This window comes from Lolium perenne, chromosome 5 (genome assembly GCF_019359855.2).
Source record: "Lolium perenne isolate Kyuss_39 chromosome 5, Kyuss_2.0, whole genome shotgun sequence".
Taxonomy (NCBI): Eukaryota; Viridiplantae; Streptophyta; class Magnoliopsida; order Poales; family Poaceae; genus Lolium; species Lolium perenne.
The window spans coordinates 198,437,343-198,508,475 of record NC_067248.2 but is presented as its reverse complement, the minus strand read 5'-3'; the positions used below and the strand labels follow the sequence as shown (position 1 = coordinate 198,508,475).

Below are 71,133 nucleotides of genomic sequence, written 5' to 3'. Positions count from 1 at the left end.
TAAGCACAATGAGGAGAAGACAACCATCTAGCTACTGCTATGGACCCATAGTCCAGGGGTAGACTACTCACACATCACTCCGGAGGCGACCATGGCGGCGTAGAGTCCTCCGGGAGATGATTCCCCTCTCCGGCAGGGTGCCGGAGGCGATCTCCTGAATCCCCCCGAGATGGGATTGGCGGCGGCGGCGTCTCTAGAAGGTTTTCCGTATCGTGGCTCTCGGTACTGGGGGTTTCGCGACGGAGGCTTTAAGTAGGCGGAAGGGCAGGTCAAGAGGCGGCACGAGGGGCCCACACCATAGGTCGGCGCGGCCAGGGCCTGGGCCGCGCCGCCCTAGGGTGTGGCCACCTCGTGGCCCCACTTCGTCTCCTCTTCGGTCTTCTGGAAGCTTCGTGGCAAAATAGGACCCTGGGCGTTGATTTCGTCCAATTCCGAGAATATTTCGTTACTAGGATTTCTGAAACCAAAAACAAGCAGAAAACAAGAATCGGCACTTCGGCATCTTGTTAATAGGTTAGTTCCAGAAAATGCACGAATATGACATAAAGTGTGCATAAAACATGTAGATATCATCAATAATGTGGCATGGAACATAAGAAATTATCGATACGTCAGAGACGTATCAGCATCCCCAAGCTTAGTTCTGCTCGTCCCGAGCAGGTAAAACGATAACAAAGATAATTTCTGGAGTGACATGCCATCATAACCTTGATGATATTATTTGTAAAGCATATGTAGTGAATGCAGCGATCAAAACAATGTAAATGTCATGAGTAAACAAGTGAATCATATAGCAAAGACTTTTCATGAATAGCACTTCAAGACAAGCATCAATAAGTCTTGCATAAGAGTTAACTCATAAAGCAATAATTCATAGTAAAAGCATTGAAGCAACACAAAGGAAGATTAAGTTTCAGCGGTTGCTTTCAACTTGCAACATGTATATCTCATGGATATTGTCAACATAGAGTAATATAATAAGTGCAATATGCAAGTATGTAGGAATCAATGCACAGTTCACACAAGTGTTTGCTTCTTGAGGTGGAGAGAAATAGGTGAACTCACTCAACAATAAAAGTAAAAGAATGGTCCTCCATAGAGGAAAAGCATCGATTGCTATATTTGTGCTAGAGCTTTGATTTTGAAAACATGAAACAATTTTGTCAACGGTAGTAATAAAGCATATGTATCATGTAAATTATATCTTACAAGTTGCAAGCCTCATGCATAGTATACTAATAGTGCTTGCACCTTGTCCTAATTAGCTTGGACTACCGGATCATCGCAATGCACATGTTTTAACCAAGTGTCACAAAGGGGTACCTCTATGCCGCCTGTACAAAGGTCTAAGGAGAAAGCTCGCATCGGATTTTTCGCTATTGATTATTCTCAACTTAGACATCCATACCGGGACAACATAGACAACAGATAATGGACTCCTCTTTTATGCATAAGCATGTAGCAACAATTATTTTTCTCATATGAGATTGAGGATATTGTCCAAAACTGAAACTTCCACCATGAATCATGGCTTTAGTTAGCGGCCCAATGTTCTTCTCTAACAATATGCATGCTTAACCATAAGGTGGTAGATCTCTCTTACTTCAGACAAGACGAACATGCATAGCAACTCACATGAAATTCAACAAAGAGTAGTTGATGGCGTCCCCAGGAACATGGTTATCGCACAACAAACAACTTAATAAGAGATAAAGTGCATAAGTACATATTCAATACCACAATAGTTTTTAAGCTATTTGTCCCATGAGCTATATATTGTAAAGGTGGAGAATAGAAATTTAAAGGTAGCACTCAAGCAATTTACTTTGGAATGGCGGAGAAATACCATGTAGTAGGTAGGTGTGGTGGACACAAATGGCATAGTGGATGGCTCAAGTATTTTGGATGCATGAGAAGTATTCCCTCTCGATACAAGGTTTAGGCTAGCAAGGCTATTTGAAACAAACACAAGGATGAACGGCGCAGCAAAACTCACATAAAAGACATATTTAAAACATTATAAGACTCTACACCGTCTTCCTTGTTGTTCAAACTCAATACTAGAAATTATCTAGACCTTAGAGAGACCAAATATGCAAACCAAATTTTAGCATGCTCTATGTATTTCTTCATTAATGGGTGCAAAGTATATGATGCAAGAGCTTAAACATGAGCACAACAATTGCCAAGTATCACATTATCCAAGACATTTTAGCAATTTACTACATGTATCATTTTCCAATTCCAACCATATAACAATTTAACGAAGAAGAAACTTCGTCATGAATACTATGAGTAAAGCCTAAGGACATACTTGTCCATATGCTACAGCGGAGCGTGTCTCTCTCCCATACAGTGAATGCTAGGATCCATTTTATTCAAACAAAACAAAAAACAAAAACAAACCGACGCTCCAAGAAAAGCACATAAGATGTGACGGAATAAAAATATAGTTTCAGGGGGGGAACCTGATAATGTTATCGATGAAGAAGGGGATGCCTTGGGCATCCCCAAGCTTAGACGCTTGAGTCTTCTTAGAATATGCAGGGGTGAACCACCGGGGCATCCCCAAGCTTAGAGCTTTCACTCTCCTTGATCATATTGTATCATCTCCCTCTCTTGATCCTTGAAAACTTCCTCCACACCAAACTTAGAACAACTCATTAGAGGGTTAGTGCACAATCAAAATATACATGTTCAGAGGTGACATAATCATTCTTAACACTTCTGGACATTGCACAAAGCTACTGGACCTTAATGGATCAAAGAAATTCATCCAACATAGCAAAAGAGGCAATGCGAAATAAAAGGCAGAATCTGTCAAAACAGAACAGTTCGTATTGACGAATTTTATCGAGGCACCAGACTTGCTCAAATGAAAATGCTCAAATTGAATGAAAGTTGCGTACATATCTGAGGATCACTCACGTAAATTGGCATAATTTTCTGAGTTACCTACAGAGAAAACAGCCCAGATTCGTGACAGCAAAGAAATCTGTTTCTGCGCAGTAATCCAAATCTAGTATGAGCCTTACTATCAACGACTTTTCTTGGCACAACAAAACACTAAACTAAGATAAGGAGAGGTTGCTACAGTAGTAAACAACTTCCAAGACACAAAATAAAAACAAAGTACTATAGTAAAAACCATGGGTTGTCTCCCATAAGCGCTTTTCTTTAACGCCTTTCAGCTAGGCGCAGAAAGTGTGTATCAAGTATTATCGAGAGACGAAGTGTCAACATCATAATTTGTTCCAATAATAGAATCAAAAGGTAACTTCATTCTCTTTCTATGGAAGTGTTCCATACCTTTCTTGAGAGGAAATTGATATTTAATATTACCTTCCTTCATATCAATGATAGCACCAACGGTTCGAAGAAAAGGTCTTCCCAATATAATGGGGCAAGATGCATTGCATTCAATATCCAAGACAACAAAATCAACGGGGACAAGGTTATTGTTAACGGTAATGCGAAAATTATCAACTTTCCCCAAAGGTTTCTTTGTAGAATGATCAGCAAGATTAACATCCAAATAACAATTTTTCAGCGGTGGCAAGTCAAGCATATTATAGATTTTCTTAGGCATAACGGAAATACTTGCACCAAGATCACATAAAGCATTACAATCAAAATCTTTAACCTTCATCTTAATGATGGGCTCCCAACCATCCTCTAGCTTTCTAGGAATAGAGGCTTCGTGCTCTAGTTTCTCTTCTCTAGCTTTTATGAGAGCATTTGTAATATGTTGCGTGAAAGCCAAATTTATAGCGCTAGCGTTTGGACTTTTAGCAAGTTTTTGCAAGAACTTTATAACTTCAGAGATGTGGCAATCATCAAAATTCAAACCATTATAATCTAAAGCAATGGGATCATCATCCCCAATGTTGGAAAAAATTTCAGCAGTTTTATCACAGGCGATTTTGAGCTTTAACAGCTTTCAGCGGTTTCTCGCTTTGCATTAGAAGTGGAAACATTGCTAACACCAATTCTTTTATTATTAATAGTAGGAGGTGCAGCAACATGTGTAGCATTAGCATTACTAGTCGTGGTAATAGTCCAAACTTTAGCTATATTATCTTCTTTAGCTAGTTTTTCATTTTCTTCTCTATCCCACCTAGCACGCAATTCGGCCATCAATCTTATATTCTCATTAATTCTAACTTGGATGGCATTTGCTGTAGTAACAATTTTATTTTCAATATCCCTATTAGGCATAACTTTCGATTTCAAAAGATCAACATCAGCAGCAAGACTATCGACTTTAGAAGCAAGTATATCAATTTTCCCAAGCTTTTCTTCAACAGATTTGTTAAAAGTAGTTTGTGTACTAATAAATTCTTTAAGCATGGCTTCAAGTCCAGGGGGTGAATTCCTATTATTGTTGTAAGAATTCCCATAAGAATTACCATAGCCGTTGCCATTATTATAAGGCTATGGCCTATAGTTGTTACTAGAATTGTTCCGGTAAGCATTGTTGTTGAAATTATTATTTTTAATGAAGTTCACATCAACATGTTCTTCTTGTGCAACCAATGAAGCTACCGGAACATTATTAGGATCAACATTTGTCCTATCATTCACAAGCATAGATATAATAGCATCAATCTTATCACTCAAGGAAGAGGTTTCTTCGACAGAATTTACCTTCTTACCTTGTGGAGCTCTTTCCGTGTGCCATTCAGAGTAATTAATCATCATATTATCAAGAAGCTTTGTTGCTTCACCAAGAGTGATGGACATAAAGGTACCTCCAGCAGCTGAATCCAATAAATTCCGCGAAGAAAAATTTAGTCCTGCATAGAAGGTTTGGATGATCATCCAAGTAGTCAGTCCATGGGTTGGGCAATTTTTAACCAGAGATTTCATTCTTTCCCATGCTTGTGCAACATGTTCAGTATCTAATTGTTTAAAATTCATTATGCTACTCCTCAAAGATATAATTTTAGCAGGGGGATAATATCTACCAATAAAAGCATCCTTGCATTTAGTCCATGAATCAATACTATTCTTAGGCAGAGATAGCAACCAATCTTTAGCTCTTCCTCTTAATGAGAAAGGGAACAATTTTAATTTTATAATGTCACCATCTACATCTTTATATTTTTGCATTTCACATAGTTCAACAAAATTATTAAGATGGGCAGCAGCATCATCAGAACTAACACCAGAAAATTGCTCTCGCATAACAAGATTCAAAGAAAGGTGTTTAATTTCAAAGAATTCCGCTGTAGTAGCAGGTGGAGCAATAGGTGTGCATAAGAAATCATTATTATTTGTGGTTGTGAAATCACACAACTTAGTATTTTCAGGGGTGTCCATTTTAGCAGTAGTAAATAAAGCAAACTAGATAAAGTAAATGTGAGTAACTAATTTTTTGTGTTTTTGATATAGCAAACGAGATAGCAATTAAAGTAAAACTAGCAACTATTTTTTTTGTATTTTGATATAGTGCAGCAAACAAAGTAGTAAATAAAATAAAGCAAGACAAAAACAAAGTAAAGAGATTGGGAAGTGGAGACTCCCCTTGCAGCGTGTCTTGATGTCCCCGGCAACGGCGCCAGAAATTTGCTTGATGCGTGTGGTTGACACGTCCGTTGGGAACCCCAAGAGGAAGGTGTGATGCGCACAGCGGCAAGTTTCCCTCAGTAAGAAACCAAGGTTTAATCGAACCAAAGAGGGAGTCAAGAAGCACGTTGAAGGTTGATGGCGGCGGGATGTAGTGCGGTGCAACACCAGAGATTCCGGCGCCAACGTGGAACCTGCACAACACAACCAAAGTACTTTGCCCCAACGAAACAGTGAGGTTGTCAATCTCACCGGCTTGCTGTAACAAAGGATTAACTGTATTGTGTGGAAGATGATTGTTTGCAGAAAACAGTAGAACAAGTATTGCAGTAGATTGTATTTCAGCATAGAGAATTGGACCGGGGTCCACAGTTCACTAGAGGTGTCTCTCCCATAAGATAAACAGCATGTTGGGTGAACAAATTACAGTTGGGCAATTGACAAATAAAGAGGGCATGACCATGCACATACATATTATGATGAGTATAGTGAGATTTAATTGGGCATTACGACAAAGTACATAGACCGCTATCCAGCATGCATCTATGCCTAAAAAGTCCACCTTCAGGTTATCATCCGAACCCCCTCCAGTATTAAGTTGCTAACAACAGACAATTGCATTAAGTATTGCACGTAATGTAATCAGTAACTACATCCTTGAACATAGCACCAATGTTTTATCCCTAGTGGCAACAGCACATCCATAATCTTAGAGGTTTCTGTCACTCCCCCAGATTCACGGAGACATGAACCCACTATCGAGCATAAATACTCCCTCTTGGAGTTACAAGCATCTACTTGGCCAGAGCATCTACTAGTAACGGAGAGCATGCAAGATCATAAACAACACATAGACATAACTTTGATAATCAACATAACAAGTATTCTCTATTCATCGGATCCCAACAAACGCAACATATAGAATTACAGATAGATGATCTTGATCATGTTCGGCAGCTCACAAGACCCGACAATTAAGCACAATGAGGAGAAGACAACCATCTAGCTACTGCTATGGACCCATAGTCCAGGGGTAGACTACTCACACATCACTCCGGAGGCGACCATGGCGGCGTAGAGTCCTCCAGGAGATGATTCCCCTCTCCGGCAGGGTGCCGGAGGCGATCTCCTGAATCCCCCGAGATGGGATTGGCGGCGGCGGCGTCTCTGGAAGGTTTTCCGTATCGTGGCTCTCGGTACTGGGGGTTTCGCGACGGAGGCTTTAAGTAGGCGGAAGGGCAGGTCAAGAGGCGGCACGAGGGGCCCACACCATAGGTCGGCGCGGCCAGGGCCTGGGCCGCGCCGCCCTAGGGTGTGGCCACCTCGTGGCCCCACTTCGTCTCCTCTTCGGTCTTCTGGAAGCTTCGTGGCAAAATAGGACCCTGGGCGTTGATTTCGTCCAATTCCGAGAATATTTCGTTACTAGGATTTCTGAAACCAAAAACAGCAGAAAACAGAATCGGCACTTCGGCATCTTGTTAATAGGTTAGTTCCAGAAAATGCACGAATATGACATAAAGTGTGCATAAAACATGTAGATATCATCAATAATGTGGCATGGAACATAAGAAATTATCGATACGTCGGAGACGTATCAGCTTCATACTTATTTTACACCGATTTATATGTTTTGCTTACATTTTGTTGCACTTTTATACATTTTCCGGCACTAACCTATTGACAAGATGCCGCAGTGTCATTCCCTGTTTTCTGCTCTTTTGTATTTCAGAAAAGTTGTAGAGGAAATATTCTCGGAATTGGACAAAACAAAAGCCGAAGTTAATATTTTACCGTAGCGAAGACGAAGTCCGGAGGAGAGACGAAGAGAAGCCACAGGGCGGCCAGACCATGCCTTGGCGCGAGGGTGGTGTGGACCCCTTGGCCTCCACCGACCTCGCCCTTCCGCCTATTTATTCACGATCTCGGGAAAAACCTAAACACCAGAGTCTCCATCCATGAAAAGTTCCGTCGCGGCCTGCATCGCAGATCCTAGCTCGGGAGGGTTCTGAAGCTCTTCCCGGCACCCTGCTGGAGGGGGATATCATCACCGGAGGCCTCTACATCGCCATGCCCGCTTCCGAAGTAATGCGTGAGTACTTCATCCATGAACTATTGGTCCATAGCAGTAGCTAGATGGTTGTCTTGTCCAATTTGTGCCTCATGTTTAGATCTTGTGAGCTGCCTATCATGATCAAGATCATCTTTATGTAATGCTACATGTTGTATTTGCTGGGATCCGATGAATATTGAATACTATGTTGAGATCGATTATATACTTGTCATATGTTATTTGTGATCTTGCATGCTCTCTGTTGCTAGTAGATACTCTTGCCAAGTAAATGCTTGTGACTCCAATAGGTAGTATTTATGCTCGATAGTGGGTTCATGCCTCTAATTTTCTGGAAGAGTGACAATAACTTTTAAGATTGTAGATGTGTTGTTGCTATTAGGGCGGAAAATAACAATGTTTTATCTAAGGGTAATTCTATTGTTTACTTCACACACATTGCTGAATACGATAATCTATTGCTTGCAACTTAATACTGGAAAGGGTTCGGACGATAACCGGATGGTGAATTATTATTCATAGACGCAGTTGGATTACGGTCTATGTATTATGTTGTAATGCCCAAACGAATCTTATAGTAATCATCTTGTCATGTATGGTCTTTATTCTGTCAATTGCCCAGCTGTAATTTGTTCACCCAACATGTTATTTATCTTTATGGAGAGACACCTCTAGTGAACTGTGGACTCTGGTCCTTTATTTTACACTGCAAATATATGTTCTTGTTATTGCCAACTCCCACGGCAACAGCTCTTTTACTGTTCTCTTTAATTTCACTTCAAACAAACATATCTTTCCACACTATGCATTTAATCCTTTGTGTTCAACAAAACCGGTGAGATTGACAACCTCACTGTAAGTTGGGGCAAAATATTTTGGTTGTGTTGTGTGAAGGTTCCACGTTGCTGACGCCGGTAGTTCATCCTGCCACAAGTCAGCTAGCAACACCTTCAGAAGTCACGCCTTTCTCCTACTGGTCGATTAAACCTTGGTTTCTTATTGAGGGAAAAACTTTCTACTATGCTCATCATACCTTCGTCTTGGGATTTCTCAACGGTGTGCAATCTGCGCTCATCGAGCTCTTTTTTGGCGCCATTGCCGGGAGTAATCAAGACACTCCATCAAGCCCGTCAACCGCCATCAAAGTCTTTTTTTGGCGCCGTTGCCGAGGAGAAAAATGATTTATGCAAGGGGGTCTTTCATCTCCAATCTCTTTACTTTGTTATTGTAGGGATTCGTTGCATAGAAAACAAAAAAATTCCTACCGCGAGAACGCAATCCAAGCCAAGATGCAATCTAGAAGACGGGAGCAATGAGGGGATGATCGAGACTCACCCTTGAAGATTTCCAAAGCCTACAAGATGAGGCTCTTGTTGCTGCGGTAGACGATCACTTGCCGCTTGCAAAAGCGCGTAGAAGATCTTGATCACGGTGCCACAATCGGGCAGCACCTCCGTACTCGGTCACACGTTCGGTGTTGATGAAGACGACGTCCTTCTCCCCGTTCCAGCGGGCAGCGGAAGTAGTAGCTCCTCCTTGAATCCGGCAGCACGACGGCGTGGTGGCGGTGGCGATGGAGATCTCCGGCGGAGCTTCGCTAAGCGTTGCGGGAGAGGTGGAGGAGAGGGGGCGGCTAGGGTTTGGGAGAGGGGGTGGCCGGCCACTATGGGGTGCGGCCAGCTTGAGGGCTTGTGGTGGCCGGCCCCCTCCTCTATGCCCCTCATTATATAGGTGGAACCCCAAGTGTTGGACTACAAGTCTTCGAATAAGACCCCAACCCAAAACCTTCCATGTAGTAGGGAAACCTACCCAAGGTGGGACTCCCACCTCAAGTGGGATTCCCACCCTTCCATGTGGGGGGGTGGCCGGCCCCCTTGGTGGAGTCCACCTTGGACTCCCCCCACTAGGGTTGGCCGGCCATGGGAGGTGGAGTCCCTTCGGGACTCCGCCTTCCAAAGTGAATTCTTTCGGACTTTTCTAGAACCTTCTAGAACCTTCCATAAATTCACCGGATCATTTTCAAACTTATAAAATGACTTCCTATATATGAATCTTATTCTCCGGACCATTCCGGAACTCCTCGTGATGTCCGGGATCTCATCCGAGACTTCAAACAATACTTCAAACTCCATTCCATATTCAAGTTCTACTATTACAACATCAAACCTTAAGTGTGTCACCCTACAGTTCGCGAACTATGTGGACATGGGTGAGAACTCTCTCCGACCAATAACCAATAGCGGGATCTGGAGATCCATAATGGCTCCCACATATTCAACGATGACTTAGTGATCGAATGAACCATTCACATACGATACCAATTCCCTTTGTCACGCGATATTTTACTTGTCCGAGGTTTGATCATCGGTATCACTCTATACCTTGTTCAACCTCGTCTCCTGACAAGTACTCTTTACTCGTACTGTGGTATGTGGTCTCTTATGAACTTATTCATATGCTTGCAAGACATTAGACGACATTCCACCGAGAGGGCCCAGAGTATATCTATCCGTCATCGGGATGGACAAATCGCACTGTTGATCCATATGCCTCAACTCATACTTTCCGGATACTTAATCCCACCTTTATAACCACCCATTTACGCAGTGGCGTTTGATGTAATCAAAGTACCTTTCTGGTATAAGTGATTTACATGATCTCGTGGTCGAAAGGACTAGGTAACTATGTATCGAAAGCTTATAGCAAATAACTTAATGACGTGATCTTATGCTATGCTTAATTGGGTGTGTCCATTACATCATTCATACAATGATATAACCTTGTTATTAATAACATCCAATGTTCATGGTTATGAAACTAATCATCTATTAATCAACAAGCTAGTTAAGAGGCATACTAGGGACTCATTGTTGTTTATATATCACACATGTATCAATGTTTCGGTTAATACAATTATAGCATGGTATATAAACATTTATCATAAACACAAAGATATATAATAACCACTTTTATTATTGCCTCTTGGGCATATCTCCAACAGTCTCCCACTTGCACTAGAGTCAGTAATCTAGATTACATTGTAAGGTACCTAACACCCATGGCATTCTGGTGTTGGTCATGCTTTGCCCTAGGGAGAGCTTTAGTCAACGGATCTGCTACATTCAGATCAGTGTGTACTTTGCAAATCTTTACTTCTCCATCTTCGATGTACTCGCGAATCGAGTGATAACGCAGCTTGATATGCTTCAGCCTTTTGTGTGACCTTGGTTCTTGTGCATTGGCGGTGGCACCCATGTTGTCACAGTAGATGACTAGTGGGTCCAATGCACTAGGAACCACACCGAGCTCTACAATGAACCTCTTCATCCATACCGCTTCTGATAAAGCCTCTGAAGCCGCTATGTACTCTGATTCTGTTGAAGACTTCGCCACCGTGCACTACTTCGAGCTTGCCCACCATCGCGGCACCATTCAATATAAACACGTACCCAGACTGTGACTTAGAGTCATCACGATCAGTGTTCCAACTTGCATCGGTGTAACCGTTTACAACGAGCTCTTGGTCACCTCCATAGCAAAGAAACATATCCTTAGTTCTTTTCAAGTACTTCAGGATATTCTTGACCGTTGTCCAGTGTTCCATCCCTGGATCACTTTGATATCTGCTAGTCAAACTAACAGCATGTGCTATATCCGGTCTAGTACATAGCATGGCATACATGATAGATCCTACTGCCGAGGCATAGGGGATATTACTCATCCTTTCTCTTTCTTCTGCCGTAGCCGGTCCTTGAGTCTTACTCAAGACCTTGCCTGGTAACATAGGTAAGAACCCTTTCTTACTTTCGTCCATTCTAAACTTCTTTAGAATCTTGTCCAGGTATGTACTCTGTGATAGCCCTATTAGACGTCTTGATCTATCTTTATAAATCTTGATACCTAATATATATGATGCTTCACCAAGGTCTTTCATTGAAAAACTATTATTCAAATAACCTTTTACACTGCTTAATAGTTCTATATCATTCCCAATCAATAATATGTCATCTACATATAATATCAGGAACGCTACAGAGCTCCCACTCACTTTCTTGTAAATACAGGCCTCTCCATGACACTGTATAAACCCGAAGTCTTTGATCACCTTATCAAAGCGTCGGTTCCAACTTCTTGATGCTTGCTTCAGTCCATAGATTGAACGCTGAAGTTTGCATACTTTGTCAGCATTTTTAGGATCGACAAAACCTTTGGGTTGTACCATATACAACTCTTCCTCAATGTCTCCATTAAGGAACGCCGTTTTGACATCCATCTGCCAAATCTCATAATCGAAAAATGCAGCTATTGCTAACAAAATCCTCACAGATTTTAGCTTCGCTACAGGTGAGAAAGTCTCATCGTAGTCAACACCTTGAATTTGTCGGAAACCCTTTGCGACAAGTCGAGCTTTATAGACAGTAATATTACCATCAGCATCTGTTTTTCTCTTGAAGATCCATTATTCTCGCGACCTTGCGGTTATCGTAAGTCTACCAAAGTCCACACTTTGTTATCATACATGGATCCCATTTCGGATTTCATGGCTTCTTGCCATTTGTTGGAATCAGGCTCATCATCGCTTCTTCATACGTCGCAGTGGTCTTCATCATTGTTGTCCACAATCATGACATTTAGACAAGGATCATACCAATCAGGAGTGGCACGTTCCCTTGTCGATCTGCGAGGTTCAGTAGCTTCCTCGTTCGAAGTTTCATGATCATTATCATTAGCTTCCTCTGTTGCTGGTGTAGGCGGCACCGGAACAGCTTCCGGTACTGCGCTACTCTGATCAACAAGTAAAGATTCATCAATCTCATCGAGTTCTACTTTTCTTCCAGTCACTTCTTTAGTGAGAAATTCTTTCTCAAGAAAGGTTCTGTTCTTAGCAACAAAGATTTTGCCTTCGGATCTGTGATAGAAAGTGTACCCTATAGTTTCCTTAGGGTATCCTATGAAGACGCATTTCTCCGCTTTGGGTTCTAGCTTGTCCGGTTGTAGCTTCTTTACATAGGCTTCGCAACCCCAAACTTTAAGGAACGACAGCTTAGGTTTCTTATTAAACCATAATTCATACGGTGTCGTTTCAACGGATTTTGATGGTGCTCTATTTAAAGTGAATGCGGCTGTCTCTAATGCATAACTCCAAAATGATAACGGCAAATCAGTAAGAGACATCATAGAACGAACCATATCTAAGAGAGTTCGATTACGACGTTCGGACACACCGTTTCGTTGTGGTGTTCCCGGCGGTGTCAATTGTGAAAGTATTCCGCATTTCTTTAAATGCATGCCAAACTCATAACTCAGATATTCACCTCCGCGATCAGATCGTAGAAATTTAATCTTCTTGTTACGTTGATTTTCTACTTCACTTTGGAATTCCTTAAACTTCTCAAAAGTTTTGGATTTATGTTTCATGAAATAGATATACCCATATCTACTCAGATCATCTGTGAAGGTTAGAACATAACGATAACCACCGTGCGATGCTACACTCATTGGTCTGCACACATCGGTATGTATGATTTCCAATAAGTCAGTAGCTCGCTCCATCATACCAGAGAATGGAGTCGTATTCATTTTTCCCATCAGACATGCTTCGCATCTATCAAGTGACTCAAAGTCAAGTGATTCAAGTAATCCATCGGTATGGAGTTTCTTCATGCGTTTCACTCCAATATGACCAATACGATAGTGCCACATATAAGTAGAATTATCATTCAATTTAATTCGCTTAGCATCAATGTTATGTATATGTGTATCACTACTATCGAGATCTAATAGAAATAAGCCATTCTTTTTAGGTGCTCGGCCATAAAAGATATTATTCATAAAAATAGAACAACCATTATTCCCAGACTTGAATGAATAACCGTCTTGCATTAAACAAGATCCAGATATAATGTTCATGCTCAACGCGGGTACAAAATAACAATTATTTAGGCTTAAAACTAATCCCGAAGGTAGATGTAGAGGAAGTGTGCCGATAGCGATCACATTGACTTTGGATCCGTTTCCAACGCGCATCGTCACTTCATCCTTCAGTAGTCTTCGTTTATTCTTTAGTTCCTGTTTCGAGTTACAAATATGAGCAACCGAACCAGTATCAAATACCCATGTACTAGTACGAGAACCAGTGAGATAAACATCTATAACATGTATATCAGATATACCTTCTTTCTTCTTCTTGACAAGGCCGCTCTTCAGATCAGCCAGATACTTGGAGCAATTACGCTTCCAGTGTCCCTTCTCCTTGCAGTAATAGCACTCAAAGATCGTGCTTAGGGCTGTTCTTAGGTTTCATAGGAGGTGTGGCAGCTTTCTTGCCACCCTTCTTGAATTTTCCTTTAGACTTGCCCTGTTTCTTGAAACTGGTGGTCTTGTTGACCATCAACACTTGGTGCTCTTTCTTGATCTCAATCTCAGCAGACTTTAGCATGGCGAAGAGTTCAGGTAACTCTTTGTTCATGTTCTGCATATTGTAGTTCATCACAAAGTTCTTGTAACTTGGTGGCAGTGATTGAAGGACACGATTAATCCCCAGTCTGTTAGGAATCACTATTCCCAAGTCACTGAGTTTCTTCGCATGCCCAGTCATGATGAGCATGTGCTCACTAACGGAGCTGCCTTCTTTCATCATGCAGCTGAAGAAGTGTTTCGATGCTTCATAGCATTCCACGGCCGCATGAGTTTCAAATATAGCTTTCAGCTCATTGACCAACTCATGAGGATCGTGGTGCTCAAAATGTTTTTGAAGATCGGCTTCCAGACTGCACAGGATGGCACACTGAACTTGGGAGTACCGAGTTTTCCGAGTCTCGTGAACATTCTTTACTTCATCGGTTTCAGTTTCTGCAGGAGGGTCACCTAGCGGTGCATCAAGCACATATTGCAGGTTTCCACCAGCGAGGAAGATCCTCACATGACGGAACCAGTCGGTGAAGTTGCTACTGTTGCTCTTAAGCTTTTCTTTCTCTAGGAACTGGTTAAAATTGATTGGGGATGCGATATCTACAACATATATTTGCAATAGTTTAGACTAAGTTTATGACAAATTGAGTTCAAATTTTAATTCAACATAATTAAAAATCTAGGTGAACTCCCACTCAAAACAATATCCCTCGAATTGTCTTAGTGATCACACAACCAAATCCACCACACCTAAGTCCGATCATCACGAGACAAGATGTAATTTCAATGGTGAACACTCAAAGTGTTCATCATATCAATCATATGATTCATGCTCTACCTTTCGGTATCACGTGTTCCGAGACCATGTCTGTACATGCTAGGCTCGTCAAGGCCACCTTAGTATCCGCATGTGCAAAACTGGCTTGCACCCGTTGTATGCACTTGTTGATTCTATCACACCCGATCATCACGAGATGCTTCGAAATGACAAGTCTTGGCAACGGTGCTACTAAGGATGAACACTTTATTATCTTGATATTTTAGTGAGAGGGATCATCTTATAACGCTACCGTCGCGATCTAAGCAAAATAAGATGCATAAAAGGATTAACATCACATGCAGTTCATATGTGATATGATATGGCCCTTTTGTCTTTGCGCCTTTGATCTTCATCTCCAAAGCACGGACATGATCTCCATCATCTTCGGGCATGATCTCCATCATCGTCGGCGTAGCGTCAAGGTCCATGGCGACGTCTTCATGGTTGTTCACTTCATGTAGCAACTATTACAACTACTTTGAAATACTACTCAACATGAAATTTAAAGACAACCATAAGGCTTCTGCCGGTTGCCACAATACAATAATGATCATCTCATACATATTCATCATCACATTATGGCCATATCACATCACCAAACCCTGCAAAAACAAGTTAGACGTCTCTAATTTGGTTTGCATATTTTACGTGGTTTAGGATTTTCGAGAGAGATCTAATCTACCTACGAACATGAACCACAACGGTGATACTAGTGTTGTCAATAGAAGAGTAAATTGAATCTTCACTATAGTAGGAGAGACAGACACCCGCAAAGCCTCTTATGCAATACAAGTTGCATGTCGAACGAGGAGCAAGTCTCATGAACGCGGTCATGTAAAGTTAGCCCGAGCCGCTTCATCCCACTACGCCACAAAGATGCAAAGTACTCAAACTAAAGACAACATAAGCATCAACGCCCACAAAACAATTGTGTTCTACTCGTGCAACCATCTATGCATAGACCTGGCTTTGATACCACTGTAGGGATTCGTTGCATAGAAAACAAAAATTTTCCTACCGCGAGAACGCAATCCAAGCCAAGATGCAATCTAGAAGACGGGAGCAACGAGGGGATGATCGAGACTCACCCTTGAAGATTTCCAAAGCCTACAAGATGAGGCTCTTGTTGCTGCGGTAGACGATCACTTGCCGCTTGCAAAAGCGCGTAGAAGATCTTGATCACGGTGCCACAATCGGGCAGCACCTCCGTACTCGGTCACACGTTCGGTGTTGATGAAGACGACGTCCTTCTCCCCGTTCCAGCGGGCAGCGAAAGTAGTAGCTCCTCCTTGAATCCGGCAGCACGACGGCGTGGTGGCGGTGTCGATGGAGATCTCCGGCGGAGCTTCGCTAAGCGTTGCGGGAGAGGTGGAGGAGAGGGGGCGGCTAGGGTTTGGGAGAGGGGGTGGCCGGCCACTATGGGGTGCGGCCAGCTTGAGGGCTTGTGGTGGCCGGCCCCCTCCCCTATGCCCCTCATTATATAGGTGGAACCCCAAGTGTTGGACTACAAGTCTTCGAATAAGACCCCAACCCAAAACCTTCCATGTAGTAGGGAAACCTACCCAAGGTGGGACTCCCACCTCAAGTGGGATTCCCACCCTTCCATGTGGGGGGTGGCCGGCCCCCTTGGTGGAGTCCACCTTGGACTCCCCCCACTAGGGTTGGCCGGCCATGGGAGGTGGAGTCCTTCGGGACTCCGCCTTCCAAAGTGAATTCTTCCGGACTTTTCTAGAACCTTCTAGAACCTTCCATAAATTCACCGGATCATTTTCAAACTTATAAAATGACTTCCTATATATGAATCTTATTCTCCGGACCATTCCAGAACTCCTCGTGATGTCCGGGATCTCATCCGAGACTTCGAACAATACTTCGAACTCCATTCCATATTCAAGTTCTACTATTACAACATCAAACCTTAAGTGTGTCACCCTACGGTTCGCGAACTATGTGGACATGGGTGAGAACTCTCTCCGACCAATAACCAATAGTGGGATCTGGAGATCCATAATGGCTCCCACATATTCAACGATGACTTAGTGATCGAATGAACCATTCACATACGATACCAATTCCCTTTGTCACGCGATATTTTACTTGTCCGAGGTTTGATCATCGGTATCACTCTATACCTTGTTCAACCTCGTCTCCTGACAAGTACTCTTTACTCGTACTGTGGTATGTGGTCTCTTATGAACTTATTCATATGCTTGCAAGACATTAGACGACATTCCACCGAGAGGGCCCAGAGTATATCTATCCGTCATCGGGATGGACAAATCCCACTGTTGATCCATATGCCTCAACTCATACTTTCCGGAACTTAATCCCACCTTTATAACCACCCATTTACGCAGTGGCGTTTGATGTAATCAAAGTACCTTTCCGGTATAAGTGATTTACATGATCTCATGGTCGAAAGGACTAGGTAACTATGTATCGAAAGCTTATAGCAAATAACTTAATGACGTGATCTTATGCTACGCTTAATTGGGTGTGTCCATTACATCATTGATACGTCCAAAACGTATCTACTTTCCCGAACACTTTTGCTATTGTTTTGCCTCTAACTTGTGTATTTTGGATGCAACTAACACGGACTAACGCTGTTCTCAGCAGAACTGCTCTGGTGTCTCGTTTTTGTGCAGAAATCCAACTTTCAGGAAAATCCTCGGAATTTATGCAGAAGGTCCTATTTTCCCAGAATATGGGCGGAGCCAGAAGGGCAAGCCAGGTGGGGGCCCGAGGGCCCCACACCATAGGCCGGCGCGGCCCAGGAGGGGCCCGCGCGGCCCTACGGTGTGGCGGCCTCGGTCAGCCCCCGACGCCCTCCTTCGGACTATTTATTGCCTTCGACCTAAAAACGCACGGAGAGAAGGGGAAGTCGCCAGAAAGCCTCCAGAACACCGCCACATCGCGAAACTCCGTCTCGGGAGCCAGAAGTCTCCGTTCTGGCACTCCGTCGGGACGGGGAATTGGAGGAGATCATCGCCATCATCACCACTGACGCCTCTTCATCAACCAGCCATGTTTCCCCCATCCATGTGTGAGTAATTCCCCCGCTGTAGGCCGAAGGGGATGGTAGGGATTGGATGAGATTGGTCATGTAATAGCATAAGATTGTTAGGGCATAGTGCCTAGTGTCCGTAATTGGTACTTTGATGATATTGTTGCAATTTGCTATGCTTAATGCTTGTCACTAGGGCCCGAGTGCCATGATCTCAGATCTGAACATGTTATTATTTCATCATGATATTCATTGTTTATGGTCTTACCTGCAAGTTGTATACACATGTCGCTGTCCGGAACCAATGGCCCCGAAGTGACAAGAATCGGGACAACCGGAGGGGATGGTAGTGATGTGAGGATCACATGTGTTCACGGAGTGTTAATGCTTTGCTCCGGTACTCTATTAAAAGGAGTACCTTAATATCCAGTAGATTCCCTTGAGGCCCGGCTGCCACCGGCTGGTAGGACAAAAGATGTTGTGCAAGTTTCTCATTGCGAGCACGTACGACTATAATTGGAACACATGCCTATTGATTGCTTTGTACTTGGACACCGTTTTATTATTATCTGCAAATGCCCTGCTATGATTGTTACATGAGTTTCTCTCATCCATGCAACGCCCGTCATCCGTCCCCGTGCCTACAGTATTTTAATCCTGCTGTTTACTATAATCACTACTGCTGTCTCTCGTTACCCCGTTGTCGTTATTTCACTATCGCTATCGTTATAAAACTCACATTATCGATAAACTCTTGCGAGCAAGTCTGTTTCCAGGTGCAGCTGAATTGACAACTCCGCTGTTAAGGCTTTCAAGTATTCTTTGTCTCCCCTTGTGTCGAATCAATAAATTGGGATTTACTTCCCGCGAAGACTGCTACGATCCCCTATACTTGTGGGTTATCAAGACTATTTTCTAGCGCCGTTGCCGGGGAGCATAGCTTTATTTGGAAGTTCACTTGGATTGATATTGTTCGCTGCAAATTCTTCATCATGGGTAAAACTCGCGATCCTAAAGTCGCCATATTACCATCCACTACAAGAAAAGGTACAACTCTGAGTACCTCTGCTACACTTGATTCACCATCTGTGATAAGTCAACTTGTTTCACCGCCGCAAGCTTCACTTGCTGGTACTTCTGCTGAATCTGAAAACTCTCATAATATTGATAATGTTTCTGCTGTGCTTGATGATAGTGGTTCATTGGGATCCTTTCTAGATGCTACAATTGCTAGGTCTAGACAAATTGAAAATGTTGAAACTCCTAATGCTGCTACACCTGTTAATTCACCTGAACTTGATTATTCTAGTGATGATCCTGATGAAGATTATGTGGAGCTTAATGATGATTTTATTAATAGATGCAATGCTACTGCTGATGCAAGAAAAATTAAAAAGTTTCTCACACAATATACTGTTAGACATAAGCTATCTCCTGATCCTAAATTTGCCACATCACCTATATGCATTAAGGATAAAGATTATGATTTTTCTCTTGATCTATCTCATATAGCTATTGTAGAGAAAGCACCCTTTTGTGGTACTGAAAAAGAAAGTGCTGCAGAACACATGATTGAACTTTCTTCTATGAGTAGCTTGTTTTCTGATGATGTCAAGATGCGTACTTACTTTGTCGCTAAAATTTTTCCTTTCTCATTAAAGGATGATGCTAAAACTTGGTATAATAATTTGCCTCCTGGTTCTATTAAAAGTCCAACTGAGCTGCGTGATGTTTTCTTTCGAAAGTACTTTCCTGCTAGTGCTCAACATATTGCTTTACAGAAAATTTATAGGTTTGACCAGGGAGATGAAGAGAAATTGCCTGAGGCCTGGGCAAGATTTTGTTCTCTTATCAGAGCTCGACCTGGACATGATTTAGAAAAGAATGATCTACTTGATATATTTTATAGTGGACTAACCATTGAGTCTAGAGCATATTTGGATAGTTGTGCTGGTTGTGTTTTCAGGAAAAGAACTCCGCATTTAAGTTGAAAAATTATTGGCTAGAATAAGCCGGAATCATGATGATTGGAATACACCTGAACCAACTCCAACGCCAATATTGAAGAAGAGGGGTTTAATTGAATTGAATGATGAAGAGATGAGGGAAGCTAAGAAGTCTCTCAAGGAGAAAGGTATTAAATCCGAAGATGTGAAGAATCTACCTCCCATAGAAGATATATGTGAGATAATTCCCCCTTCATCCATGATCGAGGTAAACTCCCTTCAACGCTTTACTAGGGAAGATATTCCGTATTCAAAACCTCCCACGCAATGCTTAGATGAGTTTGATAATTATATTGTTAAACAAGAAAATTTTAATATGAGAGTAGAGAATCATCTAATGGAAAATTCTCAAGCTATTAGCAATTTGCATGATATTGTGGAGAGAACCTCCAATGATGTTAAGATGCTTGTTAAACATTTTCAAATGGTTCAAACTCAAATTGATCAACTCACCAAAGTGCAAAGTGACTTGTTAAAAAATAATTCTAAAGAGAAACATGCTTATGAAGTAACAACTAGAGGTGGTGTCTCTATCCAGGATCCTCTATATCCTGAAGGGCATCCCAAAAGAATTGAACAAGATTCTCAACGCATTGAACCTAGTGCTCCTTCTAAGAAGAAAAAGAAGAAGAAACATAAAAATGTTGTAGAATCCTCTGAACCTGCTAATGATCCTAATAGTATTTCTATTTCCGATGCTGAAACTGAAAGTGGTAATGAACATGATAATAATAATGATAATGATAAGAATGATGCTTCTGATAAAGAAGAAGTTGAAGATGAACCTGACAAGCATGCTAAAAATAAAAAGTATACTAAAGAAGATTTTATTGCTAAGAAACATGGTAATGAAAGAGAACCTTGAGTGCAAAAGCAAATGCCTTTTCCTGCTAAGAAACTAAAATCAAAGGAAGAAGAACATTATAATAAATTTTGTGATTGGATGAAACCTTTATTCTTGCAAATCCCTTTGACTGATGCTATTAAATTGCCTCCTTATTCAAAGTATATGAAAGATATTGTTACTAACAAAAGGAAAATCCCCAATGAGGAGATTTCCACTATGCTTGCTAATTACTCTTTCAATGGCAAAGTTTCAAAGAAGTTGGGCGACCCAGGTATACCTACTATTCATTGTTCTATTAAGAATAATTATGTTAAAACTGCTCTATGTGACTTGGGAGCCGGTGTTAGTGTTATGCCTTTTTCTCTTTATAAGTGACTTTACTTAGATAAGTTGATACCTACTGATATATCTTTGCAAATGGCTGATAAATCTACTGCTATTCCTGTTGGTATAAGTGAGGATGTTCCTGTTCAAGTTACTAATAACTGCTTGATATTAACTGATTTTGTTGTGTTGGAAATGCCTGAAGATGATAATATGTCTATTATTCTTGGGAGACCTTTTCTTAACACCGCAGGGGCTGTTATCGATTGCAATAAAGGAAAGGTTACTTTCAATGTTGATGATAAGGAGCATACCGTCTATTTCCCCAAGAGAATTGATAAAGTATGTGGAGTCAATACTATTTCTAATGTGAGAACTATCAAAATTGGAACTATTGATTGTCCTATATATGAGCCTAAAGAAGGATATCAAAGTCTTATGATTGGATCCATATCAATACAATTCAAGGTAACATGATTGATTTGAGGTTTATTTCTTCATATGCTATGTAAAAATTATTCGGTGGCAAGACTTGATCAACCTTGTTAACGAATACTTTTTATATGCATAGAGGAGGTAAACAACATCTCTTTCTCCCTCCACTTGTTTTATTTGCTTTAGCACTTTTGATTTGCAAAGCTCCTTAGTTAATTAGAGATTTCAAAAATTTTCCTGGCCAGTAATAATAAACTTAATACCCAGAAATGTGCATTTTTCAAAGTTTTCAAAAATTCACAAAAATTATACCGTTGGTCCTATTTTTCGAAAATGCACCTGGGAGCACCTGGGGATGACCAGTGGGGCACCCCAGGGTGGCACCCCACAGGCTGGCGCGGCCAGCAAGGGGGGCGCGCCACCCTGGCATGTGGGCCCCCCTTTACCCCACTTCAGCATCTCTTCCTCCCAGACTCTTCTCTCTCCCGAAAAAATCGACACCAGCTTTCTCTCACTCGTGTTTTTGCTCAAGAGCTCAGGATTTTTCGATCTCTTTGCTCAGCCCAGATTTCTGTCTGAAATTTGGCACATTTGCTCTCCGGTATGTGACTCCTCCGATTATCCAAGTAGAATTTTGTTTGGTTGAGTATATCTTGAATATTTTGCTGCTGTAGGTAACATGTTTAGTGAGCTTGCATGCTTGTTCCAAGTTGTATAAACTAGTTTTGATGCATGATTAGTACTCTAGCAAGTTCCTATAGTAGTTCCCCTTGATTATATGTCACCAAATCAAATTTTATATTGTTTGTTGAAAAATTTCAGAAAAGGAGGATGAAGAACTTCAACTTTGGAGAATTGTTTCGGAGAGGGACAACCAGCACCGGAAGGCCCTCTAGGACCGCCACCCGACTCAGACGATCCTACAATGAGGATATCATCGCGCCAAGCTTCGCGCCCGAAGAAGACAATGGGGCTCCTAATGCTTCATCTTTCCCATGTTATGATTTTCTGAGAAATGCAGGGTTGTTGGATGATTTCTTCACCCTCGTCAACAAGGCGGGCTTAGCCTCCTACGTGGGAGATGAAAGGGAGCAATACTACATGCTCACCAAAATCTTCGTCGAGAGCTTCAAGTTCCACAACAACCAATATGGGCCGACAGTTGCATTCAAGATTTATGGTAATCCTATTACTATGGAATTGGAAGAATTTTGTGTTGCACTGGATATTGCCCCTGTAGGTACATCAAGGAGGATTGATGACAACCCCCGGGACCTGTTGGAACTCTATCGAGGGATCACCGATGATGATTGTCGCACCATTCAGCGTGGCAAGATAAGAAACATTCAACTCCCCGCCATTAAGTATTTTACCTATTACATTGCTACTATCATTCTTGGTAGGGAGAACATTAGCAATATTTCTAGCTACCATCTTGCTTTCTTGAATGGTGCACTTACTGGACAGACACCTTATCATCTTGGTTCTCTTATTGCTCGCCGCCTGTCTAACAGGGGGCCTATTTTTGGAGGAACTATTGCATTGCGCATTTTAACACATTTAAGACTTCCTCTTGATTCCAATGATGTGCCATTAACCCCTAGGAGGCTTGATATTGCTGCTATGAAAAGCCATCATTTTGTTACCGCTGATTCCACTTTAGATAATATGGTCTATAGAATGTTGTTTGCTGACGGGGATGAGAAGGAAATCCCTCTTCCCCAGCAAGATTTGTTCAGCATTGACAGGGAACCATGGTCGCGCACTAAGGAGGAGGTGGAGGAAAAGATGAAGATACAAGACTTCCACCAGCAGCATGACTCCGAGGACGCCGAGCCCTCCTACGACTACACCGTCACGTATCCGGGTGCTTCTTCTAGCACATACCCGGAATATGATCCATCTTCGTCGTACTACGGAGATGCTACTTCATGGCCTCGATGAGATTGAACTCCACTTAGGCCAAAAGCCTAAGCTTGGGGGGAGGTATACCGGCATCACTCATTCTTTGCATATTATGGTTGCTGGATACTTGTATATACTTGTTTAGTTTGTTTGAGTGGTTTTCTAATGAGAGGAAGATGATATTTGGGGAAGTGCTGTCTGAAAACAGATTCTGGACTGTTACCGAAAAAATTCTCAAAAATAGCCAGAACAGTATTTTGTGAAGCCAATTTTTGTGCATGTTCCCCAGGTTGTTATCTAACTTTAATTAGTTGAACACTTTTCGATTTGAGCAGTGGAAGAATTTCTTAAAAATCGAGTACTGTACTGCTGTCAAGTTTGACGAATTTCTGCTGCTTTGTGTTTATGCGACTTTTTTAGTTTGCCATTTCTTGTTCTTGTTTTGTTTCTTTCCCAAAACACAAAAAGACCAAAAATATTTATGTTGTTTCTCTTCACCACTTGTTTATTTTGGTTTCTTGCATTTATTTTGCTTTATTTGCTATCGTTGGTTTGCTATAAGAAAATCCAAAAAGATTTTGCTTTGTTTGCTTGTTTCCTTTTGTTCTTGTTCTCAAATTCGAAAACACCAAAAATATTTGCTGTTCTTATTTGGTTTGTAAAGTTCATCTTGAGTTCAATGGTCTTCGGTGGCTGGAGCGTGGTTTTCATTTCATATTATCCAAGCTACACAAGTGAAAGACAATAATGACGATCTACGACAATTGGATTGTGGTGAGAGGCTGGTATGAACTCTATTTGTTTTCATTTTTGTACATATACTCATCCATGTGAGCACGCTTAGTTGGTTCATGTGAGGTATATGTCATTTGAGAAAGTCTAGTAGTTCATGATCTCTCATGTTTAGCTCCAATTTATTAATATGAGTAGCATGTCATGGATGTTTGCTTGCATTGTTTTATTCATAAGTAGGTATGGCATTGTGGTATCCTCCTCTGAATAATTCATTTATATCGACTTGGCACATGCTCACGCATGCATATGACTGAACAAAAGTCAATTAAGCCTCGATGATTTACATTGCTTCAGAGTTCTTGTATCACTTTTATGCCTCTGTTAATTTATTTTGCCGCAAGCATGATTATGACAGTTACTGCTCTCTTGATTTGTCGCTCTCCAGTCTATTGCTAGCCTTCACTTGTACTGAGCGGGAACGCTGCTCGTGCTTCCAAACATCTGAAAACCAAGTTGTTCCAAAGTGTCCACCATAAATACCTATGCATGGCATTTCAAACCATTCCAAGTAAATTCTCATGCGCTACCTTTAAAACCTTCAAAATGCTTCACAATTTGTGTTAATGTTTCATAGCTCATGAGGAAGTATGTGGTGTTTAACTTTCAACCTTGTCATTTACTCTTGACGGACTTTCATTATGGACTAGTGGCACATCCGCTTATCCAATAATTTTGCAAAAAGAGCTGGCAATGGGATTCCCAGTCCCAAATTAATTAACCTAAATAGACACTCCTCCATGGTATGTGATTGTTGGACGGCACCCGAAGGATTCGGTTAGCCATGGCTTGTGTAAGCAAAGGTTGGGGGGAGTGTCATCATAATAAAACTAAAATGAAAAGGCACTCCTTCATGGTATGAGATTGTTGGCAGGCACCCGAGGATTCGGTTAGCCATGCTTTGTGAAAAAAAGGTTGGAAGGAGTGCCACATAAACATAAAAATAATTCATGGGAGCCACTCTTGGAAGTCCGGTTGGCGAGGTAGTTGGTGTACCCATTACCATTTGTTGACAACAACAAACACCTCTCAAAATAATTTTACTCCTGTTTTAGAAATGAAAAGCTCTAGCGCATGTTAATCCCTGCTTCCCTCTACGAAGGGTCAATCTTTTACTTTTGTGTTGTGTCTCCATTCTTTCTTTGAGCACTATCTTGAGAGCACAAATGTCATTCTTAGTATAATATGCTTGTCTCAAAATATGATTGATTGTGGTATAACTTTGATGCTTTTATCTTTGACAATCACTACTTCTAGTCTTTCTATGAACTTCAGAGGTGCCTGGGCATTTATGTTTTGCCGATCAAACATGGGCAAGCGAGATACCACTTTATCATACTCTCTTATGAACATTGCAATCCTGCTTATATACATGATTCATGATGCTTATTATTAATTGTTGGTACCTCTCCATGATTGACATAGCCGTTAGATGATCTTATTTGCATGTATCTTATTATGAACTGCCTAAGTGTTAGCCATAGCATGAGAATATATACATCATATGAGCAAATGTGTTCGTGAAAGTTCTTTTATCGCTCAGTTGTTAACTGAATTGCTTGAGGACAAGCAATAAGCTAAGCTTGGGGGGAGTTGATACGTCCAAAACGTATCTACTTTCCTGAACACTTTTGCTATTGTTTTGCCTCTAATTTGTGTATTTTGGATGCAACTAACACGGACTAACGCTGTTCTCAGCAGAACTGCTCTGGTGTCTCGTTTTTGTGCAGAAATCCAACTTTCAGGAAAATCCTCGGAATTTATGCAGAAGGTCCTATTTTCCCAGAATATGGGCGGAGCCAGAAGGGCAAGCCAGGTGGGGGCCCGAGGGCCCCACACCATAGGCCGGCGCGGCCCAGGAGGGGCCCGCGCGGCCCTATGGTGTGGCGGCCTCGGTCAGCCCCCGACGCCCTCCTTCGGACTATTTATTGCCTTCGACCTAAAAACGCACGGAGAGAAGGGGAAGTCGCCAGAAAGCCTCCAGAACGCCGCCACATCGCGAAACTCCGTCTCGGGAGCCAGAAGTCTCCGTTCTGGCACTCCGCCGGGACGGGGAATTGGAGGAGATCATCGCCATCATCACCACCGACGCCTCTTCATCAACCAGCCATGTTTCCCCCATCCATGTGTGAGTAATTCCCCCGCTGTAGGCCGAAGGGGATGGTAGGGATTGGATGAGATTGGTCATGTAATAGCATAAGATTGTTAGGGCATAGTGCCTAGTGTCCGTAATTGGTACTTTGATGATATTGTTGCAATTTGCTATGCTTAATGCTTGTCACTAGGGCCCGAGTGCCATGATCTCAGATCTGAACATGTTATTATTTCATCATGATATTCATTGTTTATGGTCTTACCTGCAAGTTGTATACACATGTCGCTGTCCGGAACCAATGGCCCCGAAGTGACAAGAATCGGGACAACCGGAGGGGATGGTAGTGATGTGAGGATCACATGTGTTCACGGAGTGTTAATGCTTTGCTCCGGTACTCTATTAAAAGGAGTACCTTAATATCCAGTAGATTCCCTTGAGGCCCGGCTGCCACCGGCTGGTAGGACAAAAGATGTTGTGCAAGTTTCTCATTGCGAGCACGTACGACTATAATTGGAACACATGCCTATTGATTGCTTTGTACTTGGACACCGTTTTATTATTATCTGCAAATGCCCTGCTATGATTGTTACATGAGTTTCTCTCATCCATGCAACGCCCGTCATCCGTCCCCGTACCTACAGTATTTTAATCCTGCTGTTTACTATAATCACTACTGCTGTCTCTGTTACCCTGTTGCTGTTATTTCACTACTGCTACTGTTATAAAACTGTTACTACTGATAAACTCTTGCGAGCAAGTCTGTTTCCAGGTGCAGCTGAATTGACAACTCCGCTGTTAAGGCTTTCAAGTATTCTTTGTCTCCCCTTGTGTCGAATCAATAAATTGGGATTTACTTCCCGCGAAGACTGCTGCGATCCCCTATACTTGTGGGTTATCAATCATTCATACAATGATATAACCTTGTTATTAATAACATCCAATGTTCATGATTATGAAACTAATCATCTATTAATCAACAAGCTAGTTAAGAGGCATACTAGGGACTCATTGTTGTTTATATATCACACATGTATCAATGTTTCAGTTAATACAATTATAGCATGGTATATAAACATTTATCATAAACACAAAGATATATAATAACCACTTTTATTATTGCCTCTTTGGCATATCTCCAACAGTTATAGCTTTGCTTAGTTTATTTTACTTTGTCGTGTTTGGTTCTTTATATCAAAAACACACACAAAATTGTTTCTATTATAGATGTTATTTTTGTTGCTCTGTTTTAATTTTGCTAAAATGGCTAATCCTGAAAATACTAAGTTGTGTGACTTTACTAGCACAAACAACAATGATTTTATTTGTGCACCTATTGCTCCACGTGCTCCTGAAGCAACTTTCTATGAAATTAAACCTTCTTTGTTAAATCTTGTTATGAAAGAGCAATTTTCTGGTGTTCGTATTGATGATGTTGCTTCTCACTTTAATAATTCTATTGAATTTTGTGATATGCAGCAGTATAAGGATGTATATTGACATTATTAAACTGAAATTATTATTTTTCTCTTTGAGAGGGAGAGGTAAAGATTGATTGCTATCTTTGCCTAGAAAAACTATTGATTCTTGGGTTAAATACAAAGATGTTTTTATTGAAAAATATTATCCACCTAAGATTATATCTTTGAGAAGTGATATAATGTATTTAGAAAAATTGATAATGAACATGTTGCTCAAGCTTGGGAAAGAATGAAATCTTTGGTAAAGAATTGTCCCACTCATGGACTGACTACTTGGATGGTCATCCAAATTTTTTATGCAGGACTAAATTTTTCTTCAAGCAACCTTCTGAATTCAGCTGCTACAAAACTCCTTGATGATATGATGCTAAATTATTGTGAATGACACACCGAGAGGGCTCCACAAGGTAAGAAAGTAAATTCGGTTGAAGAAACCTCCTCCTTGAGTGATAAGATTGATACTATTATGTCTATGCTTGTTAATGGTAAAGCTCATGTTGATCCAAATAATATTCTGTTGGCTTCTTTGGTTGTTCAAGAAGAGCATGTTGATGTGAACTTCATTAAAAACAACAATTTCAACAACAACGCTTATACGAATAATTTTAGTAGTAACAATTATATGTCATATCCTTCTAATAGTGGCAATGGTTATTATGGTAGATCTATGCCTAGTGAGGAAAAGATTTTAGAAGTTGAAAAGGCCACTAAGAACTTTATGCAAATGCGATACGAGCAAAATAAAGTGTTCACTAAAACCATGGAAGAACAATCTGCTATGTTGAAAAATATTATTCATCAACTTGAGAATTTAAATAGGAAAATTTCTGGTTTGCAAGTCGAAATTTCAAATGCTGAAACTTGTATTTCATCCTTGTCTGAAACACAAACTTATTTGATTAATAAAATGGTTGCTAAACCTGTAACTATGGATGAAAATCCCTTTTCTACTGCAAATGTCATTCAAGATAGAATTGAAGATAATGTTAGGATGTTGACGGAATTGCATGCTACGTGGGAAAGAAAAGATGAAATTGCTAGAAACAATAATATGACTAAAGTTTGTACCATCACCACCACTAGTAATACTGAAGTTTCAAATGCTAGCAAACCTCCTACTATTAATGGTAAAATAATTGGTGTAGGAAAAGTCCCCACTCCTTTAAAAAATTTCCTAGAACCACTGAAACAGTTTCTGATAAGTGTGCTGAAATTTTTCGGAGTATGGGAGACAATAGTCCTTTTACCTTTGATAAAAATGACTTTAATTTTGAAGATTTTATTTAATTTCTTACAAAATCTTGCTATAAGTCCTAATGCTACTGCTATAAATATGGATTTTACAAAGCATATTACAAATGCTCTCATGCAAATTAGAGAAGAGAAATTAAAACGTGAAGCTTATATTCCTAAAAAGTAAGAAGATGGCTGGGAGCCCATCATTAAGATGAAAGTATATGGCTTTGATTGCAATGCTTTGTGTGATCTTGGTGCAACTATTTCTATTATGCCAAGAAAAATCTATGATATGCTTGATTTGCCACCGTTAGAACAATGTTATTTGTATGTTCATCTTGTTGATATTGTTACAAAGAAACATTTGGGGAGAGTAAAAATGTTCTTATTATGCTTAATAATAACTTTGTTCCCGTTGATTTTGTTGTTTTGGATATTAAATGCAATTATTCTTGTCCAATTAATTTTGGAAGACTGTTTCTTAGAGCTGTTGGTGCTGCTATTGATATAGGAGATGAGATTATTAAATATCAATTCCCACTCAAAAAAGGTATGGAACACTCCCTAGAAAGATAAATAAGTCACCTTATGATTCTATTATTAAAACAAGTTATGACGTTGATGCTTCTTCACTTGACAATACTTGCTGCTAGATCTTTTTCTGCGCCTAGCTGAAAGGCGTTAAAGAAAATCACTCTTGGGAGATTGACAAGGTATCAACGTGTCAATGCCTACAAGTTGTAGACTAGGGTTTCGTGGAAAGTAGAGGGCAAGTAGATCTCGAAGGTTTCAGCCGAAAAGGTGCTCGACTGCTTAAAAACTAGGATTGTGTTGGCAATGAATCGATCCTTTCTTTCTCCCTCGACTCCCCCTTATATAGGAGGTAGAGCCGAGGGTTTTGTGATGTCCAAGTTACAAACAGCGGGAGACTCTTTGAGTTCGTCCCGTATAACTACAAGTCTCTATTCATAATATATTTGTATCTTCCATATTTACACCTTATTGGGCTTCCGTGCTTTGTAATCTTCGGGTCATGGGCCTTCAGTAAACCCCGGGTACCTTCTTCGGTAGGCCCATTGGGGATGCCTATGTCAGAGATAACCCATGTTTATTCTGTAATTTTTTTTGTTGAGTCTTGTAAGTTATTACCACTATAATAACCTCTTCTTATCATTTTTATTTCATTTTTTTGCCAAGAATAGTCTCTAATAGGAAGAAAGTAAGATTTGGGGAAGTTGCTGTCCTGAAACAGATTCTATGATGTCACCATCAAAATTCGTATTCCCTACCAGAACGTAATTTTGACCCACCAATTTTTGATAATATGCCCCAAGTTATTATCTAACTTTCGTTAGTTGAACACTTTTTTATTTGAGCAAGAGAAGATTTTCGAAAAAATCGATCTTTACCTACTGTTCTGTTTTGAAAGACTTCTACCACTATTTGTATTTACCTCTTAATCTCTTTCGTTTTGAGTTATTTTGAGCAACTAGCTTTTTTAAGAAGTTGATATAGTATCTAATGCTTTTAAATATGTTTGATATATGTTAGAACTGAACCCAAGTAGAATTGTTATTTTGATTGCACTAATGCTGCTAATAAAAATTGCGTGAAGTTTTGTATGAAGAAAGTTTTCAAGTGTAGAGAGAAGACTGATGTAATGAGATGAATAATGGACAAAAGCTAAAGCTTGTGGATGCCCATATCACCCCAGGAAATATCCAAGAGGTACAAGCGTCAAAACTTAGGATGCCCAAGGTATCCCCTCTTCATCAATAAAGCATCAGGTCATCTTTCTAGACGCTATTTTTTATTGCTTCATATGCTATGTGTTGTTCTTGGCGTCTTTATTTTTGTTTTTAGTTTAGTTTAGTTTAATTTGTTTTCTGTAGCATATGGTTGGATTCGCATATTTATTTTGGAGGATGACACACTCCGTTTTAATTGCATAGAACACTCTAGTTTTCGGTCTTATTGTTCTGTGAGTGTTCTTGTTTGCTAGTACTGCGTTTAGCTCTTGGTTTTCTATTCTTATTTTTTCAGAGCTTATTAGTTTTCTTTATTTAGGTATGATTATCTCTCTAGTCTTTATTGATTATTATCTATGAGGATTTGTTTCAAATAAGTTGATTGGTGTTGGAGACGAGTAAAATGTTTCATGCTTATAGTGATGCAAAAGGAAGCTTGTCTAGACTGTGGCATAGACTTTGGCATGTCATGTTGGATGTTATTCTTATCATATGCTTAGTAGTTATTGTTGTAGCATGACTTGTCTCAAATAGCTGAGAGTGTTTAATGTGCCATTGAAAGAATCATGTGTTGTTTCTATCATACAAAGCATAATATTGTGGTATTCTCCTTGATGCTTTATTGGATTAACTTGGCACATGCTTATACCATGTTATGACTACAAACCAGTCAACTAAAGTCTCTATGATCATTTAGTTTTTGACTTGTAATATCACTTTATGCTTTGATTAATAATGTTTTGTCGCTATGCATGATTATGGCCATTATTGCTCTTAGTTGGTTGCTCCCTGTCTTTTGCTAGCTTTCGCCTACACTGAGTATGAGCTCTACTCGTTCATCCAATCACCAAAAACCAAAGTTTGCCAAAAGTGTTCACTATACCTACCCACTAGCATCATTGCTATTCCAAGTATATTCATCATATATGTTTTTATTTATTTTCCAAATTAAATTTTATCATCAGAAAATTAGTTAGTAAATCTCTCACGAACTTGATGGCACATTTACTTTCTTGCACTTGATAAATATGGACCATTGTGACTATCTTATGAAGATTATATGCTTGCAAATTACGAGTTGGGAATTAACACAACCATACTTTTATGGGGCACGCTTTCAACATTTCAATTATTCCTATTTAGGTGATATCATGTTCTTTTTTATGGATGACTAGAGGTGTGAAATAAAATGGAAATTTGTAAGTCAATGGAGTTTGTATATATGTTAGAGAAACGCCTGGGTGGCCAACTTACGCCATGCATCATTCATGGTGGATATTTACAGCGAACCATAGTGAGCATTCTATGACGCATCTTCAATAAAAAGCTATGCCCATAGTAAATAAAAGGATTATCGAGATGCTCATTGTCTGTTTGTCTTGTCATTTTCATATGGGAATGCTCCTATATTGTGGGGCAGGAGGTACACCGTTGGCGTTCTCAATGATACATGTATACTTACCATGACAAGAACTTACTTGGGACCTAAATTGAGTAGCATGAGGTTTAGGTATCATATTCAAGGGGCAGAAGATTTTCAACTTGTGATTTGTCAAGCATATAACTCATATTTTCCCTCACATTAACTTTAACTATTCAAGATGCTTATGATAGGGGTAATGAGAGCTCAAAGCTAATGAGTACCATACTTTTTAGAAGGTTTATAAAACTTGCTAATCTTGCTTCCTTCTGCGAAGGACACCTCTCTTTTAATTTTATGTTGAGTCTTCATCTTTGCTTTATGCACCAATTTTGAGTATAATGTGCATAGTCCCAAAATTTATTATTGATTGATTCATGATTATGATATTGCTTGTTCTCAAATTACTTGTATCTAGTCATCCTTTGAACTTTAAAAGTGTCATGTCACTTCTGTTTTGCTACTTCATAAAGGACATGTTGATTACCAATTTGCTATGTTTTTTCCATGCTCATAAACAAACAGTTGATTTCAACGCACAATTATTCATGATCCTTTGTTTGAGTTACTTCTCATGTTGTAACATAGTTGCTAAGTTCTATTGTTATAATTATATCTGTCATGCCTATGTTTAGAGTACTTTGATCCCAACTCACAATGCTTTACAATAACTTGATCAAGATTGTGTTGGCTTCATGTCACCTCAAAAATTATTTTTGTTATCACTTACCTACTCTAAGACGAGCAGGAGTTAAGCTTGGGGATGCTGATACGTTGCAAAAATATCTATAATTTTTGATGCTCCATGCCCGTTTTACACCAATTTATGTACGTTTTGCTTACACTTCGTTGCACTTTTATACATTTTCCCGCACTAACCTATTGACAAGATGCCACAGTGTCAGTTCCCTGTTTTTTTCTATTTTGTATTTCAGAAAAGTTGTACATGAAATATTATCGGAATTGAACGAAACAAAAGCCAAAATTAATATTTTATCGTAACGAAGACGAAGTCCGGAGGAGAGACGAAGAGGAGCCACAGGGGGGCCAAACCATGCCTTGGCTTGGCTAGGCCCTGGCCGCACCAAGAGGGGGTGTGGCCCTCCTGGCCTCCACCGACCTCGCCCTTCCGCCTATTTATTCACGATCTCCGGAAAAACCTAAACACCCGAGTCTCCATCCACGAAAAGTTCCGTTGCGGCCGCCATCGCAGACCCTAGCTCGGGAGGGTTCTGAAGCTCTTCCCGGCACCCTGCCGGAGGGAGAGATCATCACCGTAGGCCTCTACATTTCCATGCAACGGATAGGCCAACATATTTTTTTATTTGGCCGGTGAACTCCCCAAAGCTCACAAGAATGGTCGCCAAATTTTGGATGTCTTTTTTGAGGTGGTCCGTGGACACCACCGCGTCATCTGCATAGATGGATGTTCTCAAGATTGTTCCCCACCCACGGAGCTTTCATATTAATCCATGATGAGTTGCAATATCAAAGATGAGGGAACTTTCTTACAAAGGAGATCAAAGATAAAGCAAAAGAGAAAAATATAGGAGTAGCCACACGCCGAGAAGCACTTGAGACAACAAACTAGAGGTGCCACCACGACTCCCTGGATGTTGTTGCACCACACCCACCAAGTTGTCATCGGAGAGGTCTGCATGCCCTCTCGCTCCAGGCCGTGGAGTCCTAACCCTGCCAGTGGAGAATGAGTACGAAGCGACATGAAGACATAGTCACATGTGTAAGATAGGAGGCCACTGAGAACGCCTCGCCGAAAGTGCTCCAAGACATGATCCGAACTTGCCCACCGGTAACATTGGAACGAGACAAAGAGGTACCAGAGCTTCACGATGACGCCCTCAAGAGGGCGACGACGCAACATGTTGCCGTTGTCGAGACAAAGACGACCAAGGGTTTTCACCTAGAGCTCTCATGTGAGGGTGTAACCGTAACGACGTCCCATAAGGGTTACAACACCCTCAAGCATCGCCGCTGGTAAAACTATATGCATGGCTATGGCTAATTCTTAGTCGAATGAGAATTAACCTAGTTCTATGTCAGATGATGTCATCAAATCTCAGTTGGAAACTATGTTGCAATCCATGATTAGTATAAATCACAAAGCAAATATGACAGTTTAATTTTTTTTTGGCCGGTTGCAATCCAATTTGCAACTCGTAGATTTAGATACACGAATCACGATGCAATCAAACTATGCAAGAGTTGAGTGAGCGTTAGGGCATCTCCAACCGGCCGACCCAAACGGACGCGCTGGGCCGTCCGTTTTGGGCCGTTTGCGTGGCCGCCCGGACACGCGGACAGCGCCCCGCGTCCGCGTGTCCGTTTGGGTCGCACGCGGCGCCCAACGCGGCGACCCAAAGAGACGCCACGTGGTTCGTCTTCGTTGCGCGGCGCTGCGCCATGGAAGGCCTCGACGGGACAGCCATGGTGGGCGGTGGAACGCGCGGGAAAGATCCCGCGCGCGCGAAAACGCCATTGGCGCGCGCTCGCGCCCAAGTTTCCCGCCAGACCGCCGGCTATAAAAGACGGCGGCGGTCTCACACAGACCGCATCACCGTTCTCTCCCCCTCCACCTTCTCCGGCGCCATGTCGTGCACCCTGCAGTCCATGTGGGCCAAGCTCTCCCTCGCCGCCCGGGCCAGGTTCCCGCGGAGGGAGGAGGAGGAGCGCGTGGACTCGTGGTGGGTCGCCGACAACGAGGCGCTCCGCGTCGCGGCGGAGGCGGCGGCGACGAAGGAAGGGGATGCGGAGATGGTGGAGGCGGCCGGATGGCACGAGACCGCGGACGGCTGGTACGAGGCCGCGGAGGAGGGGGCGGCCGCCGCGGAGGAGTCCGTCGACGAGGAGGACCTCGCGCTGGCGAACATCAACACCGCCATCGAGGAACGTCTCGCCGACCTCACGCGCGTGACGAAGGAGCACGAGGCCACCTGCCGGGCCGGCCGCCGCCGATTAGGCGACCTCCTCGGGCAGAAGAACCAGCTGCTCGCTATGCGAGCAGCCCGTCGCCTCATCCAGATGCCCTCGCCCGAGCGGCGTGCCCGGGAGGCTGCTGCGTCGGCGGAGCGCGGCCGGCAAGAGCGCATGCGCCGGCGCCTGGGGAACCACGGAGCCCAGGCCGCCGGCCGCGTCCGCCTGGAGGCGCGCACCGCTGTGGAACGCGCGGCCCTGCAGGAGCTGGAGCTATGCGGGAAGCGGATGGTGCCGCAGCAGGAGGCGGAGCGCGAGCGCGCCCGAGGCGCGCGAACGGAAAGGAGGAGGATGAAAGGCTCCGCCGCCGCCGCAGCCGCCGCACCACCCAGCTCGTAAGCTGGAGTGGAATCCTCACGCGTACAGGCCGCCCGCGTCGAGTGAAATCCACGGCCCCGACGGCGAGCCGGTGAGGAGCCACCGGCGAGGCCGCCGGCCCCGTACGTAGTAGGATAGAAGTAGTAGTTTAAAAAAAATTGTAATGGGTTCTTTTAAATGAAAACAAATGTTTATGTCTATGACACGCGGGCCAGGGGCGGACAAGGGGCGGACGCGAGCGACCAACCTTTCGCGTCATGCCACAAAACCCGGCCCAGATTTGGGCCGGGTTTGCGTCGTTCCGGACGCCGCGGCCATCCGTTTTAGGGATGGGTCCGCGCGCTGGACCGGGTTTTTGTCCGTCTAGACCCATCCGGACGCGCGGGGGCGGGATGGGTCGCCCCGTTGGAGATGCCCTTAACACTTAGTTCTCAGCTAGCCAAGAACAAATAAAATTTTAAATTAAACCTTTTTTCTCTAACCAAAAAGTTTGCTTACTGTATGCGCTGCGGCAAAAGGGCTGTGCGGTGGTATGGTGCGGTGCGGTGCCAGGCGAGGAGTAATAAGTTTTTTATTATTATTAGTGCGTTGAAGCGAAGAAAGGGCGACGCGGCAGCAGAGGGAAAGGCTAACCCACAGTCTAGAGAGGCTCGTCGTACCCACAGGCCACACCACCACCACGGCACTGCACATTGACATTGCGAGCAAGCAAAAGAAGGCGGCTTTGGCAGTCGCAGCGCAGAGCAGAGGTCGGAGTTAATAATGCCCCATGATGCACACGCCACGCCATCATTGGCGCCTCCTCCATATCGCCTTCTTTAATTGCCGCTGCTGCTGCTAGCGTTTAATCCCTCCCCCACACCAACCGCGACTCCTTCCCCTGAGTGCGTACTGCGTACTGCTGCTCGGTGGTTTTCATTTCGACGTCCGTGCTCTGCTTCCTTCCCGCCGCTAGCTGCGTCTCGGGGTGGTAGTGCATGGGAAGAAGAAGAAGGAAGCACCGAGCCTGAGGAGCGAGCAACAGAGTTTCTTGGCGGGGGGAGATGAAGTTCATGAAGCTCGGCTCCAAGCCGGACGCCTTCCACTCCGCCGGCGCCGACGTCAGGTGAGCCCTCCGTCCGCCCACCGTTTCTCCCTTCCTTCCTTTCTTCTTCTTCCAATCTTGAGCCTCGCCCCGGGCTCGACCTCGAGCTGCGTTCTTTCCCTCTGCTGCTTCTGAAAGATGCAACCAACGCTAGCTTTCCGGTCCCGTGCCAGAGTTCTCTCTCCTTCGCACGTTCTAGCTGCTAGGCGCGTTCTTGTCTCAACCTTCCGATTCGCTGTGAGCTAATGGCGAGACGATGCTTCTCCCCCGATTAGATTATCGCCATAGTCCATAGACCCCCCATCTTTCTTTCTTCCGTGCGTGTGCTTTCGAAGAGATTTCTTCCAAGATAAAACTACTGCGTTCGGCTGGCTAGCCTCTTCTACGAGAGATTGGAGGTGCCAACACCTAGAATGGCCGCCGTTTGGGGGCGGGAACTGATGTTTCCTGCACCATGTTCTTGTTTGGACTGTCGCGGTTCCTGAATAGTAACCACCAATCTCCCCGTTTTCTTGCCGCCTGCTCGGCATTTAGGGCCTGACATTGCGCTTGGATCTTGCTTAAGCCCCCCTGCTGTTCGATCGACTGCCAATACAAAGAAAAAAAAACTCACTTCGAAGTAGTATTTCATTTCAAGTTGCTTCTGAAGTTGACTAATGGTTCTCGGGAAGTGCAGTGCTAGGCTGTGCTGTTTTTCTCGCTACCAGTTTCCGTTTTGTTCTGTCCCCTGGAGCATCCTTTTGTTTATGCTCGCCGCATGTGTGCTTCTCAACGGCTGTCTGAACCGGATCCACTGAGGCATAATAGCAGAGTTTGTTTCCCCCCTCACATCTCTTGAGCTGGCATTCCATGTTTCTCTGGGGATTAGTTGTTTGGGCGCTTTCCCCTTGTCGTGATCCTTACGTGCTAGAGTAGCTGTTACACGATTTAGTTTACAGTGATGGGCAATCCCCTGATTAAATAATTACTCTTGCTGTAATGTAGTTCATCCTTGGGTCGTTATGCTGCAGCTAAAATTTATTTCGATCTTTTTGCATATTGCCTGTCTTGGTGTCCGTTAGTGCTGTGGCTGGATTAAGCTTCAACCAGATTAGTCTACATCATTTGCTTACCAAAAAGAATGTCTACGAAATCTCAACGTGTACTTGTTTTCTCTCCTCTTTGTAGCATGGTCCTTGGCTAGTGCAGAGTAGATCTGAGTGTTAGGAGCAATGTCCTTGGCCGTGCCACTATTATATGGTAGATACCACCACGTATCGCTGTTCGTTTTGGGCAACTTGGTTAAAGTTGGCTGGGTTAAGTTATTGTCAAGGAAGGAAGAAAACGATTGTCATCTCACCATCTTTCTAATCATTGAGCAGAGGTCACTTTCCCTTCAGTTAAAGAATCCAACTTGCTACACTCTCCAAGCAATCCTGTATTTATTTTTTGTAGTGCTTGACATATGGGTCTTCTTGTGGCAAGTTGCTTCTGTAGCCACTTAAACTAGATGAAGAAAATTTGGAAGCAGTCTGAGTTTGAGTCATCCTTTGGTACAGATGCTCCTTAAAGGAGTGAAAGGGATGGTGTCAAGCTCCAGTGAACCCGAGAGATTTCTGGACCTTGTTTAATCTGTGGCCAGCCGACGACATGCATACGTGTCCTGTTCACCAACTCTAGCCTCTAGTGGTCTGCTCCTTTCCTTTGCTGAACTGGAATAACTGGAAAGAGAACCGCCGCACAGCGTTGTTTAACAGCCACCGCATGTTTTCCTACATTATTGATGTGTAGATGTATAGTGGAGGTCTTTACAGCTTAAGATAAGCTTCATGTGTTCTATGCTGTTGTCATGTGTTTGGAGAGAGCGACTGCTCATGGTTTATGGGTGATGATACATTGGTCGGACATGTAGTTGACTGTGCTATAGTTGTCTCGGTGGGCTTTCAGATCCTTAATAATTTTGTCATCCTTCTGAGGTTCTCCACTATTGATATGTGTATTAAAATTGGTATGCCTAATTTCACCAATGAAACCCTTATTGGAGTGTTAGGCAGGTGGAAGAACCACCGGTAGCAGTAGGAATGTCTTTGTAAAAAATGCTCTTATTATTTTTTTATCACAAAAAATGTTATTTTAGTTTTTAACATCACTACCAAAGAATATGTGTTTCGCCATATGATATGCTTACAGTTTGTTGATATGTGCAGATCTGTGGTCTCGGACCTTGCAACAGATGTCATTGTGCATGTTGGTGAAGTCAGATTCTGCTTACACAAGGTCAGTTTCCTTGTATTTCCTGTAATTTTACTGAAGTTAACTCTGAAGATTGTATTTGCTCTAGAGATAATGATTACTGGTAGTAGAAGTAGGCCATATCCATTACACTGTATGTTGTTCTTCAGATATGGAATGTTCAACTGCCGGGGTTTCTTTGCCAAACCATCAACAGTAGGAACATTATCACCATTTATGCTTCACGCTGATTGTTGTTGAGCTGTCTCTTTCCAATCTACCGGATACTGTTTCATACGTTAAACATTCTCACTGCGATGCTTATAATGTTTCATGCAATGCATTTGCAAGCATCACACCACCTTACAATCCCCTTTTGATGTTACGATGGACTTCCTCAGCCAAACATAATGGGAATGCAAACCATTTTGAAATCGAACCAAACAATCGAAGAATCATCCATTGATATCCTTGGTAAAGTGGTAATCCCATGGCAATTATAGTTATGCTACCATTCTTCAGCCAAATAACACCTTATTCTGTGACATGTATTTCTTTGCAAGGACTGTTTATATCCTAAAGTATGTGGACCATGTTCTGAAAATATGTTGAATCAAGTACCTATCTGAAGGGAACACTTCTGTACTTAATAATATCTATATGTTGTGCTAGCAATTAATAGTTTACCAAGGTGTCAATTAGCTATTTAAGTTTTGCTGAAACTGTAGGATTATTTCAGACTTCAGTGACAATAATTTAACTGAAATAACTGCTGAAGGAAAGAATACCTGGATAGCATTGGATACACACCTTATCATTTTTAGAAAGTGTTTGTCATTTTGTCACTTAGTGTAATAATCATTAGTGCTGCATCATCTTAAGAAAACTTCACTGGCTGTATCTATAAGTGTTTTGTTTTCTAGGTGCTGATAACTCATGTGCAGAGTGGTATCCGATTATCAAACATGACTGAAAATTTATGGTTGTGTTTATTGTCATTGCAGTTTCCCCTTCTTTCCAAGAGCAGAAAGCTTCAGAAGCTAGTGGTCAAGGCCACTGAGGAGGGGACAGATGAGATCCACATAGATGACTTGCCCGGGGGAGGAAAAGGGTTTGAAATATGTGCAAAATTCTGCTATGGGATGGTTGTCACCCTCAGTCCCCACAATGTTGTCGCAGCAAGATGTGCAGCAGAGTACCTTGGAATGACTGAAGATATGGACAAAGGAAACTTGATATTCAAAATTGAGGTCTTCATCAACTCCAGCATCCTCCGTAGTTGGAAAGATTCTATCATTGTACTCCAGAGCACAAAGGAGCTACTACCTTTGTCTGAAGAGCTAAAGGTTGTTGGTAGATGTATCGATGCCATTGCCTCGAAGACATCTGTGGATCCTGCCAATGTATCCTGGTCATACAGTTATAACAAGAAAGGATTGCCCTGCACTGAGATAATTGAGTCGGCAGGAAAAACATCGGTAGCTCCCAAAGATTGGTGGGTTGAGGACTTATGTGAATTGGATGTTGATCTCTACAAGAGAGTTATGGCTGCTATCAAATCCAAGGGGAGAATGTCACCTGACTTGATAGGAGAAGCCCTTAAAGCCTATGCAGTTAGGTGGCTGCCGGACTCTTATGATGCTCTGGTTGCTGATGATTACATGCGAAGGAACCAATGCTTGGTCGAGACCATAATATGGTTGCTGCCGTCAGATAAGAGCTCAGGTTGCTCTTGCAGATTTCTCCTGAAACTGTTGAAAGTTGCTATATTAGTTGGGTCTTTGGATCATGTGAAGGAAGAGCTCATGAGAAGGATTAGTTTCCAGTTGCACAAAGCTACGGTGAAGGATCTCTTGTTGCCGGCTGCTTCGCCCAGCGATGGCGTTCATGATGTTCGGTTGGTCCATAATCTTGTCCAGAGATTCGTTGCAAGAACCGCATTGTCGCACAATGGTGATTTTGTCGAGAAATCTGATGAAAAAATGATTGAGCTCAACTTTGAGCAAGAATCCACTTTGGCTTTAGGAGAGTTGGTTGATGGCTACCTATCTGAAGTAGCTTCAGATCCAGACCTTGAATTCTCTACCTTTGTAGAGCTAGCTACAGCGGTGCCAGAAGCAGCTAGACCTGTTCATGACAGCTTGTACTTCGCGGTTGATGCGTATCTCAAGGTATGTTCAAAGCACTTGATGTACCTAAATTTGCTCAATGCTTCCTGTCAGTATTCATTGCATAGTGGCTGGTACTTCCTATTTTGCTATGAATGAATAGTTGATACAGTAAACTTGCAAGTCCTAAACATAGTTATACTAGTCTTTGGTGAAGTACAGGTAACATAGTTATACTAGTCTGTAGTTAAGCATGGAAGTAGACTTGATAAATCACCTGTATTCTACCCCTCTTTTGAGAAGACCATAACTGCACCTGACCATTTTCTTATTTCTAACCAGGAACACCCAAACATAAACAAAGCTGACAAAAAGAAGATTTGCAGCCTGGTAGATGTGAAGAAGATTACCACAGATGCATGTGTGCACGCCACGCAAAACGACCGCCTGCCTCTGCGGGTGGTGGTGCAGGTCCTCTTCTTCCAGCAGCTGAAGGCAGGTTCAAGCAGCGCGCTAGCTCTAACTGACAGCGGAGATCATGCTTGCCCAAAGCCTGTCCAGGAACAAAGTGAGCAATTCGAAAGGCGGATACCCAGGCACCCTAACAAGCTAAGTAAGCAAGTCACGAGTCTAAGCGCAAGTGGAGAGCGTGAACAGCGGAACATCGAGCTCAGGGGAGGCAGAAACAGCTTCAAGGATCAACTTGTAGGCAGAAACAGCTTCAAGGATCAACTTGTGGGCAGAAGCAGCTTCAAGGATCAGCTGGGAGGCCTCCTGCTGCAGTCACGGTCTCGGAGAATATTTGACAAGCTATGGAGCAGCAAGGGGCATGGAGAGAACGGTAAAGGTTCGGAGACGTCTGGTAGCTCGCAGAGCCCGCCGATGACGGCGAAGCCCACGGAAGTGAAGCCCTCCCCTCTCCCCCCTCTTAGAAACAGAAGATATTCTGTTTCATAGGGGCGCTCTTCCTGTTTCTTCTCCTCTCGTTTTAGTTTAGCTTTGCGTTAGGTTGTACAGAAAAGAGACGTTTATCAGCTGATGCTCATCATTTTTGTTTGCCCCTTGCTCTGTCAATGGAGAAAGTATGGGGGAGCAGTTCAATCTGCTGCTTTCTGTATGGTTATCCAAGTTGTAGCCTGCAATAGTGTAACCTTATAACTAGAGAAAAGGCCAGCTAGTGTTCTTGGAAATGTTTCTGACGAACAAGTAGGGTGAAATGGTCCATGTGATTTGTGTAAACTCCCATCCTACTGTTAAACAGATTACTGCCAGACAGTAAAACACTATGGGCTTTGAAAGAAAATTGGATTAGCAGGAGTATATTTCAGTTTACTCATGTCTATATCAATGATTTTGGTATCTCAAATCACAATGTTCTTGGGTGTTTCGTATGATTATACTGAACCAACAAACTTGACAGTTTAAATCCGTAGACATGCAACTCGCATGGAACATGGAAAAACTGTTGTGCAGTTGCAGTGGTACATAGTACTACAAGGTACAAAGTCCTGCAGGCTTTTTAACAGAATTCAGGCACAAGGGGGTAACAGAATGCTCCCCCAAGACGGCTATAAATTTGACTGGAGCTGTAGAGCAACAGCTTCACATCTCCAATGCAGGGTAGCATCTGGGGTAGATTGTTCCCTTGTAGTCAGTTTCGTTGTGCTTGCCAGGCACCGAAAGTGAGAGTTGAAGGGAAACAAACTGGTTACGAAAGATGAACAATCGTTTGTCGCTAATCAGCTTGTTTTCCTCCAATATCTCACCTTCGGCTGCTTACCTGGCGTCTGAGCCTAGAGATTGTGCTAGCTAGAGGATTAGAGGGAACTGAATCATCCATTGGAAAGACAGAATGATGGTTCAGTTTCCTCTAATATCTCACATTGACCGGTCCATCTCTGGAAACATGAGAAATTAAGTACTGGAATACATAGCCCTAAACCCAGTGCAGTCACCCAACGTGAGAATTGGAGGAAATCAAACTGAGGCAGATATAAACTTGAGTAAGTTTCTCAAGAAAAACAGACATCCTTTGTTCAAAATGCATCAAAAAACCCCACTTCTAGGAGTGCACTATATTCCTCAAGTGCGGGTTTTTTGTGGTTTTGATGAAGGTGTGGTTTTGAGAAATTTACTCAATAAACTTGTCTTATGGCCTAGTTTGTTTTCCTCCAATATCTTACCTTGGTCAAATTGCTTGATCGTCAGTTGCTGTCCAACGGTTAGTGAGGCAAAAGCCAATGTGCCAGCCTCTCATGATCGCTCGCCTCTAACCTTGGCCAAATTTGTATAATGTTCTAGGAAGTCAAATGACGTCTGCATAATATAATCATCCTTACTGTGTTCATTCTGTTAGTAGTCAGGAAAGTAACATCAAGATCCTGGTTCAGTTATTAGTAGCTGTTGGTGCCTCAAGCTACAATTGCTTGATGTGAATGTGAGTTATAGCCAATCTATGTAAATGAACTAACTTGTACAGTCACCAAAACTACCTATCAGGATTTTTTTTTTTTAAATGGCTGCGACTAGTCATAGAACATAGTGTAAGTGTGTAACCTTAAGTCCTTAACTATAGAAAAGGTCAGCCAGTGTTCTTGGAAATGTTTCTGTGTAAGTGTGAAATGATAAATGTGATTTTTTTTGCGGGGGTTTTTTTTTTTTTTGCGGGGGGTGATTTGTGTAAACAATCATCCAACAGTCTGCCAGACAGTAAGACAGAAAATGGTTCTGAACGTTTTTACTGTCTTGAAATGCAGTTTTATTTTACTTCTTAACTCCCTTGAAAATTAGATCTTATAAATTGGCAATTTCGTAACAATCTGGCATCCAGACCTAAAAGGCAACAAACTGACATTCCAATCTTAAATTCAGGAAAGAAGAACTGCAATTCTGCAAACACCACCCAACAAATTAAGATGATAATGGATTTTCTCACACAGCAGAGGCATGTAAACTCGGGAGTGATTTTGTCGAGTCATACAAGATAATAGCATGGAAGACAGCCCCTCCCACTAGGAAAAGCTAGTTTGTTATTATCTCTTTGCAAGTTCCATACCACCAATAGTCACTTCTCTCAACCATTAGAGCAGATTGAAGCAAGTAGTGTCACTAGCTAGTTTTACTAGTAACCACCCCTCAGAGCAAGGACAAGATGAAGGACAGAGCCACCTTCGATGTTGTAGTCCTTCGCAGTCTTGTCATCTGCAAGCTGCTTACCAGCATAAATCAGCCTGTGCATAAAAAATAATCACATCGTTAGTCAGGGCGATTCAAATGCTAGAGTATCAATTGATGCAAAGATAGGGACAAAAGTTTATTCGAGCAGAGCATAGAATGCATCTACAAGGATCAAAGGGAGAGAGTACACTCAGGCTTTGCATACCTTTGCTGCACGGGAGGAATGCCTTCTTTCTCCTCAACACGCTCCTTGATCCTATCGATTGTGTCGGTAGGTTCAATGTCAATTTCGATCTCCTTTCCAGTGAGAGTCTTAACCTTGATCATAGTACCGCCCCTGAGCCTGAGGAGCATGTGAAGGGTGGACTCCTTCTGAACGTTATAGTGAGCAAGTGTGCGTCCATCTTCCAAACGTTTGCCAGAAAATAGCAAACATTGTTGATCTGGGGGAATCCCTTCCTCGTCCTGTGACAGTTGAACACATAGCTTATTAATTCAGTTTCCATTGCTTGAAGTAGCTGCTGGCCTATTACTAACAGGTGCAACAGCTATGTTGTCAATGTTAATTGAGGAAAAGACAAGTTAGCTACAAAGGATTATTAGATGATATTCTGATCCCAATGGTAAAAAAAGATATGATGGGCTATGGATCTTTGGAAGGCGGAATGGACTTATGATTATCAACAGAATATGAAATGCATAAAGACAGGCATTTTCTTGGGGAACCAAATAAAGAGTACCCTTGAATATATTCTTCTCTATCTACTTAGTACTACAATAAAAGACATTAGTAAAAGTACCTTGATTTCAGAAGATTAAGTAAGAAATCCAAGTGACAATAAGGGATGCACTATTTTTATTTTCGTATTAAAAGGAATCAGATAACCATTGGAAATACAAGAAAGGAGTGGGCATTGACACTACCGTATAAAACTCCTCTACAGGTGTCTCATTTTTTTGAAGAAGTATCCTGTTCTTTTTATCTGTGCTTAAAAAAAAACAAGAAAGCTGAACCCTTTGATCCAATTTTAGGTGCAGGCCAAATATTAACTTAATATTGACGAATTTACACATGAACAATTATTCCAGCTATTGCTAACAAAAAAATACTATGCTCCCCGCCCCCTGGAGCATTCCAAACTTGACCAGATGTTTTCCTGACATAAACCAGAGCATAAGTCTGACGGCCTACCCCATCAACGCAAGCCCCATCGAAATAATCACAACAAGAATTACTAGCATAAACAGGAACCAACTAAATTAGGGAAAAGTAGCAGCGGGGATGGATCAATAATGTCCCGCCGTACGTGTAAGGGCGGAGAAACGATCTAAGGGAGCGGACCACACCCACAGAGCCAACTCACCCAGAACCAGCCCTACCTGGATTTTGCCCTTCACGTGTTCGATGGTGTAGCTGTTCTCCACCTGGAGGGTGGTGGTCTGCCCCGCCAGTGTCTTGACGAAGATCTGCATCTTCTCGCTCTTCTGTCCTGCTCGCGTGTGGCGGCGAGGCCGGGAGGGAGGGGGTCAAGGAGAGAGAGAGAGAGAGTCCAAGGCTGCGTGAGAACGAAGCGGAAGCGGAACCAAATGAAAAATCCTCTCTTTTTCCTCGGGGTCCGGTGGATTTATGGAGGGTGGCAACGCAAACGCTCACAAACACGCACGTACATTCACCTCTATAAACGCACACACGCACATCCTATCTTTATGAACACCTTCAAGGGACTAAATCGGCATATCTTGAAGTTGACGGAGTCACCATTAGCGCATCGCTGTTGACGGACACATCACCTGCAACTGAAAGCAAAGCGCCGATAAATCCTAAAATTAATCCAGAAAAATGTAAACATCTATGTCAAGTCTAGAACTTAAATCTGGGTGGACTGGTTCCACCACAAGAAACCTAACCACCAGAGCCAAACTCAGTTTGCCAATATTGTCGACTTATTCTATAAAAAATTGGTGCTAGAGTATTAAGCGAGTTTAATCCTCACTTATCTTTACTTTTTTCTTTCAAATATTAGTGTATGTTTCTCAATCCCAACATTTTACCCCAATCTAGTGAATTGGGGATAGGATTTTGTGGAAATTGAGTGATGGTAGGGATTCACTAAATACTTGAGAGTATTATCCCCACTAATCTCAAGAAACACTCTAGTGTCAAACAATTAATAGTGCACCATCCAATTAACTTTGTGCAATCGTTGCCAAACAAACGAACATTTTTTCGTCCCCATTGCATACAACTGATCCTTACAAGCATCCAAAAAAAAAAATCCTCTAGTTGCACCAAGTGCTAGGAGTCAAGTGCATTTGGTTCTCTCGAATGTTCTGCTCCAAACATTTTCACCATTGCTACACAAAATTTGTACATGGATGATTGTCGATTGTGTGCTTAATTTCAATTGGCTGTTACCGTTTACAATATATATTGGCATAATTTCAAGTGCTCGGCTCTTTTTGAATTCGGCTCAGAGCCAAACGTGTCCATCTAGATCTTCGTCGTGAGCAATTTCTCCTTGCTCATTCGACTATCTGCCAAAAATAGGTGCTAACAAACTCCATATGCAAGACACCGAGTAGAAGCAGTGCATTTCTTTAAAGATGATAACCCAGTCAGTTTGATGATATATTTCTTCAAGTTCGGAAGTAGTCATCATATTCCCTCACACCTTGCACAACACACATGAACACATCCTTGTTTATCCTGAAACGTCGCCGAAATGGAACCAGACCATGTGTTATGTTGTCTGAAGATATGTGCACGCATCCACACAAAAAAAAATGCAAAAGGAAATTTGTATTATTCAATCACCAGGATTACAATCTATCCTCATTACAGGTATGAGTATATCAAGTGGACCCGCTTGAACCTATAAATTAGTTCGATGCTCCGATCATCCCATATTAGCAAGAAAGGTTTGCTCACGTCTAATTACCTCTACCTTAGATTCTACTCTATCAGTTAGAAGCTGTTTAATCTCTTGTACTTCCTCCGTTTCACGAAAGTTGTGTGAGAATTTCAACAAATCTCAAACAACTTCATGGGACGGAGGGAGTACTAAATATGTAACAGGCAATCTTTTCTCATCCTTGCTTCACACTCGATCTTAATCTTCAGGGAAAACGTTATACTCGTGCACACGAAACAGCACGGACGCACAAACGAATTGGTTCGCGTCTAGGCGTTGGATACCCAATGGTCTGCCTCGCATGTAAAAACTCTCCTACTCAGCATTCGTGATTCAGATGACCTCCGATGCCGATGCGTGCATCAGGACATGATGATGAAAGAACCACGAGGTGAACCACTACGGGCAGATCAGGTCAACTGGGGTGGGGACTGGGGAGCGAGAAAAGAACACCGCAGATTTCAGAATCTCACCAAAAGAGAGTGATCCGCTTACATACAACGCAATCCAGGCGCCAGAAAATAATAGCTCATAGCGTGCAGAATCAGCGGTGTCTACACTCCACACGATACGAGCACAGATGCCACCACCACTGGCTGGTGCTCGCTCTGGGCGCTGGCGAATGTTGCCAGCAACAAAATTGCAAACGGTGGGGTGTAATAAAATCTTCAAGTAGTCCGAATATATCCAATCCAACCACTGACCGGAAGGAACAATGTCCCCAAACAATACACTGTTTGGAGAAAGTACAACCCGGTACCATTATAACAAAATTCCATATATGTGGTGCTCAATGCCTAGGGGGCCAAAACATGCCCCTTATCAAACTGGAATGCCCAGTGAAGAAATGGTGAGTTTGTGCCACTCTAGCAGAAGCCAGTATCCAACATGTCGGAAGTCCCTATGAATCTATGTCGGAGCGAGGAATCAGACGTTGAACCCTTCGGCTCTCAAGCATTGGCGATGGGCTTCGATCCACTTCCCGCAGGCATCCTCCCCGTGCTCCACGATGCACTCGTCCCTCAACTTCTTCGTGTCTGGGCAGGCACAGCAGATCTTCTTCTTCGGCTTCGTGTCAGACGCTGGAGTTTGTACGGCCTTTTCTTCTGAAACTGGGGCTGCGGTTGCCACAGATGAAGTGTTCCCCATCTCTGAAATAAGTTGCAACAGTTGAAGATAAGTGCCAAAAATGGACCAACAGATTGCTTAACAGGAGTTCAAATCACCAAGGCTTTAGAACACTGGACCTGCTAGTGTGATTTCAGAGGATACACAATTTTCATTGCGCTGCATTAAAAAGACAGAACATAATTTGATCGCGACTGGATTACCAGTTTAACATGGTCAGGCCACACACAAACCTGGGCACCAACTAAACACGCCTGAAAACTAAATGTGCCAGTGCGTTTTTAAGACAATGCACACTTTTCATTACCAGGATTTTTAAAGGCGAACAGATAATCCAATTACTTACTAGGACAGAACATACATGGTTCGAAAGCTAAGTAGTGCCACCTCCTAGTACACTTCTGCATGATCATGTTCAGTGTATACAGCATTCCAATAGTAGAACCCAACAGCATCAAGAAATTCGAACCATGTAGAGCTTCAGAACACGGAAACTGCCTGTGTATTATTTCGATGACATATAATGTTCATTACCCAACTTTTACGAGCCTAGAAACAGATTGCGCAGTGGGACTACATCACTACAAGTCTCAATAAAGTTCAGAATTCCCCTGATTCGAATGCTACTTAGTGTACGATAGTGCATATGATCACTTGCAGCATACATAGCATTCACCTTTTGAACCTAAATAGCAACGTAGCTCCTTTGTGGCAACAACAGAAGTTTCAGAAGCTACGATGGTTGCTAAAACTAGCAAACTAGATATCATATACAATCAAATACCTTAACAGGTGTCATCAGCACCATTTGAACTGTTGAGGTAACAAACTAACTATGATCAATCCCAGATGGAGCTTAGAGCTAATTGGAAGTAAAATCAAGGGAGACAGCAATATTTGATAGTGCACCAACCCTTAAAACTTCAGGACTTAGTGATCTGCATAGACAACCCTTTTGTAAAAGAGGGCCGACTGCTATCTGTAGGTTAGGTCCTATAATAACTTCGCACATCTTCAAATGTTAAGGATTCACAGCAAGCGTCTAGGCAGCGCGCGTAGCTCAGGCAAATGCCTAGGCACCCTGCAGTCGGAGAGGCGAAGCGGTTCCATCATCTTCCGGCAGGGTTGCTAATTCACCCGCCTCTGAATTTAACCACTTGACAATGTTGAGAAACTGCGCATCCTCCAAAAGGGAAATGCGAAGAAGCTTTGCTGCTCTACTGTTCTCATGAAGCAACTTCAGAATACAACATCATGCACAATTCAAGCATGCTAAATCCAGGCACACGCTGGGTTATGTAGAAAAATCTGGCAAGGCAGCCATGCCAAAACAAAAAAAATAAAAAATCCTAGAGCCAGCCTAGCATAGACATTTCATTTGCAATCTGACCCCGCACAAAATTAATCATCGTCCTATTCATTTCCCAAGAGATCCACCGCAATTCAGGCCAAGCTAATCCTAACCTCTCTCCTAGAATCCACCACGGCGGTAAAGCGAGTAGCGGAATCACTTCCGTCGCCATTCGAATCACCCGCCAGCATCGAGGCGGGCAGGGCCAAGACCCACATCCCGAAGCCGCAACCATCGAGATACACACACATATCGGAAAACAGAAAGATCAAGGAGAAGGGTCGGGGTTTACCGATCGACGGAGCTCCGGGCTACTACGGCGGGAGAGAGCGGCGCGAGCTCGAGGTCCCGGATCCAAGAACTCTTCTCTGCTCTTCTGGAGAGGAAAGGCGCCGCACGCGACAGGGTTCTAGAGGAACCGAGCCAGCCCGCTCGGGCGCCGTCCGATCTGGACCGTCGGTTTCTAATCGGACGGTGCAGGACCCTTTGACTGGACCGTCCAGCTGAGGGTTTCCTCCGGCTCGAACCAGTCCCCAAACCAATCCTTGGCCGCCGCTGACAGCCAGAAGCGAGAGGGAGAGGGATCATGGTGGCGCCGAACGTGAAGGCGGAGACGATGAGGCTGATGGACCGGCGGGCGGCGGTCGAGGCGGAGATGGACGCCATCATCGCCGCCCTCTCCGCGCCCGGCGGCCCGGGCATCGCCGGCGGCCTCGTCGACGCCGAGGTACCCCGAACCCTAGCCTTCCTCTCCCTTGGGCTGCTCAGTTCGGTTGCTAATCGCGGTTGTCTCTGCCTCCTCCGCTGCTTACTAGGGTTTCCCCAGGGCCGACATCGACATCCCCGCCGTCATCGCCCAGCGCCGCAAGCTCGGGGGTAATGCTCTTCACTCGAATTCTGCTCGCATCTGCCATGTCGATGCGCTTATCCCACTGTATCGTCACAGTTAACTGCCAATGCGCTTCACTGTTTTGTGTTTGTTTCGATCCTATGCCGTGAATCTTTTGACGCTCCACTTAATTAAGCGTTCGGGATTATGGATTAGATTTTGCCAATATGGCAATATTTGGGACCGGTAATTGGGATGCAAGGGCTACTACTTGAATTGAATGTCATCTTCTAGATCTGCGGTGTGGCCTGATGAAGGTGGCAATTATATGGGTTTAAACCTGGCAAGCGTTCAGCAAATTAGACATCAGGGCATGCTCTGTTAGCATCAGTGGCAAAGTGTTAGTGTAGTAGGAGATAAGGGTGGGACATGTATGGTGCTTTTACTCGAATTCTGCTCGCGCGTGCCTGTCATGCCGATGCGCCTGCTCCACCGTATCGTTGCAGTTAACCGCCAATGCGCTTCACTGTTTTGTCTTTTCTTTTGATGTATGCCATGAACCTTGCGATGCTCCACTTATGCATTCGGGTTATGAATTAGATTTTTGCGAATGGTAATACTGGGAGGCTGGTTGGATGGCATCCTATAGATATGGGGGTGGCCTGATGAAGGTGGCAATACTAGCTATGAGTTATACCTGGCAAGTGTTCGGCAAATTAGATACAAGTGCATGCTCTGTTGGCATCACTGGCAAAGTGGTAGTGCTGCAATCTTGAACAGATATAGGAGATAAGGGGGGAAAGTTATGGTGCTGTCTGTTGTGCTGCATGGAACTGGCTAGGGCATGCTGACCTGATGATCTTAAGGTATAGAGAAAAAAATCGACATTTTTGTTGGTCAGAACTGAGAAGTTCAGCACAGGATGAACTTAGATGTATTCTAGCAGAAATATGAACTTAAATTTGTATTCTACAAAAAAAGGATGAACTTAGGTGAGCCGAGCCTGGGTCACTGTCTTGTATTTTCTGCTGAGTAGCGCGTTACCATATTGGCCAGCAGGATTAGTAGGTGGACTAACAATTTCTTTTTCATCATTATAATCTATGTACACTACATCTTCTCATTATGCTGTAACTTGTAATTGGTACTTACACTGCATAATGCCCACCTGTCAATTGCAGAGCTGAGGAATGACCACAAGGATATTACAAACAAAATTGAGAAGAATTTGGAAGCTTTGCACTCTACAAAATTAACAAGAAACGAGCAATCAACTCCAAGAAGTTCTGGTAAGTTTAACAGTGTGCTCACAATAAATTGTGATGATGGGGAATGTACATCCAAAAGTTAAAGATCTTGGCCAACTGTATCTTCTCAGACGTCTATAAGGAGGACATGGCAATAAATATATCTTATTTCCCATAAATACTGTTCACAAATATAAGCCATTTCTGACTTTCACATCCACAATGCATGATTGTAACTAATTTTTGTAACCTAATATACTAGCCAAATAGTAAAACTTGTGTATATGGAAATACCCTGCAAGAAAAATCGAATGAAATCATTTTGTTTAGTGTTATATGGGGGCATTTAGCAAACTATGAACTTTTTATTATATTTAATGGTCCAAGTTTCAAAAGGGTTGCCCATATGTATTCAGAGAAAGAGGGAGTTGTTCGAAGTTCAGCTCGTGTGGAGTTCCTTGCCTTCGGTGGTGTGCCATTGTTTTCTTTTATGACATCATCTTCTAATAATCTTTAGAACCTGAACCAGCACTTTGTGATTTAGTCATGTTCACTAATGCTGTCACTTGAAGTACCTGTAGTTACAGAATTGTTCAACATTTCGAGAATGATTTTGAAAGGCATAAACACACACTGATAATCAGTTGATGCCATATCATTATTTGCACATTAGTGTGTTGAACATCGAGTTGCATTTTAACAAGTTCATGCTTGAGCATGAGTTAATTTGTAATGAAGGAAATTAGAGTTGCTGATCTCCATCATATTTGATCGTATGCAGGTACATCAGTTCCTCTGCGTGGTGGGTTATCTCAAAATGATCCCATGGAAGAGGATGTAGTGACCAAACTTCCTTTTGCCATGATTGATGAGATAGCAGAGGGTTCTCCTGCTGCTGTGGATGGCTTGCTGCTTGGGGATGAGATAGTGAAGTTTGGGAGTGTAGAAGCTGGTGACAGGTTGCAGGAAAGGCTTGTTTCTGAAGCCCTTTCCAATGAGGGAAATCAAGTACCTCTACTTATCAATCGCCAGGGATCACCAATGAACTTGACAATTACACCAAGAAGCTGGCATGGAAGAGGGCTTATGGGGTATGTTTTACTAAACCTTTGTATGAATTGTTCTTTTGTGCTTTTGGCCAATAAAAAAGTAGATCTTCCTTCTTCAGTAATTTGAATGTAAATATGTAGGTTGCCTTTTGTTGTCACAACAGATCCTCCAGTTAATCCCCATGTTACATATCACTATCAAGTTTGACCAATTTTATGAAACAATATCAACCTCTAGTCTTCTACAACACCATATTAGTTTCATTAGATTAATTGTAAACTATATTTACGTACTATATAGATTTGGTATTTGTAGATACTAGCATATTTGTCTATAGACTTCGTAAATTTAAGAAGTTTGACTTAGGACAAAGCTAGATCTTTAATTAATTTGGAATGGAGGAAGTATTTTATTAAGAACAGCTTTTTCAGTAAATTAAAGAGAACCCGACGTCCTTGTACCTAAGTAACTTGAAATTTGAGGGTGTAGAAAGTTTTGTGCTACCTCCGTTTCAAATTAAGTGTCGCAGGTTATGTCTAGACACTGATGAGGTATATGTATCTAGACGCATTTCAGTGTGTAGATACATCCGTATCTAGACAAAGCTGTGATACTTAATTTTGAACAGATGGAATACCATACACAACCGCATGTTTTGTTGTAATGTCCAACCTTGTCCGCAATTTGCCCTCACCCTTTGCCTCCTCATCGCCAATCCTACCTACTACCAGGAATCGATCATATATTACCAGAAGCAGCATGTGTAATGCTGGTGAGAACCTTACCCTGTTAGGATTCTTCATCCCACGGCATAGGAACAGAATGAAGATGGGTCACTTGGTGCATGCATCAATGTCTGTTCTTTGTTAGTTCTGCTACTGCCTGTTCTTTGTTAGTTCTGCTATTACTTTGGTGTAATTTTTTTTATCGGTTTACGGATGCCAACTGCACAATAGATGAAAATCATGTTATCTCTAGCTGGCAAGTTCACTATGTGTTAACGAGCTATACGATTATTCATATTTCTTCATTGATGCTGTCTGAACCGCGTCTTGGCTTCTGTTTCTCGCAGGTGCCATTTCAGAATCTTATGAAGGGCCAGTCTATATTCTACTGAAGAATGGTGTGCTTTCACGTCTGTGCTTGTGCAGACAGCTCTTTCAGCTCTACATCTCAACATCGAGCTAAACTGATAACCTGAATGCCTGTAGTACTTGCTTTACCTGTAGCTGAATTACAGTACACTGCCATGTGGAAAGCAATCCAGCTTGCCTTGGGTGCTAGCTTTGTTTGGTACATTACCCTCTTGCTTTCGTGATGTAAGCTCGAAAAAAGAACTATGTCTTATCACCTTTGGTAATGATGTAGAAAACCTGAAGGAAGTCAAATGGAGTTGAACCGTATGGACAGAGAGGGGAAAAAAGCCATTTGTCTCCAATTGTGGAAAGGTCCTAACTGGTCTTGGTCTTGCAAAACAGACTGCTCAACAAGAGCAGTAGTAGCATGTCGGTTACTTTGTAGTACTTGTGTACGCGTAACGACTAGTGAGAATGCATCGCTTCCAGAATTGTTCTACCACGCCTATAATATTCAGCACCCACCTAATGCACGTCACTAAGCCGTTGAGCACCAGCTTTAGACTTGAGTCTAGTAGGCCCAAATTGCATCCGAAGTTCCCTTGTTGGTGTCTGTTTTCACATACTGTAATGATACTTTGTAGACCTGCTATTTATAAACATGTATCGGATTGATTAAGACTCCCATCATATATAAGACGTGCGAACAGACAGATGTAAGACCTAGCCTACTTGATTCTTCCCCTAATGAAAAATATACACGGTAGAGTTTGTTATGCCTATATAGATAAATCATTCGTCTAGTGGGCATTCCTATTTTTATATCCAATGGTGCTGCCTTCACTGATTAGCTCCACTTAAACTTCTAAAATTAAGAGTGCTGTTGGTTAACGTAGGACAACATGTGTCATGGCTGCTTCTTTAATTTGATATGCTAAAAGTGTTCGGATATTGGCGTTCTAATCAATGGTAAAGGGTCGTCTCATAAGCGTGTCCCCTTTTGCAGAATTTTTGGAGGCTAAAGAGACAAAGGCCTCCCCCTGCGAAGAGGTATGGAACAACCTCTGCTAATGATTAGAGGTGTGACCCAGCAAAGATATCGCCTTGATACAAAATTTTGGACGGCAGCATAAAGGGAAGATGGATCTTATAAAATGCGAATCCATGATGTGGAGCCGGTGCCATGTAAAATGTTGACAAATATGCTGTACCTAAGAAAATTAAACGCTACTCCATAAGTGGTAAAATAGTTCATGGGACCTTATAAGCACTTAATTGATGGAGTTATATTCGATGTACGCAAGATCATTCAAAAACGAACAACAAAGAACTACGACACAACATAGGATCACATGAAAGTTGTTCAAAACCAATAATGGTACAATGTTGTTATCACTATAATTTGAACGAATATGAGTATTCCAACGCATATAAATCAACACTAATTCAATTCCTTTTTCAAAGGTCATGGTTTGGATTTGAATCCAAATTATTGGGACATGTCAATCATTAAAAGCTAGAAAAAAATGTCAAACATAGTTCATGTTTATTTGCCATCATTGTACTTCAATAAAAATGCTACAGATTTACATGTTTTTTTTTTCTTGTGGAACAACCACAATGGTTGAGTAGGGAATATTTGTTATTCTATCAATCAACATGATACAATATGAGTAGGAGCGTATAGAACAATATTATAGATAAGTTTGTCGTAATATATAATATGAGTAGGAGCGTATAGGAAAACCTTATAGATAAGGTTACCGTATACTACCAATATTGACACAAGTGACGCTTTTTTTGAATAGGTTTAGTCACCTCGTTGGAGCAAGGCAGGAAGACGTGGACGGTGGCTGGAGCGGAGGCTTGAGTCGTACTGTACTCATCGTGTCGTGAATGCCACCAAACTACACAAGAGGCTTAAGTGAAGGGTTGAATTGTACTCGATTCATCAAGACAATACTAAGCTACTCTTCCTCCGTGTTGATATGAGCCGGACTGGCCTCCTTAGTGTCGACCCTAGAGTTCCTCGAACAAACTAGAACAAAGGTTCGAAGCTCCATGACCCCCCCCCCCCCCCCTTGGTTCCATTCAAGTGAGAGTGACCGATTTCCATACCCGTGAGGGGCTTTTCTAGGCTAGGGATTCTTGACAAGAGACCATGTCGTTGCCTAATCGATGGTACCTCGGAGGAGGGATCCTCACGAGGGGGAGAAGAAGTAGGGGCCATAGGGCGGAGTGCTCTCGGGACGGTGGTACGCGATTTACCCAGCTTCGGAACACCTGCACGATGACAGGGCCTACTGCTGCTTGTCTGGAATTATCTGGGCGCTTTCGCGTTGTTACAATGAGTTGTGGTTGTCCCTCTAGGGCTCCCGGGATCCGGCTTATAAAGGCGCACAGATCTAGGGTTTACATGGAGAGTCCTAGCCGGAATACAAGTTGCCTAACTACGGTACAATGTCTTGCCGTGCTCGTCAAGGATCCGCCTTCCTCCAAATACGTGCTGGATCCGGATACTTCATGGGCTGTCACGGATCCGGCCTCCTTCGTAGGTCGGTTGAGATCCGGCTTCCTGTTCCTGGGCTGGACTTCATCCTTCATGATCTACAGCAACTGGGCCGCCCGATGGGCCACATGCCTCATCACCAACTATGGGCCACCCGGGCTTGCCGGATCTAGGCCATGCCGTTGATATACCCATAAAGTATACCCACAACAGTAGCCCCCGAAGTTCTCCGAGATTCATCATTCCTCCGACTTCATTCAGCTCGGATCTGAAGAGAATCTTGAAGAGCTTCAAAACTTTTTACTTGATTCCGGGTTCATTCACTCGAAAATCCTTCATCTTCAGATCACGTATTGCAACGGAGACTCCGCTTTTCCCGCGTACAACCTCCTTATTTCCCGCTCTAAATTTTCGCAGATGCAAATCTTTAGCCGGAACTTTCGGGAGTGCATGGTTAAGTTACCTCCACGTCGTTTTACCGCACTTGACCTAAGACACGTGTCATCCATCCAACGGTGCGACCGTTCCGTTTCCACCATTGGATCCGAATCCCGAATCTCCGCGAATGGCCTATAAATACCCCACGGCTCGGTAATTCTTCATTGTTTCACCGCATCTCACCACTTCATCTTCTTCCTCGCGCCGCGCCGCCCGACGGATCTCAACTCCGGCGAACCTTCCTCACGGGAGCTTCTCGCGCCGACGCCTCAAGCCTCTCCCCCAACCAAGATCGCCACGGTTGATCAAGAAATCAACTCCGCCGCCGATTCGTGGTCATCGGAGGCTCAAAACCGCCAGTTCGTCGACCTCTACTTCGCCGGAACTTCGCCGGACCGTCGCGCCATTGCCGGTACGTGCACCGGTCTTGTAGAAGAAGAAGTAGCTGTAGCGTAGATTTTCCGGTTACTCAACTTAGCTCGCATGGGTGCAGCCGGAAGCATGCCTCACGGTTCTCCTCACTGCACTGGTAGTTCTCCGAGTAGTCCGGATCCCAGTGCCGTGGAACCATTTTGCCCGGATCCCATTGCGTATCTACCACCATATGTTTCCGACGTTAGGCTTGCTCAACCGTTCTCCGCCTCTTCCAGTACTTTACTAGGCCGGATCCCAACAGCCCAAGAGCTCGAAGAGGAGCTACAAGGCCAAGCTAGAATGGCAGCCAAGGTACAACCGACGCGGAGCTCCGGGAGCTTCAGAACGAAGGCATGATCTCCGAGCATTGTAGTTTCACGCGCGACTCCGACATTCCCAATCCCGACGCGGACGAACGCGTCATGACAAAGGCGTGGGTCGAGCGCGGATTATCACTCCCTTGCTCGGAATTCTTCCTCTCCGTCCTCGACACATACGGGCTCCAGCCCCACAACATCTGCCCCAACTCCTACCTCCTGCTCTCGAACTTCGCAACTCTCTGCGAAGGGCATCTAGGGATCCGACCTGATGTCAAGCTATGGCAGTTCTTTTTCCGAGTGAAGAAGGAGACGAAAGACAAGGCCATGCTGAACTGCGGGAGCATGACTTTCATGCTCCGACCTGGCCGTATGTATCCACCTCACGATTCCCACGAGTCCGTCTGGTACTGGAACGCCGGATGGTTTTATGTGAAGAACGCATCAGTTCCGAACGTCCACGATGGACTCCCGCCCTTCAGCAACACGCCTCCGGAAGAATTGGCGAGCTGGAGCTTCATCCCCACGCTTGCCCAGACACCCATACTGGAGAAGGCCGCGCGGAGGATTTCCTGGTTAGTTCATGATGGACTGACAGGAGCCCAGCTCACCCTCAGCTGGTTTTCCCGGAGAATCCAGCCCCTGCGCTACAACGCACGCCTGATGTGCGCTTATACTGGGGCGGACGATCTCCTCCGAGTCACTCGCCACGATCTTCCGGCCGACTCCCTCAAGAGAAGGTTCAAGACGTTGGTGAAGATTCCTAGGGGCCAACAGGTCCCGGAATTGATTAAGGATATCAGCACACACGACAAATGTCCTCCGGTAAGCACTTAATCCTTCGTATTACTTTATCCTTCCACAATTTTCTAAGTGTTTAACTTGTTCTGCTCACCCTTTTCGCAGCTTGACTCTTTGGCGGAAGAAAACCTTCGCACCATACTCCGAGTTCCCGTTAGCGGTGACTCGGTGGAAGAGGATCCGGAAGACCCTGAGGAGGAAGAAGAACGAGTGCCCCGAAAGGCTGCTCCTCGACCTTCAAAGCGTCCCCGCGCCAAAGTCTCTGGCTCCGACGCCGGAGGCAGCGGCGAGGCTTCCGCCAAGAAACCCAGGGCAACCAAACCACCTCCGCTTGACTCCAGGAAGGCGGAGCGCCAACGCCTGAAGATGCTTTCGACAGCAGGGAAACCTTCACGTCCCAACATACCGGGCGCAGCGTAAGCTTCCGAGTAACATGCGCTGTTTATCTTAGTAAGCTGTGTTATGTATACTTTCCTTTTACTTGCTCACAGGAATCCGAACCCTACCACCGCGCGGACCAATGTTCAGGAGCATATCACTAAGTATATGCAGAAGAAATCTCCCGCCGTTGGTCCTTCGACGCCCGTTCCGCCAAGCGCTCCACAAGCCCCCCTGCAGCCTTCTCCTCCTCCCGCGGACCAGTCTCCGACTCCTGCTGCACCCACTCCACCGGAAGTAATTCCGGTTAGCAGCGACAGAGCGAGCGGAGATGGTTCCGGCGGCAAGGGTCCCATCAACGACGAAACTGAAGGACGAAAACAGGGGGATGCAGAAGTTAATTCTTCTGGCAAAGCTGAAGCGACCACAGGGGATATGGTCGTTTTCCCCAAAAACTTTGGAGATCCGGCCGATCTTACTTCCACCCCGAAAGCCTATGCCACGAAGTTTTTTAACAAACTAACGGAGGCGGAGAAGTGGGAGCTGGAGCAAGATTTGCTCAATGCTATGCTGAACAATGCCTGGGGCAAACCAGACGTTGAGACGTCGGAGATCCAGGACGCCAAGAAAAACATTGGCGAATTCTTCGACAAGCTTGTTTGCAAGCAAAAGGTAACTCCCCAGTAGCCCCCAAGTATTAAGGCGGAAACTTTATCAGTTAACGTCTGAATACTTTTAGAGAACTCAATCTGAAAGGAAAGTTTGAAATGTCGTGGTAGCCCCCAAGCATGATGGCGGAAAAAATTTCCAGCGACAAAACCATGATGGCGGAACTCACTCCATTTCTGACTGTGTTTGCAGGAACAAAAAGCCCTGCACGAGTTGCACAAAAACATTGCGCTGCAGCGTCGTGTGACCATCAGCCAGGCGGAGAAAATCCAGCACTTTCAGGCGGAGAATGCGACTCTGAAGAAACAACTTTCAGAAGCGCAAGGTTGGTTTCCGATCACCTGACGATTGTGGGTTATGTCCCACACTTTCCAACTTTGATGCTTTATAAAACTATGAACAGGTGCCTCCTCTTCTCTCGCTGCAGCTTCCTCCGAGTTGGAGACTCTACGAGCTGCACACAAGAATCTCGAAGCAAAACTCGCAGTGGCAGAACAGAAACTTTCTGAGAAGAACTCGGAGCTTATTCGGAAAACTGGTGAGTTTGAGCTGAAGAGACAAACTGACAGCGACATCATCCAGAAGCAGCAAAAAGAAATTGGAGGTCTTCGCAAATATATGGAAACAGCAGAGAGCTGCTGGGACCTGCTCAACTCCGACGTCATGGGTACGTCCTTGAAACTTGTACGACAGTATGTGTGCAACTTGTTGTATTTAACAAAATTTGCATCTTCCATATCCACTCGGATATGACGAGGAACGTCGGAGTCAGTTCCCGCGCGATGACCTGCTTCAGCTGGCCGGAGAAGACTGCAAGGATCTCATCTCCGCCTCCAGAAAAATCTGTCACAACCTCAACATTAAGAAGAGCCGAGTCTGCGATGTGCGCAAGCTCATCAAGAGGATGGATTTGCTTCCGGAGCTGGTTGTGGACCTGCAATCTTCTTCAGCTCGGGGTGCAGCTGCCATGTCCTTGGCTATGTGCTTAGCGCACAATCCGAGTTTAAACCTGGACCTGGTGACTTCTGGCGTTCCTCCGGAATGTAATGTCAATGCGCTGCTTGACGCAGTTAGCGGCTATGATACACGCATTGCTCGGAGGATCCGCCATGATGAATTTTATGAGAAGGTGGTTCTTCCTGCTGACGAACCTCTCGAAGCTGAGCATTTGGAGGATCGCGAAGCGGAAAACAGACCCGCCCAATCCGGAAGCCAGTATACATGGACAAGCTCAAAGAACCAAGGTGGCGCTGCTTCTCCGACTGCAGCTGGAGCAGAAGAAGATGAAGATGTTTCTTCGCCTGCCAAAGACGCAGAGAAGGAAACTCCGACTGACGCAGGGGGAGCTGATGCCAACGTGGAAACTTCTCCGGTTGAGGAGAAGTAAAAACTTAGTCCTGCGGAAAAACAATGCATCATTTTGGCCCCAGCGAGGGTTTGTAATATAACTTTAATTCTTAAGTATCTAGGGACGAAACAATTATGCGTGGGCGGAAAACTTATCCTGCTATCCGTTAGAATTATTTGCATGTTTCGTTTGTGAAAAGCAAGTGCTGGTTTGTTAATTTTCCGGCTTACTCGTTTGACCTTCAACGAGCCGGAAAACCATTGGCCGGAAACGCTCGCCTGCGGTGACGAAACCTAATGGCGTCCATCCATAACCGCGGAAACAAGCCCCCAGCCTAGGTGCCGGAAGTCGCTACCAGGAATCCACGAGTTCGCAACGAAAAAAATTTCCACCAGAAAACTTAAGCTTACGTCCTAAAGGACAATTTTGAAAATCACAACTTTCATACACGCCTAGGCGGAAACATCCAGCCCTGCGGTTTTAGTCGGAAAAACATACACGATCTAAAATGAACAAGTAAAGGAGGTAAAAGACTCAAAGAGTGAACCATAAGCTTTATTTCATTGATCATGTATAACTATTACAGAGTTTGTAACTCGGAAAAAATATGCTAAGTGTAGAAAGGACGTAGCTGTGCGATGTTCCAAGGGCGATCTGTCTCGTCGTAGATGTCATCCGGATCCTCACGCTTGCGTTTCCGGTGCCAATTAGCAGGTCTATCCTTCAGCTCGCGGAAATCAACAAGGTAGTACGACCCGTTATGAAGCACTTTGCTAACGACGAAGGGTCCTTCCCATGGAGATTGCAGCTTATGGTCTTTCACCTGTCGAAGGCGGAGGACCAGGTCTCCTGCCATGAAGGAGCGATTCCGAACTCGACGACTGTGATAACGTCGGAGCTTCTGCTGGTAGATGGCGGAGCGCTGGTCAGCTAAGTTCCGAGCTTCCTCGATCAGGTCCACAGATAGCTGTCTGGCCTCGTCAGCTGTTTCTTCATTGTAGGCGGAAACTCGCGGTGAATCGTGGATGATGTCGGAGGGGAGCACGGCTTCGGATCCGTATACCAGGAAAAATGGGGTAAACCCTGTTGATCTGTTAGGGGTAGTTCGTAAACTCCACAAAACAGCTTCCAACTCATCAGCCCAAGCTCCAGCTGCTCGTCGCAACGGTTCTTCAAGGCGCGGTTTAATTCCTGATAATATTAGGCCGTTAGCCCTTTCAACCTGACCATTGGATTGTGGGTGAGCCACAGAGGCAAGGTCCAGCCGAATCCCTACTGTCTCACAATAATCCCTCAACTCTCCTTGAGCGAAGTTTGTGCCATTATCTGTGATTATGCTGTGTGGGATGCCGAATCTCATCACGAGGCTGCAGACAAATTTTAGTGCCGTAGCACCATCGGCTTTCCTCACTGGCTTTGCCTCGATCCACTTGCTGAATTTGTCAACAGCGACCAGAAGGTATTCAAAACCGCCAGGAGATGATCTTTTTAACTTACCAACCATATCGAGCCCCCAGACCGCAAATGGCCAGGTGATAGGGATGGTCTTCAGCTCTTGGGCTGGAGCGTTTGGTTGAGTAGCGTAGTACTGACAACCTCGGCAGGTCTTGACTATTTTGTCAGCATCTTCTTTAGCTGTGAGCCAGTAAAAACCTAGCCGAAAAGCTTTTGCAACGAGTGACCTGGGGGCGGCATGATGCCCGCAGTCCCCTGCATGGATCTCTCTGAGGATTTCAATGCCATCTTGATTGGAGACGCATTTGAGAAATACCCCTGTTGCACTTCGTTTGTAGAGCTGTCCATCAACAATTGTGTAGGATCTTGCTCGTCTGACGACCTGTCGCGCAAAGACCTCGTCCTCTGGCAACTTCTGATCGATGAGGTAGTCCAGGAAAGGCTGTGTCCAAGCCGGAATGATAGCCATCACTTCCCTAGCCGGAGATACTGCCACTTCTGGGTTTTCCGGGTTAGCGCCCTTCACCGAGGGTATCCGGAGATGCTCCAGGAAAATTCCAGGCGGAATTGGCTTCCTGCCGGATCCGAGCTTGGATAGCATATCTGCCGCTGTATTATCGTCTCTCCTGACGTACTTGACTTCGTATCCGAGGAAGCATTTGGCGATCTCGTCAACTTCGTCTCTGTAGGCCGCCATGACGGAGTTTCTGGCGTTCCAGGTTCCGGCTACTTGTTGTGCCACCAGGTCGGAATCTCCACAGCATATAATGTGCTTGATCCCGATTTCCTTAGCGATGCGCAGACCGTGTAGTAGAGCCTCGTATTCCGCCATGTTGTTTGTAGCTTCGAAGTGGATCTGCAGAACATACTGCAGTTCTTCTCCGGTTGGGGACTTCAGGGTGACTCCGGCTCCTGAGCCTTGATGCTGCTTGGATCCATCGAAGTGCATGACCCATGTTTCTGGTTCCGGCTCCAGACTTGCATCCGGAGCTTCTGTCCAATCTACGACGAAATCTGCCAAGACTTGGGATTTAACCGCCGTCCTAGGCTTGTAAGCGATGTCGAAGGCGGATAATTCGATGCCCCATTTAGCCGTACGTCCTGTTGCGTCAGCGTTGTTGAGAATTGTTAACAGCGGAGCCTTGCTCACAACTATTACTGGGTGCTCTTGAAAGTAATGTCTCAGCTTCCGGCTGCCTAGGAACACTCCATAAGCTAGCTTCTGAAAGTGAGGGTATCTTTGCTTTGACTCCGTCAGTACCTCGCTAATGTAGGGCCTCTTTGTTTGGGCTGGCTGTGGCTGGCTGTAGCTGGCTGTGCTGCTGTGCAGGAGAAGCTGCTGTGCAGGAGAAGCTGCTGTTCTGAGTTTTAGTCTTTGGCAACTTAGCTGGCTGTTAATCTGTGAACTGGGGAATTGTCTGAAATACCCTAATAGTCATGAGACCATGTGTTATTGCTGATTTAGGTGTAATATATAACATATGGATCCATGAAATGCATACGTGAAGGTAGTTTTAGCCAAAAGGCAAATCCGTTACAAATATAGATTTATCCAAAGTACATATCAATATTATTTTCCTAGCTAGCACAAACAGTTCTAGGTGGCTCTAGCATTGAACAATGCGTTGGCTATATCATCACGTGTCGAGTTCATGCTACTTGTGTGTTGTCCACCTGGAGCACTATCACCTGGCGTCGTTATTGATTGCCTTTGTACCTTAGGGAGGGATGTAATTCTCATCCGAGTCGCAACGATCAAACTGCTTATCACGTAAGTGAGAGTCTCTAATGAAATTGTGAAGCGCGATGCAAGCTAGGATAATTTTCTTCTGCGTAACCAACCCATAAGAAGGGATACCTTTCAACATGCGCCACTTATTTTTCAAGATACCAAAATTACGCTCGATAGCATTTCGGATCTGATCATGCGCATAGTTGAAAATTTCTTCCTTCTTTGTCGGTAGCCCTTCTCGGCGAAAGTCTGGTAAATGATACGTGTTGTTTTTGTAAGGAGCTAGGAACCCCTTTCTATTTGGATAACCAGAATCAACAAGATAGTATGTACCTGCGCACAGAAAAATAAATATGTGACACATGGATACGACAATGCATATGTAACTCATGTATATAGTAAGATAGAATATTACCATCAGGAGGGGTCGGAAACTGTTGTGGATACTTCACAATGCTGTGGTTCAGTATGCGTGTATCATGTGCCGAACCAGGCCATCCAGCTACTACAAACGTGAATCTGAGATCAAAGTCACATATCGCAAGAAGATTTTGTGATGTGTAACCATGTCTTCCGGTGTGGTTAATTTCTTCTTCCTTAGGAACTTCAACTGGAATATGCGATCCATCTATGGCACCAATGGCACCTTTGAAATGAGGCCAAAAGCGAGGATCTTGAATTCTTGGATGCACATCCGTGAAATTTCGATCCACTGGTTTTATGTTATCTTTACCCAAATTGTACAAACAATTCAATACCATGTTGAACTTCCTATGAATTGTTTTAAGAGACCGATTGAAACGGTTCTCAACTTGGTGAAATGATTGTGGTCCTCCAACCATCCATAGAAACATACCCAAACATTCAACTGATTCCATATCTCTTGTTGACTCTAACCCATAGCTAGCAACTAGTAGGTTGTGCAGTTGTTCAAACACATCTGGATACATTCTAAACATTTTGTAGCATCTTTTTCTATCATCAAGTTGTTCATGCACCCATTCAAGCCCAGTTTGTTGTGGAATCCTCCTAGTTGCCTTATTCAAATATTTTTCAGAATAGAGATTACCATAGTAGCCCAACACAGCCAAATCATGCGCCACTCCAAGAAGATGCATTATCCTTTGAATTTCGTCATCATGTGCATTATCATCTGCATCCATCTACAAAAATTCAAACTACACAAGTCAAAAACTCATACATACTAGAGTAATATACACCAAATACCAATAACAACACTCATGGATAGTCTACAAGATATTCCAAATTGAACAGACACATAATGGTGCATAAGTTATATAATTATCAAAATAGTCTACAAGATATTCCAAATAAATAGTACACAAAATGGTCCATAAGTTCTAGAATTCCAAATAACAAATAAAACTCTAGTGTGGTATGCATCCCAAACAGCCTTCTCCATTGCAAGATACTAAAAAAAACACTACGTAATTACAAAGTGAAGGTAAATTTCAATACATGCAGCAGCATGAGTGTATGACAAATCTATCTAGCAAATCAGTGGCATCAAAAATATACAGCAATTCTAGATTGATGCTCCACAAACTAAAATTACAGCACCATGAAACAAATAAACATGTTTTATCCACGCATATTACCTGCGCGTGAGGCAATCAGCAGTGAGTAGCAGAGTTTGTTTCTAATCAAAATTACAGCACCATGAAATCATCTACCATCACAGCACCATGAAAAATATAGAGTATCAATGAATTCATCTACCATCACAACCATTGGAGGAGCTACCTTGGGGCAAACCCAGGCCATGGCCCGCCCACGACTTTTGCAAAACGAGTACTGGTATTATCTATTTCATAGATAGTTCAACAGCAAAAACGCAGTTCACTGATACTAGCAGAACGATGGAGTAGCAGCACAAGATCAATCGAGACACTAGCCTGACGTCTAGCTGCCTGTCAGCATCTATGGCGTTGCAGCGGCAAACTCACGAATTAATGGAGCAACTCACGTCCAGTTTCCCTTCAATTTCAGAATATACAACGCACTAACATGTTTATACACGCACTAACATGTTTATACTTTTTCTTTCCGCCACAGATCACAACACCATGTAGTTTGTAATCAAAATTACCATCAAGAAATCATCTACCATCACCACCGTGTACCAAATCACAGCTAGAAGTTGTGATACTGCTCATCAAGCAAGGGGAAGAGACAGGGGACGGGAGGCTCACCAGCGGGAGGGGAAAGGGACAAGTTCGTCGGCGTGGAGGAGGGCGGCGGGACAAATGACGGCGAGAGACGGGAGAGGTAGGGCGACGGGAACGTCCGCCGGCGACGGGGCGAGGTCCGGCGGCGGAGATGGCCCTTCTCCAGAAGGGGCAGCCGGAGCTGCAGGGTAGGCGAGGGGCGGCGCACACGGGAATCGATCTGTTTCTTGTAAGAAGGAACGGTTGGGGAGAAAAGGTAGGGAAAAAAAACAGACGATGTTAGCTCAGCGGTGGCAGTTTTGTGGTAATTTCTGGGACAAACAAATTTAACGCTTTGGGGCAGGTAAAAAAAGCTCGGGAAGCACCTCCAACCCATGCTTTTTCTTATGTGTGGGAAGAAGATCTGTTTTTGGAAAAAGCCTACCGCGCAGCTAACCCGTTTGTTTCGTTTGTCCTACTTTTTTTCGTGGAAAGCAGCTAAAAGCCCAAACAAAGAGGCCCGTAATAGACAGGTCTTTGGACATCATATTCATGACCTTCTTCCTTTCGCTCCACCACGATGACGAGGCTGATGACTTTGTTGGTAGCTGCCAGATAAAGGAGCATTGGCTCTGACTCTGCTGGGGCTGCCAAGATAGGTGGGGAGGTGAGTATTTCCTTCAACCCCCGAAGAGCTGCGTCGGCTGCGTCGTCCCAGACGAATTTGTCTGTTTTCTTCAGCAGCTTGTACAAAGGTAACGCCTTCTCGCCAAGACGGCTAACAAACCTACTAATTGCTGCGACGCAACCAGTTAGTCGTTGCACATCTTTAAGACAAGTTGGCCGTTTGATACACAGGATTGCCTTGATTTTTTCCGGGTTAACCTCAATGCCTCTGTGAGAGACTATGAAGCCAAGGAGTTTTCCGGCTGGCACGCCAAAGACGCACTTCAGCGGATTCAACATCATCTTGTACCTGCGGAGGTTGTCGAAGGTTTCTGTGAGGTCGCTGATCAAGTCGGATCCTTTCCGGGTCATGACCGCGATGTCGTCGACGTAAGCGTGCACGTTCCGACCGATTTGGTCCTTCAGGCACCGCTGCATCGTACGTTGGTAGGTGGCATGTGGTGACCCTGCATACCACTGCATGTTGTAGTATGCCAGTCGTTGATATAACACTCGCGAAGTACCATTCCGCAAATATTACATCCCTCAGAGTAGTACAACAGAACATAGCAGGGTCCATAACTCATTCACATATTATTACAAGTAGCATACACAAGTCGTCTCGGAGCTCCTCCTGGGTCCTAAGAGGATAACTCCTGGGTTCGAGGTGAACCCAACTTAATTTACAATACCATAGTCTTATTAAGCCAAACATTTATTTTATCGAGCAGCTAAATAGTAAGAGTTTGCGCTGCTCGGCTACTACTACTCCTCCTGATATCTTTAAGCTTGTTCTCCTTCGGAAGCCTCCCCGGATCCGTAGACTATGACGTAGTCTACGCCTTCAACACCTCCTGAGAGGTCTGGTTCCTCGTAGCCGATGATCTCGGCTCCATCATTGCTGTCGTAGTCCTCCTCCTCCAGACGGTTCAGACAATCTAAGCATGGGGTTTAAGAGTGGTATGAGTACGAGCGTACTCAACAAGTTCATTTTAGATAAGAGGTGTTTTATGCACTAGCTACGATACTAGACCAGAAAGTCTAATACCAATGCAAGTTTTGATAAACATTTCTTCAAGAGATTGTTTTTATTTCAAAAAGCTATGTCCGTCAGCCTTCACCGGTTTACTAGAACTTCATGGAGCTCCTTTCCGGCCGCGTTCGCAGTTCCTCAATCCCGGAACAGGGAGTGACAGGTCACAGTTCTTTACACTCTGCAGAGGTGTGTTGCTTTACCCATAAGAGATCTTAACCTTGGTGCCAACCGGGCAGCTTTCCCGTCCACACTTCCTTTGGTGTGAGGCCCGGTATAAGGTCTAGCCAATCATGTTCCTCCGCTACCTCGCACACCCACCCTTTGTTGCATACCCCGACCCTGGGTCCTCGTCGGTCCTCTTATACCACTTAAGGATGGACCCCGACCACGACAACAGTTTGGGACTCGTTAACCAAACTCCTTCGCCGGTAGCTGCAACCCATCATAGACCACTTACCGTGGGGAATTAGAATGGGATCCCCACCCCACCGCTTGCCCAACCTGGGTCAAGTGTCTACGGTAAGCGCATCCGTTGATGTACGAGAGGTGGAAACACTTTTGACTACTCCGTCCCACTCCAGATCTTATGGTTAACACGGGTATTACGGCACAAGAATCATCAAGACATTTGTTGTTTAATCCTAGATGGATATAAACCCTTGCAATGGAACCTCCACCATATCAACACAATCCATGGTTCCATTGCCCACCACATAGTCATATTCATAGTTATGAAAGTAGTGGTTTTGATTTTTATGCAATAGTGATAACCATAATACTTTGCAAGTAATTTGATAGAAATACTCAAATGACATGAGCAAGTGATGAACTTGCCTGAACACTGCAAAGTTTTGCAGTTGGAAGGTATGGACTGACCCTTGTCCTCTTGTTCTGAAAAATAGCATCATTGTCCGATAAGGGCAATGGTTAAAGAAGCAATTATGCATGATTCCATTTTTAGGGTTTGTTCCCCCCTTCCGATGTCGTTATTATTTTATGTAAGAGGTTAGTACTAAGAATACTTTGGGAATACTTGTTTAAGAGTAGAATACTACCTTGAAATGTTGTCAAGGTGTTTTGAAGTCCAAATTCATTAATGGACTTATTTGCATTAATGAAAATAATATGTGTGATTTAAATTATTATTTAAATCATCAAATTAAGATTCATTCTTAATTGTCTTCAAAAATTCTCTTTGACATTTTATTTAATTAGAGAATTTTATGCTGATCTATTTTCATATTTTTAATTATTTTTTTAGAGCTATTCAACATTTCTTACAAAATTTCAAAGTTTCTGTATTTCTTGGAATTAGGAAAGGACCTAAATGCCCTTGGGCCCCACCTGTCAGGGTGGCCCAACGGGATAGGTAGCACCCGAGCCACCCTTTGGGCTCGGTCGGCCCATTCGTTCTCCCCTCTCCTCGCGCAGAAACCCTAATCTCTCCCTTTCTCTCGCGACACCGTGGTCGCCTCGCCGTCGCTGAATTATTCCGACCGCCACCGGCCGTCCCCGCCGGCGAGATCGGACGCAGTCGAACGGCCGCACGACGGCGCATCGATTGGTCCGCGCCGATCTGCGTTTCGCTGCTTCCTCGTCGTGCCCCCTTCGCCTCTGCTCGTCTACCGTGGAGTTCCGCGGCGATTCGTCGCCGCCGACGTCCCTGGCGTCACGGCGCTGCCGTGGTTTCGCCCCTGTGGGCGCGAACAGCCGTGGCACCACCATGGCCCGGCTTGGCCAGGCGCCGCCGTGCTCCGGCGCGTGCCGCCGTAGCCGCCATGGCCGAGCTCTGCTCTTCCTTTCCCTGGTGAGTAACCGTAGCTTCCTTCTCTCCCTCTCTGCTCTGCTTCCTTTTCTCCTCATCTACTTTGTCTTGCTCAGCTACTGGCCTGCATCTCCATGTTGAGATGCTTGCCGTGACCATGCGCTGCTGCTGTGTTGTTCTTGCTCAATTGCTCACTGTGGCGATTCATGAATTAGTGCTTATGAGCATGCTGTGATGCCCTGTGTAATTTAGTAGCTCCTGCTGTTGCTTGATGCTCTGCTGTGCTTAGCTTACTGCTGTGCTTAGCTTACTGCTGTGCTTAATCTTGTCCCTGGCTTGATTGTGGTGGTTAATTCTTGTATATTAACAAGTGCCAGTGCCTCTGGGCTAGTTCATTGAGTTCTGGTTCATGATTATGCTCCATTGAGCTGTACTGTTGGCTTAGCAGTGTGATTCAGTGATGAATTGTCATGTGCTTTTCTTGTACATTGTGATCCTTTGGTTCATCAAGCCTTTGATGTGCTTCTGGATACAATTATAAAGCCTGATGCCCTTATCTGTGATGCAATTATTCAGTTATTTAATTATCTGTTCATGTGTTACTTGCTTAGAATGAGTTCTAGCATGCAGTAGCATGCTCTATCAAGCTTCTGGTGATCATATGATCTCCAGTTGCTTGTAAAAGCTGCTCTTTGGTGTTTGTGGCTCACTGTTGCTCACTCTGTGCTGTGTGTGTATCATACAGACTTAACCTGGTGTGTATTGTTGTTGGCTTAAGCAACTGCTGTTGCTTGCACTCGGTCCATTGGATCACCGCAAAGCCCCGGTGCTTTGATTTATTTGTTTTGTTCACTTATCCGTGTTGCCTGAATTTTACTGAATTGGATAAGTGATGTGAGCTGCTTTGCAGTTGTGATCATCTAATTAATTGTGACAGGGCTAGATGGATGCCAGCTCTCAGTTGTGTACCCTAGCCCTCTACTGAATCCAAATGGATAATGAGGTATAGGTTCTTGTGCTGGCTCAGGGTTGAGGTGGCCCTGGCAGCACTTGTGTTGCTGTCCTGGTTGCTCCCCTATCTGTGATTTGCCATGGTTTATGTTGGCTGATCGAATGGAATAATTGTTCACCGGCTTGATCCAATCTTGGACTTCCAAAGTGACCTTTTGGTGTTGACAAAAATATATAGACAAGTAATTGTCTATAATCGATGGTCTAGCTAGCTGTAGGTGCTTAGTGAGTGGTTTAGGCTAACTATGGTTGCATTCTTGGCTGGATTCCTCTAGTTATGCATGGATTTGCATAGCTGTTGTTCCCTTAGGATGTTAACCTATTGGTCTTACCCATCTGTGCTTGCACCAAATGGCTTGGCAGCCAAATGATGACACACACAGGGTAATCTACCCTTCTATGCTCCAGTGATGCATTGTATGCTTAATTATGAGCAAGGTATGATCTTGCTCAGGCTTTTGTGTGGTATACCTCACTCCAGCTCCTAGAATTAAGTGTTGTTGTAGAGGATTTCTTCTGTGATGCTTGGTTTGCTTGCCCTTCTCCTCCTAGCAAGCTTGAGATCTTGGTTTAATTTCTGGTGATTGTGAATAGATGAGACAGCTCTAGCTGTTCACCTGTTCTTGGTGTGCTTTGCTGTTCTTGGTGAACTTACCACTGCTGCTGTCGATGGATGAGCAAATGACTAGGGTTTGAGCACTGAAAAGGTTAAGTATGGTGCCTCTATGCTCTCCCGGTCGACGCCTTGGCTCTGGTCACTTTGGTGACTCACCGATGCCGTGTG

The 71,133-nt window shown here is 43.6% G+C and overlaps 5 protein-coding genes across 5 annotated transcripts; 2 read left to right on the top strand and 3 right to left on the bottom strand.

The window, feature by feature from the left end:
• The first annotated feature begins 36,112 nt into the window (after window positions 1-36,112).
• On the top strand, window positions 36,113-42,204 carry LOC127301543 (phototropic-responsive NPH3 family protein NPY1). The gene is made up of 4 exons (XM_051331809.2): window positions 36,113-36,574; window positions 38,740-38,809; window positions 39,769-40,935; window positions 41,215-42,204. Exons 1-4 carry the CDS (start codon window positions 36,513-36,515, stop codon window positions 41,827-41,829), a joined length of 1,914 nt encoding a protein of 637 aa, XP_051187769.1. The 5' UTR covers window positions 36,113-36,512; the 3' UTR covers window positions 41,830-42,204.
• A 1,555-nt stretch (window positions 42,205-43,759) lies between these two features.
• Window positions 43,760-45,656, bottom strand: LOC127301544 (ubiquitin-NEDD8-like protein RUB1). Its single transcript, XM_051331810.2, has 3 exons — window positions 45,430-45,656; window positions 44,255-44,514; window positions 43,760-44,102 (listed from the first exon to the last, which is right to left on the bottom strand). The coding sequence occupies exons 1-3, from the start codon at window positions 45,520-45,522 to the stop codon at window positions 43,994-43,996; spliced, it is 462 nt and encodes a 153-aa protein (XP_051187770.1). The 5' UTR covers window positions 45,523-45,656; the 3' UTR covers window positions 43,760-43,993.
• Window positions 45,657-47,616: 1,960 nt separating this feature from the next.
• On the bottom strand, window positions 47,617-49,899 carry LOC127301546 (cytochrome c oxidase copper chaperone 1). Its single transcript, XM_051331812.2, has 2 exons — window positions 49,733-49,899; window positions 47,617-48,112 (listed from the first exon to the last, which is right to left on the bottom strand). Exon 2 carries the CDS (start codon window positions 48,108-48,110, stop codon window positions 47,889-47,891), a length of 222 nt encoding a protein of 73 aa, XP_051187772.1. The 5' UTR covers window positions 48,111-48,112; window positions 49,733-49,899; the 3' UTR covers window positions 47,617-47,888.
• Window positions 49,900-49,972: 73 nt separating this feature from the next.
• On the top strand, window positions 49,973-53,969 carry LOC127301545 (uncharacterized). Its single transcript, XM_051331811.2, has 5 exons — window positions 49,973-50,167; window positions 50,256-50,316; window positions 51,451-51,558; window positions 52,298-52,607; window positions 53,639-53,969. The coding sequence occupies exons 1-5, from the start codon at window positions 50,027-50,029 to the stop codon at window positions 53,658-53,660; spliced, it is 642 nt and encodes a 213-aa protein (XP_051187771.1). The 5' UTR covers window positions 49,973-50,026; the 3' UTR covers window positions 53,661-53,969.
• A 9,522-nt stretch (window positions 53,970-63,491) lies between these two features.
• Window positions 63,492-66,121, bottom strand: LOC127298157 (uncharacterized). Its single transcript, XM_051328097.2, has 3 exons — window positions 65,917-66,121; window positions 64,119-64,866; window positions 63,492-64,036 (listed from the first exon to the last, which is right to left on the bottom strand). Exons 2-3 carry the CDS (start codon window positions 64,864-64,866, stop codon window positions 63,690-63,692), a joined length of 1,095 nt encoding a protein of 364 aa, XP_051184057.1. The 5' UTR covers window positions 65,917-66,121; the 3' UTR covers window positions 63,492-63,689.
• Window positions 66,122-71,133: the final 5,012 nt, after the last annotated feature.

Bases quoted from the DNA above. Each gene is read 5' to 3' on its own strand.
- LOC127298157 (XM_051328097.2), bottom strand. From the start codon at position 64,866: ATGGATGCAGATGATAATGCACATGATGACGAAATTCAAAGGATAATG. The intron at 64,037-64,118 runs GTAATATTCTAT...TTCTGTGCGCAG, and splicing joins GTTTCCGACCCCTCCTGATG to GTACATACTATCTTGTTGAT.
- LOC127301544 (XM_051331810.2), bottom strand. From the start codon at position 45,522: ATGCAGATCTTCGTCAAGACACTGGCGGGGCAGACCACCACCCTCCAG. The intron at 44,515-45,429 runs GTAGGGCTGGTT...CAACTGTCACAG, and splicing joins ACGTGAAGGGCAAAATCCAG to GACGAGGAAGGGATTCCCCC. The intron at 44,103-44,254 runs GTATGCAAAGCC...TTTTATGCACAG, and splicing joins ATTCCTCCCGTGCAGCAAAG to GCTGATTTATGCTGGTAAGC.
- LOC127301546 (XM_051331812.2), bottom strand. From the start codon at position 48,110: ATGGGGAACACTTCATCTGTGGCAACCGCAGCCCCAGTTTCAGAAGAA.
- LOC127301545 (XM_051331811.2), top strand. From the start codon at position 50,027: ATGGTGGCGCCGAACGTGAAGGCGGAGACGATGAGGCTGATGGACCGG. The intron at 50,317-51,450 runs GTAATGCTCTTC...TGTCAATTGCAG, and splicing joins CCAGCGCCGCAAGCTCGGGG to AGCTGAGGAATGACCACAAG. The intron at 51,559-52,297 runs GTAAGTTTAACA...GATCGTATGCAG, and splicing joins ATCAACTCCAAGAAGTTCTG to GTACATCAGTTCCTCTGCGT.
- LOC127301543 (XM_051331809.2), top strand. From the start codon at position 36,513: ATGAAGTTCATGAAGCTCGGCTCCAAGCCGGACGCCTTCCACTCCGCC. The intron at 36,575-38,739 runs GTGAGCCCTCCG...TGATATGTGCAG, and splicing joins TCCGCCGGCGCCGACGTCAG to ATCTGTGGTCTCGGACCTTG. The intron at 40,936-41,214 runs GTATGTTCAAAG...ATTTCTAACCAG, and splicing joins CGGTTGATGCGTATCTCAAG to GAACACCCAAACATAAACAA.